Source organism: Salarias fasciatus, chromosome 13 (assembly GCF_902148845.1).
Source record: "Salarias fasciatus chromosome 13, fSalaFa1.1, whole genome shotgun sequence".
NCBI lineage: Eukaryota > Metazoa > Chordata > Actinopteri > Blenniiformes > Blenniidae > Salarias > Salarias fasciatus.
Genome location: NC_043757.1, coordinates 20,597,021 through 20,661,687, shown reverse-complemented (window position 1 = coordinate 20,661,687; position 64,667 = coordinate 20,597,021). Strand labels below are relative to the sequence as shown.

Here is a 64,667-nt window from a genome sequence, read left to right as displayed (position 1 = left end):
TTGTGAATAAATGGTTTTATTGAAATCACAAATCACGGCAATTCCTTTTTATTTCATTTCTAATCTGAGTCTCAAACTTTTCAGAATATCTTTTATAAATCGCTGCGAAAAATTAAAAAATTATATTTAAATTTAAATTTCTACTTCTTGTATATTTCTTAATTCTAGTAATATTTTTAATGAATATAGTAAAGTCATGGACATAATGTTTGGTACTCAGGAACACAGTAAAACTACTGCAGGATGAAAGCCCACATACAATATCTGTCATGCGTATAATGAGAAACAGTGAAGAACTGTCCAAATATTCGCTGCAGCACATATTAAACACGTTTCCCCAGCGATTGTGTTGCTTTTATTCACACCGTGCGATAGCTAATACTGCCTGAGCAAACACACCAATCCAGACCTTATCTGGAAATTACCTGGAGAAGCTGTGTGTGAAAATGCAAATGTTCAGAGCAGAGCAGTGTTTGGGTTTGCATTGATATGTCTTCTCATGCACAATGTGGGAACAAATCTCAGGAGAGGAAACTGTTGTTGTTTGGTAAAATTCAGCAAAAGAAACTAAATGTTTTTGCAATGTCTTCATTATGCAGCCATTGTGGACAGATAGAAATGTTTTACAAGTTAATTTTCATTAAAAAGAAGTTTTCTAATAACTTTTTGGAAATCAAAACTTCTTGACTTGTGATGCTGAAATCATAAAACAAATCAGAAGCATTGTGGTCAACGTGGTTGTAAATAATACATGAGCTGATTGCATGAATCTTGATTGTTCACACTGTGTGTTTTAGGACACAGTGCACAGTGGTTTAGGGAGGAAATCCAGGTTTGAGTTGGCATGTTCTCCCTGTGCATTAATAGGATTTTTTTTTAGGTACTACAGTTTCCTCCTGCAGACCAAAAAGTTTTTGCAAAAAAAAAAAAAAAAAAAAAAAAAAAACTGCACTTGAACATCCCATCACTTGTTTTATACACGTTACATTGTCTGCAGTGAAGTTCAGGGTCAAAACAAGAGCTTCTTGGTCCGATCAGCCAACACCAGTAAAGAAAATGTCGAACCTAAAGAATCTCCCGCTGTGCTGCAGGAACGGATATCAGTGGAGAAGACCCTCACTTGTGTCTCGAGCATTTTCTGGAGCCGATATGAAACGGCTCTGCACTCAAAGGAGCACATGAAGCAGAGTGTTTCACTGAGTGTTTCTCTCTACATGTGCCAGTTGGATGCTTGTTTTTCTGCCTGCAGACAATGAGGATGCAGGAGAGGAAAGAAAACAGGCTGGATATTGTCAGACTTTGAGCAAGAAGAAAGAGGGCATGCAGGAGGGCAATATCAGGGACTTGTGACTAAAACATTGTGTCAGTCTGCTACAAGCAGCTAAACTTCAAATGCTTTTGTTCTTGGTACTCCAGATTCTCGCTTTATACTGCAGATTGCACAGATGCTGCCCTGGTTTCTAGTCTTTTACCAATTTATCTACTTCTTCTCCTCTTGCTTGAGTAAATTTACTGCCCCTTTGTGCCTCCTGTGTCTGATAACTGGGTAAGTGGTCTTGAAATTAATTTGAGCACAGTGGCTTTCATTCTGCCCCTCCACTCCTCTGTCGTCCTGCTGGTTTCTCCTTTTGGTCACACTTTTTGGAGGGTTAAATGGTTTGAGAGACTGCTGGCAGTGGGAGTAAAGCATGCAGACAATGGCAGTCAGACACTTGCATGATAGGTGGAGAAATCAGCCCGCTGCTCGGCTGCGATCCGGCCGTTTCACAGAGCGGCTCAGATGTGAGCGGAAACACCAGCCCTGATCAAATAGCAGAGAAATCACCTCCAGCCTCATCCTCACAGCAGCCTGTAGAAAGCAGTTATATGTATGAAGCACTTTCCCCATAGAATAAATTCACATACTGTGTACTGAGTTTTTTGCATGAATGATAAATTTCAAGTCATGCATCATGCATGATGGATTATCATTTCATTTCAAACATGATCTACTGTGTATCCATAGGTGTGATCAGGTGCACACACACAGTGGAATAAGGTATTCATCATGTATTTGCATTGTGTATGGGAATCAAACGTATCCATCCATTTTCCATTCTGCTTCATCCCCCGTGTTTCCCCGGCTGGCTATACGGACGAAGGCAGGACAAACACAGTGAGACAGGCAGTCACACACACTCACACACTGCAGAGAGTTCAGGGTTGGAAACTAACCTCACATGCCTTGTGTTGTTTTTGGACAAGAAGACCAAAAAGAAAAGTCATGCAATGCACAAAGGAGAACATGCAGATTCCACAGGCTGCTGCACCACTGTGTGGCCTCAGGAGCTAAATACTTAAAGAATCAAGCCTTTGTTCTTGCAACAACTAACTCCTCCAGTAAGGCGTTGACTCTGTGTTATTTTTCTAATCGTGCGGAATGAGGCAGCAGTGATGTGTTCTGCTAGAAAACTGGCACATCCTTCTCAAAAGCTCACATTTGGTACAGAGGCTCGGTCAAGATTACAACTTTTTGCTTGGCAGTGCAGCGCCCCACTGGGCCTTGATTGTGGCTTCACTGCAGATGTAACTGAATCCATATATCATATCCATTTCAAATGGGGAGAGCACACTGCAAAAACTGCAAAAATTCAAATACTTACCAAGTTCAAAAGTCTTGTTTTCAGTCAAATTGTCTCATCTCACTTGATTTAAGATATATTTAAGATACAGAGACTTATTTCTTGGTTTAATATTCTTATATCAAGATCTTGTTTTAAGTAAAATTCACTTGCTGCATGGACAGATAATTTCACTAGTTTTAAGAGTAATTTTCTTTAATTTAGTGTTGAAATCTTGTATTTAGGTTATCCTTTTTTGCAGTGCACATAATGAGCCAGGGAAAAAAACAGAAAAAGAAAGAAAAGATATGCACTGGTCTTGATTAGAAGAGCACAAGTGAATGTTACTGGGAATAAAGAAAAAAAGAAAAACTAATTTATTCAATTTCGTGGTGTCGTAAACTTGTGGCAATGATAAAAAGTTAGTTGACTGTTGCATATGAGTGCATAATGATCAAATGAGGATGTTGTCACGCTACATTATCAGAAGATGCTGCATTTTCTAATAACGATTCTACACACATGATGAATGCTTGTGTAGCCCTTCCAATCCTACTCTTTAAGAGGATGGGCCCTAGGTTCGGTTCAGTAATACTCTTGTATATTTGTGTGATATTTTTGGATTTAGCAACTGAGTAAATGGCACCTTCAAATCACAACAAAAACCGTAGTATGGAAAAAGCAAATTCTGCATTTAATAAAAGAAAATAATTGTAAACAAAACCAGTATAATAAAACAGATATGAGCACCCTTGTATAAAGTCAACACAAATGCAACACACTTCAATAACCAAGGTTTTTCTCCAGCAAATAAAATATTATACACCAGCAGTGTCTCAGTTTCAGTCTCAAACCTTTTATCAAAATAAAGCCGGCACCCCCTTAAAATAACAAACGTTGCAGGCCTGAGTCGTGGCTTGAGAACGTTGGAACCCAAACTTAAGGGTCCGAGCCTTCCACCAATGAAATAAAATAAAGAAGAAAAGTACCTTTTTCCAGAGCAATGTTCCAGTCAGTTCACCTCAGTGCGGATGAGAATTGAAGCACACACTGGGATCCTCCTCCATGTCCTCACGGTTTGTGATGGTTCTCCAACGCTGCCAGAGGAACTCTGAGCATCCCAGGCAGCTCAGAGTGCTATCTGGTTGTCCTCTTGTTTCCAGACCGGGAACGGACTCACAGCTACGTGGCTAGCTGCGTTAGCTAACAGCTGCATGCAAACAGTCCCAAACGTGTCGGCTAGCTTTAGCCTGCACTTAGCCAGTGAGGCAGCTTCTGACTGAAAACGGACAGTAATAAACTTCAGGCCGAAATTAACTGCCGCTCCCACTTCTACCTGTCGCTTCCCAGAATGTCAGGCCGACAATCCAGCGCACAAGCACTCCAAACTCACAGAAATGAACTGTTTTCCTCTCTTTCCTCGAGCATGCGTGTCTCCTCTCCTCCCGCGTGCCGCAGTACTTCCTGTATCCCTCCGCCGTCAGGTCACATGACCAAAACATCCCGGTTTTAACAAAACCAATCTTAAATTAAAATAAAATAATGCTTTCTCTTTTTGTTTTTACATCATGACATGAAACATTCTCTTTTTCAAACACAATTTAAAATGAATTTAACAATTTTTTAAAACACAATCAAAACAAATGACTTTTTACATCTTCTTAACATTTTGTTTTTTTTAAATCAACCATGAACTATTTATATGAAATGTATTTCAACATTTCAGCAGGGTTACACCCTCCCCCTTCTAACAGTCTGGTGTCCTCAACAGACATGAATTATACAAACTGGACATCAGGAATAAAAACACCAACATCAGGAGAAAGGTAGATATAACAGCTGATCTCAGTTTAACCCTTTCCAATCTTAATGACAACACCTCTGTGTATGATAGTGATTGGCTGATCTCTGGCTTTCCCTGGCTCATCATAGGTTAGCCTGACTACGGGTTTGACTGTTCTCTTTGAGCGAGTTTCAGTGTGATCAACCAACTGCTCTTGTGCTTCATTAGCGTCTACTTCTTTTGCAGACCTATCAACACTGTCATCTTGATTCTCATTTGTGTCAGATTCTGACTCCTCAGAACTCTCTTGCTCAGCTTCGTCGTGATCTCCATCTGACTCAGTAGCAACATTGAGACTGGGTCCCTCCTCCACATCATCATCAGAACTCTCCTCTGACAGAGGGATATCCACCTCCTCCTGCATGACCTCTGAAACTGGTACAGTCGGTCTGTCCACAGGAGTCTCTCTGAGCTTATAGAAAGTCCTTGCAGGTCGGTAGTAGTCCGAGTCAGAAGAAGAATCTGAGCTCAGTGGTTCTGGATTGACTGTCTGAGTGTCAGGTAAGGTCAAGGTCTGTTTTCTAGAAGTATCAGTTCTTGTTCTGGCCCTGACATATGAATCAGGTGTCACGTCTGTCTGTGGCAGTCTCACAAGCTGTCCTATGGGCAGAATGTGGTCTCTGTGAAGCGTTTTAACACTCCCCTTCCCATTCTCAGGCCTGAGCTTGTAAACAGGAAGATTTGGCATCTTTCCCACAACAAGGTAAGGGGTAGAACTCCACCGTGGTTGAAGCTTGTGTTTTCCTTTCAGACCTAAATTTCTGAGAAGCACTCTGTCACCAATCTCTAAAGACTGGAAGCCAACTCTTTTGTCGTAAGACTTCTTATTCTTTAGGTGAGATTTGTCTGCGGTTTCAGATGCCAGCTGATAAGCTTTTTGCAGGTCCTCTTTTAACTTCACCACATAACGGGAATGACTGTCCACTTTCCTGTCAGTAGAGGTTCCAAAACATAAGTCCACTGGAAGCTTGGCTTCCCGGCCAAACATCAAGTAATAGGGTGAATACCCTGTTGAATCACATTTTGTGCTGTTGTAGGCGTGGACTAAGTAGGGTACATGTTGGCTCCACTGACGCTTCTTTTCAGGAGTCAATGTTCCCAACATGGAGAGCAAGGTCCGGTTGAACCTTTCAGGCTGCGGATCTCCCTGTGGGTGATAAGGAGAAGTACGTGACTTCCGAATCCCCATCATCTTTAACAGATCTTGAATCAGCCGACTCTCAAAATCCCGCCCCTGATCAGAATGAATCCTAGTTGGTAGTCCATAATGCACAAAGAACTTGTCAACTAAGATCTTAGCTACTGTTTGAGCTTTCTGGTTCTTTGTGGGGAAAGCTTGTGCATAACGTGTAAAGTGATCAGTCACCACTAATACACTGTTCATACCTTTTGAGTCTGCTTCTATTGAGAGAAAGTCAATGCACACAAGATCCATAGGTCCCCTGCTGGTGATCTGGTGTAAGGGAGCTGTTCTTTGATTAGGGGACTTGCGTGTTATGCATTCTCCACAGTTCTTTATGTATTGTTCGACATGTTTGGTCATTTTTGGCCAGAAGAATCTCTGTCTGAGGAGATCAGCTACCCTTTCAATACCAAGGTGTCCTGAATCATCGTGTAACGCCCTTAGAACAGTGTCCCGGTACTCAGCTGGTAAGAGGAGTTGATTTACTTTCTCCTCTGAAGGCAATGTGGACTGGCGATAGAGAAGGCCAGCTTTCAGAATCAGTTTCTCCTTCTCTCTTTTCAGCTGGGAAAACTCTGGATTATTGTCAGTATGTTCAGGCCATTTATGCTGCTGAACAGCCTGGAAGGCAGGTCCAATGACTGGATCCTCTTTTTGTGCCTGTGCTAGCTCCTCATTTGACACATGTCTCAAAGCCTCAAGTTTCATGTGCATTGGGAAGGAGTAGATGTTGGGAATACATTCTGGAGGAGCACCGAGCTGATCCACATAACGGACTGAACCATCTGCGGATGTTGGCATGCTGACTCTTTGACAGATGGACTTTACTCCATCCTGTGATATGGTCTCCCAGTCCAGGTGAGCGTCATCATCTGGAAAGTTTCTCGAAAGAAGGTCAGCATCTATGTTGTGCTTTCCTGGTCTGTACTGCACATCAAAATCGTAAGTAGATAAGGCAGCAAGCCATCTGTGTCCCACTGCATTCAGCTTAGCAGTTGAGAGCACGTAAGTCAAGGGGTTATTGTCTGTTCGCACTGTGAACCGGGCTCCGTACAGGTAATCGTGAAACCGGTCCACGACAGCCCATTTGAGTGACAAAAACTCCAACTGGTGGATTGGATACCGTTTCTCTGACTGGCTCAACTTTCTGCTTGCAAAAGCCACTGGTCTCAAACCCTCTGAATGCTGCTGATAGAGAACTGAGCCAACTCCCTTTAAACTAGCATCCACATGGAGAATGTATGGTTTTTCTGGATCTGCAAATGCTAGCACTGGAGCATGTGTGAGACAGTAGATGATCTGATGGAAAGCATCTGTGCAGGATTTATCCCATCTTTTTCCAAATGGCTCAGACTCTTTCAAATAGCTCTTGGAAGGATCTTTGTTTAGCTTGCTACTCTTTTGAGTGGGAGCATAGCCTTTGGTCAGCTCTGTTAAGGGTCTTACTATGGAAGCATAGTTCGCTATGAATCGCCTGTAATACCCGCAAAATCCCAAAAAAGATCTCAGAGTCTTCAGATCAGTGGGCTGGGGCCAGCTGGTAATGGCTTCAATCTTTGCAGGATCAGGTGAGACACCTTCTGCTGAAACAATGTGTCCAAGGTACTTTACCTTCGGCTGGCAGAATTGACATTTGTCCAGCGAAAGCTTCAGACCAGCCTCTCCCAGTCTGTCAAGCACCTTAAACAGCCTCTCCTCGTGTTCTTCCAAGGACTTCCCAAAGACGATTATGTCATCCAAATAAACAAGAACCTGCAGAAGGTTCATGTCACCGACAGTTTTTTCCATCAATCTTTGAAAAGTGGCCGGGGCTCCAGTTATTCCCTGCGGCATTCTCTCAAATTGGAAGAACCCCAGTGGGCAAATGAATGCCGTCTTCTCCTTATCTTCCTCAGCCATAGGTATCTGATAATAGCCGCTTCTTAAGTCCAACACTGAGAACCATTTGCTGCCAGATAAGGAGTCCAGTGCATCGTCGATACAAGGGGTGGTGTACTGATCTGGTATTGTACGGCTGTTCAGTAACCTGTAGTCAATACACATTCGAATGGTACCATTCTTCTTTCTGACAATGACAATTGGTGACGCATAAGGGCTACGTGACTCTTTGATGATGCCTGCACGTGTAAGCTCTTGAAGGTGTTTCCTTACGTCGTCAATGTCAGCAGGAGTCAAACGTCTGGACCGCTGTCTGAATGGTCTGGAGTCTGAGAGACGAATGGTGTGTTCTACCCCTTTAGCTTCTCCAACATCCCACTCATTCAGAGAGAAGACATGAGATCGTTGGGACAGCTTCTCACGGAGTCTTTCTTTCCACTCCTCTGTTACAGGGGAGTCTCCAAAGTTAATCAGCATTTTGTCAAAGTCGGTAGTAGCAGTCATCTTTTGGAGAGGAACTGTAGTGACACTCTCTGTGAGATACATGCGCCCAATGACGGTGCCCTCTGGTATGACGGTCTCCCTAAGTGACTGATTCTGGACCAGAACCCGGAAGTTGCTAACATTCACTGCATTACCAGACACAACCATAGGCTGCAACAGCACACTAGCTGGAAGTGGTTCTGAAGGGGACATGTCAACCATCAGGATCTCTTTCTCAACTTCTTGCATGAGTTCAACTTTGCAGCTGACCTGCAGGTCCTGCCCAGGGGGAACTGTAAGGGGACCTGGACCTTGCCATGTAACACAACCAACATCATCAAGGTCGGGGGTAGGTGAAGCCAGACTTGTGAGTTCAGGAGCATTTTCACAGTGAACTTGGATGCCAAGAGTTTTGGTGATATCAAGACCCTTTTCACTGCAGCGCTTGACCAGATTTCTGACATGACAGGTATTTGTCCCTATAATGACAGGTGTCTGCTCTTCAGACCTGGGACTGGGGCAAATGAGAGCAAGAACTGTCACCGTCTCACTGATTCCAGTAACATCTGCAGGGTATTCAAGATCTACCAAACTGTAACCACGGTAAGGATAGCTGCTGTTGGATTCACTTAAACCCCAGATGGCGAGACCAGAAACAGGATGCACTGGAAGATCAGAGAGGTGTTCTTTGTACCATGACTCAAAAATAATAGTGACTTGAGAACCACTATCCATAAGAGCATTACAGGGGTGTCCATTCACTTTTAGCTTTACCAAACTGGGGGGCCCGATCAGACCTTCAGGGATTCCTGATGCAGCCGGTGTGTTTACGACACTTCTTTTGACATCACAGCGAGTTTCAGAATGTGTGGTGTCTGCAACAGGCTGGTTTTCTTTCACAGTTTTTAGGGCCCGTATCAGTTTTCTTATCACTTTGTTTTGGTTTTCTTGGTTATGGCACTTTGCTACAAAGTGGCCATTCTCTCCACACCGGTAACAAAACTGCTCCTCAGAGGGTTTTGGAGGTCTGGTGGGGATTCTGGAACCAGCTTCAACTGCCACAACTGAAGGGTTTCTGACAGATGAATCACAGGTGGTCTCATTCTTACTCAGTTTTTGTTGCAGTCTTTTAACTTGCTTTTTTAAAGACACTAGCTCGGGGTCTTGACTTGGTTCACTTGTGTGTGCAGGAGTCACAGGTGAGGAAGTGGAGCATTCGGCTCTAGTTTCAGCAGTCTTAGGGGCCAGAGCTGCTACCATTGACTTGAGCTCTTTTACCTCAGCTTTTAAGCTTTGAATCTCTGCCTGTTTCGCATCTGCAACCTGTTTGGTCTGCACAGTATGTACTGAAGTGTTGAGTTTCATCCGTGAGGTTTCATACTCCTCTTCATTACGGATCTCACACAAAAGTTTTAGAAAAGTTGGGGGGTTATCCTTCCTTTCTCTTATTCTCAACTGGATGAGCATCAGATCAGAGGAGACCGCACCTTTCAATAGTTGGGTCAAACGGGCTTTATCTTTGTTGCTGGGTGAGATACCTCCTCTCTGAACAACTTTAGACAGAGACCGTTCTAGGCGTCTAAGAAAATCAGACAGCTTCTCCCCTGGTTGCTGGTACATCTGACGAAAAGCAAAATACAGATCATCTCCTGATTCTGCGGTTCCAAAAGCACTCTCCAATGCTTCCAGGTAGTCAGATGGACTTGAATCAGAATGCGAGTCTCTCACAGCCTTAACTATTTCTAGTGCTGGGCCTCTTAAACATTCCATCAACCTCCGCCTTTTCTCCCTCTCCAAACATTCACTCTCCTCCACCATGAGCCACGCCTGCTCCAGCCAGTGATCAAACTGTTCTTCCCCGGGTGGAACCGGCAGAAGTCCTGAGAAAATGCGCAGGCGACGGTACCCACCTTCAGCAGAAGGTTTACTGGTTTTTTCCAACAGATCTCCAACAGCCTTTAAGATGGACTCAGTAGAGTTGGTGGATGGTTGAGGGCTTGGCTGAGGAAGCAGGGCTTTGAGATCATCCATGGTCTTTCCCTCAGCTTCTAACAGTAATTTCAGTTTGCTGCCAAATTCTTCAGAAGCTGGGGTGCCATCCATGGTGATCAGAGGCCAAGCCTCTTCACTCTCAGGAGGCTTCACTTCAGGGGGAATGTTTAGACTGGTGAGGTTCTCTTTAGTTTCACAGAGAACCATCAGGCTGCTCAATGTGGAATCAAACATCCTGCCTCTGACACGTACACGCCCCAAACACTTAATAGTTTGAACAACTTCTTCAATTTGGGCGATTTCAACATCTTGTGGCACAATAACCATCAGCCCATGAGCCTCATCCAGCCCTTCACCTTTGCACCATCTCTTTAGCTCAGAGATGAGCTGTGCTCTGTCTGCCATTTCACTCTGGAGTGTAGACACCCTTTCTAATCACAAAAAAAAATCACACACATCCCAGCGGTGCCTCCATTATGTAGCCCTTCCAATCCTACTCTTTAAGAGGATGGGCCCTAGGTTCGGTTCAGTAATACTCTTGTATATTTGTGTGATATTTTTGGATTTAGCAACTGAGTAAATGGCACCTTCAAATCACAACAAAAACCGTAGTATGGAAAAAGCAAATTCTGCATTTAATAAAAGAAAATAATTGTAAACAAAACCAGTATAATAAAACAGATATGAGCACCCTTGTATAAAGTCAACACAAATGCAACACACTTCAATAACCAAGGTTTTTCTCCAGCAAATAAAATATTATACACCAGCAGTGTCTCAGTTTCAGTCTCAAACCTTTTATCAAAATAAAGCCGGCACCCCCTTAAAATAACAAACGTTGCAGGCCTGAGTCGTGGCTTGAGAACGTTGGAACCCAAACTTAAGGGTCCGAGCCTTCCACCAATGAAATAAAATAAAGAAGAAAAGTACCTTTTTCCAGAGCAATGTTCCAGTCAGTTCACCTCAGTGCGGATGAGAATTGAAGCACACACTGGGATCCTCCTCCATGTCCTCACGGTTTGTGATGGTTCTCCAACGCTGCCAGAGGAACTCTGAGCATCCCAGGCAGCTCAGAGTGCTATCTGGTTGTCCTCTTGTTTCCAGACCGGGAACGGACTCACAGCTACGTGGCTAGCTGCGTTAGCTAACAGCTGCATGCAAACAGTCCCAAACGTGTCGGCTAGCTTTAGCCTGCACTTAGCCAGTGAGGCAGCTTCTGACTGAAAACGGACAGTAATAAACTTCAGGCCGAAATTAACTGCCGCTCCCACTTCTACCTGTCGCTTCCCAGAATGTCAGGCCGACAATCCAGCGCACAAGCACTCCAAACTCACAGAAATGAACTGTTTTCCTCTCTTTCCTCGAGCATGCGTGTCTCCTCTCCTCCCGCGTGCCGCAGTACTTCCTGTATCCCTCCGCCGTCAGGTCACATGACCAAAACATCCCGGTTTTAACAAAACCAATCTTAAATTAAAATAAAATAATGCTTTCTCTTTTGTTTTTACATCATGACATGAAACATTCTCTTTTTCAAACACAATTTAAAATGAATTTAACAATTTTTTAAAACACAATCAAAACAAATGACTTTTTACATCTTCTTAACATTTTGTTTTTTTTAAATCAACCATGAACTATTTATATGAAATGTATTTCAACATTTCAGCAGGGTTACACCTGTAAATCATATCTTCAGTTCTGTTTTTGCAACCACAGGATTTGGTGGTGAGAATCTATTCAGCAAGTGAATCCACATCATTTGTTATTTTCCGTTTCTATTGTGCCACAATCAAGTTTTCTGTAAATGAGGAACTGCAAGAAACAAATGCGGAAGTGCATCAAAGAAGAAATGATACAATAAATAAACAAAGCACAATCATCTGATTTGTCTCACGTTGCAGAGTCTTGCCTGCAACATGTTTGTGTACAGAGTGTTTTTGTTGTTCCACTTTCGATTCATGCTGTTTTTTTTCTTATTTTGATTTTTTTCTTGTTGGCTGTTTTGCAGGTCATAATATGAGACGTTGTCAGAAGCATCTATACTGACTCCGTCTGTTCACTGTCAGTTTTCTCCCACCTGCAACACTCAGAAAACAGAATACATTAAAGAAGATTTTTTTTTTTTTTTTTTTTGTAGCACTCCATCCTCAGTTGATGAGCAGGAAAGATGGCTTCGACTCTTGGAGCTATTTGGGTTAAATGTACTGAAGGGTCCTGAGCTGAAGACATCAAGCTGTCATTCTTGTTGTGGACGTTACAAACGACAATAATGACGACAAATTTATCTTCGGTGTGATTTGTGCTAATTCATTTTGTGTACCAGTTGTAATATTTACGCAATATAAATGTGGCGACCTTTTCTCCTGATGTTAAACAACACATTTAGGTCAATGTGAGCTTCTTCCTTTCTTTCTTTTTGTGGCGAGGAATCAGATCAGCAGCTGTTTCAATTATTCATCACTGTTATGTCACATTTGTAACTGGCAGAATTTGATCATTTCTAAATATTTTAGCATTAGCTCCAGCTCACGTATAATCATCAGTGTCGCTCAGGTTGAGTCATATTATTATAAAGCTGATTTCTTCTGAAAAACATGTGCTGGTGCAATCCTAATGGTTTGTATTTGCGAGCTGGTGTTTTCAGTTCTGTTTCAGACATTCCTCACTGACGCAAGACGGTACAGTGCAAGAAATGTGCAGCTTCTCTTTGTTGACTTCTGATATGACAGCGTGAGTGATCTGATTGGCCCTTTTGCCGTCACAGGAGTGAGCAACAAAAAGGGATGTGACAAAGTTAGTGAAAGCAGGCTTTACAGCAAGTTCACCAATTGATTTCTGTGTGTCAGACAGACAAGGCGATCTTCCTCCTCTCGAAGCCGAACCGCTGCAGCGGCGTTCCAGGGCAGAGCACATGGAGACAAACAGCAGAGAAGCACTGCAGGCAGACTTTGATGCATTTGATATTTCGGAAGAGCTGGGATTTCTCCTTGAAGTGCCACTGGTAAGTTTTAGTCATATTTTCTTTCTTCTTTTCTTGGGCTGGAGATGCTCCTCATCTGTATGTGCCGTGATTGCCACACTCTGTATCAGTGTGAGCGAATCGAAAACGATGTTGCAGCAGCGTAGACTGGACACGCTGAGATATTCCTCCGAGGACTGTGTTCTCCTTATGTACTGCCTTCATTCAGGAGTTTGGTCGGCGGCGGCAGCACATACCGTCCCTGTGGGCTGACACAGATAATTAAGCTTGTTTTGGAGTAAGGTTATAGAGGGTTATTGATTTCGGTTAAAGCCTGTCTCTTAAAGTTTCTATTGAGCCGTGCACATGAACGGGCCTGCCTGCAGCCAGAGTTCATTTGCTGTTTGTTTCTAATACATCCTGAGGTCATGTGGTGGAAGCTATTTATTTCATTCTGTCAAAATTCTATCCATCTATCTATCTATATCTATCTATCTATCGTTTTTAAGGTAAGCTATAAGCAAGGCCTACACTATGTTTCCATTTTTTTCATCTGCCTCTTTTAAATTGCTTTCTTCTCTGATTGATAGCAGCAGTCGTTGCCTGACATGCAGGTCGGGAACCATGGCGAACACGAGCTGATGATGTTACTGATTACAGTCTACATGAAAATCCCCCCCACGCCATAGACAATCAGGAATCAATGAGCGAGTCATTTTATTGTTATTATCTCCCAGACTCACCTTCCAGATTATTACCGGGTATGGCTGGACCTGGCGAGCAACCTCACTCAGCTGATCGAGTCACGCAAACTCCGCGATCTGGTTCATAAGGTAAGAACGAGAAAAGGCGTTCTGAACGAATCCTTGCAGCTCTTGGTGTTGTCGATGCTTCTCCTAAAAACTGTAAATAATAAAAGGGAAAACCTGCTCAATATTTAGATGCCTGTGTTGAGCCCCCATCTCTTGAGTAACCACCGCGAGCTGAGGCTGGCCCACCTCGCGCTGGGATTCATCAGCATGGGATACGTCTGGCAGGAAGGCCAGCACGCCCCGGCGCAGGTAAAACGCTGCGGCGGTGAAATGAGATATACTGAATGAATGATATATTCAGTCAATACTGAGGCGGCAGCGTGGTGTATTTCTAATAACCATATATGTACAGCTGTCCCTGCAGCTCGGTGGGGATATGATTTGAAGGTGACTGCTGAAGTCAAGAGATTAAAATGCAATATTGGTTTTTAATTTCATGTCTTACCATTAAATAAAAAAAAAAGACTGATTTTATGTTATCAATATATTTTAATGCTGATGTTGTTCAATAAAAACTAACAGAACTGAACACAACTTTCCTAAAGGAGACACATTTGAATCCATTTACTGTCTTATGTATTGAAATGAGTATTTTCACATATGTGGAAAAGACTTCACCAACTTTCATGACATCTTGAGTGTATTCTATTCATGTCAGACATTTTCTTCGATATACTATCTGATACCTATTGGAGAAACTCTGCTTGGCTCTTTTTCAATGAGACATTCTCAGAGAACACTTGCTAAATGAGCTTTAATGTTGATTTTTTTCTTTTTCTTTTAAAGTGGCATCACATTGGAACAATCCACCCATTAATATTATCTTTAATCATTTGGTCCATTTAAGCATGCCCTCTCCTCTCTCTGGGATGCTCTGCAGCTGATATCAATAAAGCTGGGAGTGTTTTTCCGTGCTATTTATTATTGATGCTGCTTTATTGTAGTTGATGATGCGCTCTGTTTTGTCTGCAGGCTTTTTTTTTTTTTTTTTTTGAATCTTAAACTGTTGCCATATTCGTAATAGCATTTCCAGTAAAGTTTATTTTCACCGTAGTTCCCTTGCTGTTGCAGACATTGGGATTTCCCTGAAGAGGTTTGGAGTCATTTGTAACGAAAACTGAACACACATAACCAAAAGTGAAAATTTTGGAGACTGATTGAGGAATTGAGGTAATTCCCCACCCAATTAAATGTTTAATGTTTGACAGATTCTTCCCAAAGCCCTGGCCTGGCCCTTCTGGATGGTGTCTCGCAGGCTTGGACTTCCTCCCATTCTGACCTATGCAGATTCGGTTTTAGCAAACTGGAAGTTGCGCGACCCCACAGGGTAATGAAACTCCAGAACAGATATCTGATCACATATCTGGGCGATTTCGCCAACGTCTCATTGTGCTTTCATTTTCATTTCAGAGATATGGAAGTGCAGTGAGTAACACTCACATGATTTGAACAACCTGATGCTCATATGATGCTCATGTTTTCAACACATTCCTGCTTTTAAAAATAGAAACTTGGACTTGATATTTTCCTTTCCTGGCGGTGAGAGTTGCCGGGGATTTTTTATTGTGTCATTGCTGGTTGAGATGGCTGCCAGTTCAGGCATAACGGTCAGTATTGGCTGCCGCTGCTGCATCTTCCTCTTTTTCCATGTTAACTCTTTCTGAACCTCAGCCTGGCGGTGTGTGTCCATCTGTCTACTTCTTTCTTTCTTTTGTTTTTTCTGTGTTCCATCCACATACTGTGTGTGCCATTGCCCCCCCGTATCGTAAAGTGACAGGTTTTAAACCCTCCTCCTTCGACCAGGGGGCCCTGGAGGTGATGCGCGCCATGAAAATGCCTGACCTCGTCGGCATACAGAGAGGTCTCATCAAAGTGACTCAGTCTTTGAAGAAGATGAAGGAAACTTTCAAACTCATGCACAGTAAGTTTAAATTAAACCGAGCTCAACGTGAATTTAATCAATTTACACGCTGCGCTCATAATGAAGGAAGGGAAATTCAAGGTAATTAGAGTACCTAAATTTGTCTGTTTCCAGATCATGTGGAGCCGGCTGCGTTTCATGGAACATTGAGAATCTTTGTCTCGGGGTGAGTTTTCGGGCTGTTGCTTTGTCCTTCAGACTGGATTTGTTCTTTTTATACTTCTCTCATCTGGCAAAGATTTATCTCATTACAAGGCGTCCGCATTACCGTCTGCTTCTGTTCTTTAATACCATCTATCTCCTTCGCTGCGCCGCATATTTCATCAAATAGCGTGGTGCCATGTGGCGCCCAGAGCATTTGCATGTGCAGAAACTGGTGGCTTAAAGCTGTTGTTTGGTATGCTTTAGGTGGCGAGATAACCCAATGCTCCCGAGAGGGCTGTTGTATGAGGGTGTGAGCAATGAGCCCGTTTTGTTGTCAGGTGGAAGTGCGGCCCAGAGTTCAGCCATTCAATGCTTTGACGCTTTGCTGTGCGTCCAGCACGAGTACGAGACTGGTAAGGATGCATTCCCTTCCACATCTGACCTCCTCAGATGTTTCCCTTGCGAATGACTCACGCTGTTTGTGCAGTCACTTGATTGCTCTGACAGAGAATGCTTCCAGAAAAGAGCTGTTATTTTCATTCTTTCAAAGTCTCCTTTTTTTTTTCTTGCTCCCTTCATTGATTTATCCCATCCAGGAGCTTTCCTGACACGCATGAGAGATTACATGCCTCCTGCCCACCGCCAGCTGACAGAAGCGCTCTCCCTCTGCCCACCTCTCCGAGATTTCATCTTGTCTCGCCCCGGCGGCGACCTCTGCCAGGCCTACAACTCCTGCGTCGCCGCGCTGGTGGATTTACGTAACTACCATCTCAACGCCGTGGCCAAGTACGTGGTGGTGCCCGGCAGCCGCTCCGTGGGCTGCCCGCTCCGCGGCGTGGGCACCGCGCTCAACGCCACCGGCACGGGCGGATCGAACGTCATGGGGTTTCTCAAGAGCGCCCGCAACGCCGCACAGAAAGCCATGATTTTAGAGAGGCCGTCGGTATCAAGGGAAGCTGAAACGTAGATTTTTGGGGGGTTTTTTAGCGTTGATTATGAAGTCGCTATGCCTGTGATTGCATTCGGAAAGATTCAAAGAAGAATAAATAGAGATAAATATCTCCAAAGTGAGTCAAACATGTTGGACAGTTGCACTTGTGAAGTTTTAAGCCTGAGTGGAAATAAGCAATAAGTCATGCATGATTAAAATGCCGGCGTAATGATGAGACGCTAAATTCAAAATATGCTAATTCAGATGTTTAACCTTTAATATTGAGTCAAAATGCCAACTCTTGCCGAAGCCTCATAATTAAAACAGTTCATTTGGAAAAACGCTTGGAACGATCGAGGGATGTGACTGTAAGTGGACGATTAAGCTGTAGAGGTTAGCACGGCCGTCTCACAGCTAAAATGAAAAAAAAGAAAAAAACTGAGATGGTCAAGCTGAAGAGTCTTTGTATGTTTTTTTTTTAATTATTTGGCTTCTTTGTACAAGGTAGTTGGTGAATCTTGATTTGAGTTTATTGTTTGCAATAAATATTTCTGTTCACCTGTGAATCTTAATCATTTCCAAATGAGTGATTTCTTGGAAAGAACAACAGTCGCTGCAGAGGTCTTCTTTTTTATTAAAATAGGCTTGACAGGTGGAAAAAGATGTTTGCGTGAAACCCCATTCAAATGGTTGAAACAGAAGCCAACGGCTGAGGAGAATGAAAGAGACAGGCAGAGTGGGGATGTTCGGGGAGAGGGATGGACGTGGGATCAGGTCGCTCAGCTTGATGGACCGGAACTCCGACTCCCCTGCAGGAACTCGACTTGAAGGTTGCGTCTCTTCTCGCAATAGAGCACTAATCACATTAGAGGAGCGGAGAAGGGGCTCAACGGCTCGGCGTCTGAGCCCTCGTCACGGTCCAGCTCTGCTTCACTAAAGCACAAAAGACTTAAAATGTAGACAGTTTGACACCGGTAAATGCAGCCCTGGCTGGAACGGCGACGCCGGGCCAAAGCGTTCGCCGTTTACGAAGATGAAGAGGCCCGCCGTCTTCAGAGGTATTCTTCCCTGCACCAGCCTGCATTCCTTTCTTCGGTTTCTCTTAATATAGACACAAAGGATTTGGACTGGTCCTACAGGTTCATTTTTTTCAGTTATTTACTGCTCTATGTCCTATGGGCAGAGAGGAGATGTTCAAAGTTTTTGTTTTTGTTTTGTTTTTATTTTATCTCAGCGCAACGTAGAAAATGACTGTGGGAATAGACTGCGATCCACCTCTGCAATCGTGAAGTGATTATGCACCGACCTCGGGCAGGCCAGGGCTTATGGGTCGTATGATCACTGCAAGCTATCGCTCCTTCTACACCCACTAAAACTCTCTAAATCTTCATTCCATAAACAGATCTTTAATGAACGTCAGGTTCTGCAGAACAGCCCCGTCTCCTCGTTCTAATCTCCTCCTCATTTCCTCAAATAGATGACTTGGATACATTTCGTGGATATTATTAAACCTCCTTCAGCAGAAATCTCTTTACATCAGACAGTTTTGCAAACAGTCTTCAGGGACGCCTGGTGAACCGGTTGATGAACTGATTGCTGTTGTGGTCAGAGTGGCCTGAACCCACAGCGGTGTGCATGTGAGCAGAGCGTGGACAGCAAGCAGAGGTTCATGTTCACAATCGATTGCAGGTTTTGTGTTGATAACATGCAGAATTTTGACCTCTCTAGGCTAGAAACTTGCGCACTAAAGCATTTTTTTGTGCGTGTGTTTTTGAAATAAACATGGTATCTTTCAGCTGTTTTATCAAGGTGGATTTATCAGAGAAAGAGGCTGCAACATAAAGGTACAGCTTCAGCATTCATTTGAAGCTCCGTCACCCACAAGTTAGTTTTTACTGTTAAATTTGAGAGGCTTCGCTTTCACTTTTTGTTTCAGGATGACCCACTGCCACAACAGCTGGGAGGAAAGGTCAATGTTAAGTGAATTTTAGGCCTCATTTTCTGCGCCTGCTGATTTTGGAACCGCTATAATTTGGCTGGTGGTAAATGACACTCTGAAGGAATTATCGCTGCTTTACATAGACCTTAAAACAATACAAGACCCTGCAATTCCCACAAGCCCCAGCCTGAATTTCCTCCCGCTAATGAAGTTGTGAGTCTTTCTTCTCATGCATCTCATGAATGCCAACTGGAGCCCATGCCATGCTGCAGGCTACACGGTCCACGAGGAAGACTGAGCGGGATTTTTTTCATTCCAGGGAATTCCACCGAGCTCCCAAGAAAAGCTGCGTCTATTCTAAACTCTTCTAAACTCCATTAGCAGACATAGGAGCACACCAGATCACCTTCAATTGAAAATGTTTTAATTGCAATGTAGAAACAGTATAAAAATGCATAATATTGCACATAATCACTAAATTGCACTTTCTCAAGGTACATATCTTTGCATGGAAATCGGCGACCTGAATAATGAAGCCTAGGGTGTTTTAACAATGGAGAGGCCGGTGTGTGTCTTCCTGACATTTCTTGTACATTTTTAACAGTACCATATTCTACATGAAAGCTGTTGTCGTACAAAATTACTTTTGATAATTCAGTAAATACCTGCTTTGTAAGAGCGTGCAACTTCAGCATGTGGGCTACATTATCAGTGTGTCTTGTTTGTTTTTCGTTCTTGTTCTCGACCAGAGCTGGTGGCTACAAGTCCTACCCAGTGAAACACTGCTGCCATACTCCTTCAGCACTGTAAATAGCCCTTCTGTTCGTGCTGCAAGTTCAGTGCACAGATGTACGTGTGAGTCGGTAGGCAAGCATTTTTGTGTTCTGTAGATTGCTCTCCGGCAAGATGGATCAATATTACAAACCAAAACTTTCAATATCGGCTAGCTGGACATGATACTCGTGATCAAAAATATAGATTCACTATGAGAGTTTGATACGTTGAGTGACAGAGAGGCAAGGCAAACTCTTTACTGGACTCACAGAGAAATGTCAAAATAGCCTTTACTTTTTCTCAGAAAGTCATAAGCAAATGAATTAATAAAACCAAACACTCTTTTCAGTAATCATAGAAAATACTCTCCCATAGAAGTTGTCAAAAGATTATATAGATATATATATATATTCTTGAAAAATCTGACCTAACCCATAATACTGGTTCTCTTTTTATTTTCTAAACAATTGTTAACAACTGCTTCAAGAGGAGGAGCCCAAACACATCCGTTGTAAAATGTCATTTCACAGTACTTTGCAGGTATTTTAAAATATATTCTGAACATTAAGTTTTAATCTAAGAAAAGTGAATGACAGGATGACTGAGGCAGACGTGGCTGGCGAGTCAGCCAAGCTAAATAGTGAGTTTGAAAGAGAGAGAGAGGGATAGATAAAGGGATAGAGTTACAAAGAGAGAGAGAGAGAGAAGAGGGGTTATGAGCAACAGCAGGCAGTAAGACAAACCGAGCATGATGGGAACAGATGAGGAGGGGGAGGAGAGGACAGTACGAGGCCGTGAGGACAGCGCTGACACGCCGTCATGTACAGTACTGCGGTTCAGTCTTTTCACGCGTGTTCCTCTCAACAGTCAAGTGTTTGTGCTTTGCTGGAGGTGGGGCTGATGTCCGATCAAAGTTTATAGCTTCGCTCAAAAAAGACCCTCCGCACGGCGCCTCCTCTTGTTGCCAAGCAATATGCTCTGAGGGGGGGAAAAGACCAAGAAGTGCATTGCATTTACTGAATGACGGAATGAAAGGATTTTCGGTATAAAGTGAGTGGCGGCGCTTCCACCCAAAACATAAACAATGCCCGTCTTTCAACATTTTGAAAAATATACATGTACAAAAATGAATGTCAAAGCTCACCTACTTTTTTGCAGATGTGTGTCGTCCTCGCTGGCAAACATGCCAGAAAAAGGTTGGAATTCAAAATGTTTTGTTTGTTTTTGTCTGTTTTTGTTTGTCTCTGCCGTCCTCGAGCCGGTCTCAACGCCACCGCCTAAATCGCCCAGTTTTCCGTTATCGTCCGTCCTCCCGGGTTGATTGCCCCATCCGAATATTCCTCCAACCACTTTGAGAATAACACAGGTACTGATGCGCCCAATAAAACAGCCGTTTCCAGAGCCCTCATGTTTTATTCAGAGGAACCAGAGTTTCCAGCGAGCATGCTTTTTGGATTCAGTCTTGGACTTGCGTTTCGGGGTGGATGTGAACACTTCATTGGAGTAAGGCAGAGCAGGGCATTGCTGGCTGTCCAGGGGACAAAGTCTCTTCATCAGTGGCTGTAATTTATCCTCCTGTAGCTTAAAGTCCAGCTCGACACTGCAACACAAGCAAAACAACAAACAAATAAGTTTACCACATGAAGAAACTTCACTTTATTGTTGACAGTAAAATCAGAAACAGTAATGTGGAAGTTTGGCAGGGTTTATCATTTATGATTCAGTTTTTGACTGTTTTTTTAATATGTTGCATTCTCCTGATGTCCAGATGGATGCTGGGAGGGAAGCAAACGGTTCAAATGCACTGACAGACACCCTGGCAGCACATTGGAGTAGAGGCACATATCCATATTTTGGAGACTCCTCCAAGGAATAGAGTCTCTTTGCATCATCTCGGTATTTTTTATGCATGCAGTCAAAGGGCTTTCCCTACATAGATTATATTTGAATCAGAAATGAGCCAGAATGTGGGATGCTCCCGACATCAGACTTGCACATCCGTGAGTGTAATCCCATGCTGGTCATCGTCTGATTCCGTTCCGGCACCACAGTTGAACTCGCTGTCTGATTAAATCTCACGGGCCGGACAGAATCGTGGGGCTTAATCCCATCCAAATGAAACCATTCAGAGGCCAAGCAGACCCTGATTAACTGCCTGTATTCAAGCAAGGGGATAAATGCACTATTATGCAGCATCTCCTTTCACTTTATTACTATTGATTGGTGCTGTGTTAATGTATTTATTCGTAGAGTATGCAATAAATTTTGAAACCATCATAGTGGGGATGAAGGAGGAGGATAAATCACCTGCTGTGTGCTGCCAAACTGACACACTTGAACAAGCCTCACCTGATAATCAAATCTTCCGTCAGTGCTCAGATTAGAGTGTTCTTGATTCTCTTTTATCACATTACCGAACACTTTATATTTAAAAAACAAGTGAGTGGAGACCGGGGCCGGCTGAGCTCACGGCTGCCGTTTCAAAGTAAAGAGTATTAAAGGCAGAGGGGAGAACTGAAGCTGCCAGGAGACACGACATCTGACAAGTCAAGGTCAAGCATGTAGGCCTCTCTTCATCTGCAGGCAGACAAACGGACACGGAGGTACAAAGCTCGACCTGATGGGGCGCCCGCTTTGATGGGCAGCGTAATTAGTTCACTAACGGATATGCCCGACTCAAAGTGACATAATGAATCCTGGGAACTGTCCTCACCCCGAAGATAAGTGTCAGTTAAGAACGGAGAGCTATTAAAGCCTTCGGGGGAGAAACGGTGGGCAGGGCCAGATAGCGGTTTGGCAGGCGGGGATCTCCGATGAATCAATATTTTGGATTAAATGAAAAAAAAAAAAAAAAAAAAAGCGGCTCAAAGACATGCAGGTGACCGGGTTTAAAATCAGCATAATCAGATTCATATAAAAGTTTTTGTTATGTCACAACAGAACCTCCCCGTCCTCCGTGCTTTCTTTATTCTCCGGTGAGCATTTTTCCTCCGCTTTCATTTGAAGTGGAAATAACGTGCAGATCTTCTGCATGCTGAACCTCCGACAATGAGAAACTCCATTTTTAAAATAGACTTGAAGTCTTTATCTTGGCAGACTTGCTGCTTCTAGCAGTATTGCAAAGCCCATATCTTATTTATATTACCCATTGTTTCATTTCCATCCGCTTTTGTATCTGTTTGTATCTTATGTGAAAAAACTTTGGTCCTTTTTTTTTGTTTGTTTTTTTACGAGTGCCGTTTAAATAACGTTGACTTGACAGAAAGCAGAGCAGAGCCGAGTCGCAGCACCGCGGCGCAACGCAGAATAGCCTCAGCAATTATTAAGCAATTAATCACTTGGCAGATCACTGCAATTACTGTACGCTGTGGACAAATGCCTCGGTGGGAAGCCGGAGGCAGCGCTGCACGGTGCGGGTGGCACTGGGGAGCAGGTGCTTCAGCAAACAAAGGCCCTATATCTAAGATCATCTGTGTACACAAACAGATTGAAGCGGCTGGAGACGGGGAAGCTTTTCTGGGGCATTCGGAAAAGCAGATTAATCATCTCTTTAGCTATGCAGCGTGAGTAGCGGTTGCTGTGATCAGCGGCGAGCCGTTTGTTTGTCTGTGGTCGTGCTGTGCTGAGCACCATTCAATGATTGTTGCTCCTGGGAGGGATATTGCCGCCGCGAGGAGTCTTTTTAGCGCGGCGCTTCCTGTTCATTCTGGATGGTATACCTGCGCGCTTCTTCGCCATTCTCTTGCACCTTTGGGCGCAAAGTCATCGACGCTCTCACGATTCCCCTTTCATCGGAACGACACTGAGCAGAATTAGATTTTAAATCAGCAGAGGATGACAGTCATTTCCTCCGCTGACAGGCAACAGCTGAAGCGGAGACTTCCCACAGGTTATGTAAATGACACGCGGAAATTCGTCCCCTGTCATGTATATCCTGTAAAAGCCACCGCTATTGTCTCCTGCACTGTCTTTTGCCTCACAGATGCAGAAAAAAAACCCCCCAATCTCATTAATGAGAACAGAATAGAAAAGGCAATCTTGACAATTGTTCAACAAAACAACCACAGCACTGCCATCTCAGCATGGGACACAAGTGCTAATTAGCTCTCATCATATCGAACCGCCGTCGTCTCTTCCTGAACCTAACTGTTTTTCAAAGTCATTGTTATTTCTAAATTGGTAACACCGCGTCGTATACTTTGAATCAAACGCTGGATTTTAGTCAACACAGCACGGCAGAAACAGAGGACGTTAACGCTGTGATCCGAGGATGATTTTTTTTAATAGCGGCTTCCTGATGGAGTCCAGGTTGTCTCAGCAGCAGACCTCGTGTAGTGTGCAACTGACGCTCTAGTAAATCATGCTTGAACAACAAATATGGAGAAATACAGCAGGAAAAACATCGAAAGCACTCGTAGCTTTCTGACAACCCTGTAAGAGAATAAATTCTTCCCTCGACGTCACTTCTTGTAACTTCTTGTCTTTTGCTATTCCTTTCATACCTGCTGTGTGTGTGACGTATGAAACGCTGCTGAGAGTGGATGGAGATTAGCAAATTCATCAGACTCTTAAGATACGCCGGAATGCTTTGAAATGAAGAGCTGTACATGTGGTCCTGAAGATCCCTGCTGCAGTTGCAGAGGCCCGTTGCTGTCTGACTTTAAGGGCTAATTGGGCCCAACTTTCTGTTCTGCAGAGGTTTTAATTGCTTCATGATGCTCATTCCTCCGTATGAAGCTGTCATGGAGTCATTCATCAAGTCTCCCTGCTGTGATACGCCCAAGACGGTACAGAATAAGCTGTTACTACTTGTTACAGGATATAATCTATAACCTTTTAGTGCATTCTCACCTCTCAAGACTAAACCCATTACAATGTGTTCATTAAAAATATTTGGAAACTTCAGTCAATTACAAGACAGACAAGACTAATTAAGTTGTGTGACGTAACCATGCAAAACAGGTGCATCTTTGACTTTGGTGTTTTTGGGTTGAGCTGTATTTAATCCGTCTAAACACGCTTCTCTTTTTTCACCAAATGTGTATCTTCCCACTTTTTTTACTTCTACATACATAACTGCTTCAAATTGTTTGATAAAAAGAGGCAAATATCTGCTATTTTCCATTAGAATCGTACAATTTTGTGCAGCTGATATTCCTGAAGAACACAAAAAGAGCACGATGTGCAGAATTTAAGATATTCAGGAGTCGATTGCTTTGGGAGAGACAAATACAATTACCATAGATTATTACCCTGTTTGGAGAACACAGCTCTACTCTTCACCGACTGCTAAAGTTTTTAAACTTTTTAATGATCCTGAGCCCAGATGAAGTGATAATCTTTTTCTTTATTAGCACTCTCCAGATTGCATCTATATTGTGGTTTTATTACCACATGTTTTTTTTAAGCAACCCAAGGCTGATCGGACGTCTTCTTGAGACTATGAATTGTTCAATGTTTAAAACTAAGCAGCTTCAGTGAAGTACAAAAGTGGCACACTTTGACTTATCAATATATGTCCAGCAAAAGTGATAATTTACTTACTTAATTAATCTGCAACATAACAAAGTTAACAGCAGGTTTAGTTCAAATCCCAAGACACAGATTATCTCACACAGTCTAAGTCTCCTGAAATTCCAATAAAAAGAGACAAATTTCACTTACATCAAAGGCTGATTAATGAAAAAATGCTCAAAGTTTCTGAGAAGAATGAACATAGAGGGGACTTCGTAAAAACTGCTACATTGTCAGAGTTTATATTCACATAATTTCTGACTATTGTTTAGCAAACAGAACTTACTGTAGGAGCTTTTATGTTCCCGAAGGCTTTAATCATCTAACTACTAAAAGTGATTATTTTGCAGCATTCTGAGTAATGTTATGTGTCTTGAAGCTCGACAGTGAGGAATTGTTTACTATTAATTGTTGCCTCAGCACACTGCTGTAGTTTCCAGGTTGGATTAAAATGCAAATTGAAAATACTTTGATTTCTATGGATCATAACAGGAAGAAAAATAGGCCATTTCTCTTATGAGCTAATACGGTATTTATGGCTCGACATGATCTCTAAAAAGATTTTTAAAGTAATTGCATCATGATTCCCATAAAACAAATAACTGGCAAGTGTAAATAATTGTTAATTTTGTATTTCACGGTTGTGCCAGAGGTGAAATTACCGTGGGATCGTCATTCTTTGAGTGATAAAAATGTCCTTTAATGGTATTTATAGACGAAAACCTAAATCACTATCAAACATCACCCCTAGACTCTGAGCTACGGATGTAAAACTGATTTAATGGGAAGCGAAACTGAAATGAGGTCTTTCCTGACCGGGAGCGGCTGTAGGTTTTGTTTGTGGTTAGCCAATGATACTTTCAGTGAGTGTTGGAAATTTTGGAAACATTTGCAGAAAGTCTTCCGCTGGCCCAACGAGTTCACAAATATAAAACGCCAAACCGATTTATAGAGCGCATTTTACTGCTTGAGCGCTTTCAATACGCCTTTCACAATCCGCCGCACTCACACACTCGAGCCAGTGGTGACAGCCGTCATGTAAAGCGCCTTGCCCGAGGACACTATCGCACATGGACAGGGCAAAATAAGGAATCGAACTGGCAACCTTGGAACAGGAAGATGGCCCACTCCACCAAATGACCTCCAGTTTACCACAGAAAACTGGACCAAAAGGAAAAAAACAATGACAATGAGTACTATGAATGTTTCTTTTTCTGGTTTCCACATCACTTCTGATGCTGTTTACTTCTTTGAGATTGCCGTCTTTGAGGAAATCTGTCTCCGTTCTGTCCTCCTTGCACATTTTCTAGCTCAGTGAAGTGCTCGAGATGCCGAGGGGGGGATGGGGGGGAAGGAGGGGTGGGGGGGCGCTGCTGCGTTTCAGCTGAAAAACCAAGACGGGAGAACACAGCCATTCATTTCTTAGCATCCCCACTGGCCTTGTTTACTTGTTTAGAGGTAGAATGAACAGCTGGATGTGAGCGTCTCGTATGCTAAAGGTGAACAGCTTTGTCCCGGATTTATTTAGAAGAAGCCCATCTGTTTGAAACCATGGCGTTCCACTTGCACATATGGGTAGTTAAGATCAGAAAGGCCTGCTCAGGTCAGACGCCAGGCCAGCAGTAAACCGTCGAACTGTGGTCACGTTCCACAGAAAGCTGAGTCTGTTAACTTTGCATTGCTGTCGGTTCACTTGGTTTTACTCTCAGCGATGATTCGCAGTGACTTGGCTCACTCTGAATCCGGTTCCCAGATTTTTCATCCAGTTGCTTTGGTCAATAGATTTGACTTAAATTGCACTTTTTCCCACTGCTTTAACAGCCCCAAAGGCACTTCACATTGTTAGTCACATCCACACACACTGATAACAATGACTCACACACAAGGCAGCCAACTTGCTGCTCAGTGCCTTGCTCAAGGACACTTGCAGATATGGACGGGAAGATCAAGGATCGAACCTGCAACCAGACCCAGTCTAGCAGTCACGGTGTTTTGCACCGGTGCGAAGGAGTGCGAATCGCTGTCGCTCTGCAGAATCCTGTCTTCACTACCCCGTTGTGTTTTTTGAGAAGTATTAATAGAGGGAAGCATTTCAGTTCTATTTTTGCTGCCACCTACGATCCCATTGTGCAGCACAGGAGCCCAACATAAAATTGTGTTTAGTCTCGCTCTGTTGGAAAGCCGGCAGCTCTATTCTGGGGTCTGCACAAGTCTGCTAAGTCTTGATTAGTCTGCAGCCAAGATCAGGGAAGTCCAGTGGAAAGTGCAATCACTGGGCCATTTCCCTTCGTTTAATAAAACTCTTTTGCACTTTACTTTTTGGATCCAAGTCTTACAAGTTCCCGTCTAGGAGCACGTCCACTGTCGTCACTGAATATTTGCATAATTGCTTATTATTTAATACACTTTGGCAGAGTATGGGAAGACTTAAAAACGCTGTGTCATTTGAGAAGAGTTCACAGATATGAAGAATAGTTCGACATGAAACTCAATGGCAAAGAAAATCTCAGGTCTGAACAAAGAGGCTAATGTAGGAGATGTGACAGTCAGAGATGGAAGAAGGAATTTATTGGAAACATTATACTCTGGATCCTGAAGTGTGTGGATTTTTCTTCTCATACAAAGCTGTATCTTTAGTTTTGTGGTTTGTGAAAAATATTTAAGATACAACTTGCTGCTGACGTTGGCGTGAAGTTTTTTTTCCCCTCCCTGTGGAGATGGGCCGACTGTCACCGCATGAGCTTTTCCTGAAAGGCTTTCACCACATGGGAGTTCTGTTTGTATCAGATTTTAAATGTGCGGGAATGCAGTGCGGCTCCCGCTTTCGAGTCACACTGTGACCTTTCACAACCGTCTAAGGCGGCTTGAGACAATGGGCTCATCAAGGGAAAGCTTCAGAGAGAAACGTTACCAAAAGCAAAACTCCTCTCGTTAGTTTTCCTTAGATTTATTGCAGTGATGCCAAACAGAAGGCCTGCGAGACAAAACAAAGCCAGCATCGGGTCCAGTCACGCCTCCGAGCTGACATTGCTCAGTGTGAAAATGTGGAAGATGACATTGACTGGAATTTATTCATAAAAGAAACAGCTGTTCCTAAATTATTTACAGGGGGTTGCGGTGGCTTATTATGAGCAGAGAACATAAGACGACACCAGAACTGAGAGATCAGTGAATACTATCAAAACATCTTACTGAACAGAGAGCATGAAAACACAGAATGTGAGGGTGAAACTGTTGAATTTGAACCCTACGTGACCTCTGGACTGTAATGAGTTTGACACCTCTGATCAAGAGTGACAACGTTATGCCTAGGGGGAAAACAAACCTGTGTAGCTGAGGTTTTAGCTTCTCATCAGATTGGGTCTATTGTCTGAATGGGAGAGTCCGAAATGGAAGTTGGAAACAACTTCCCTCTACCACAACAAACTTTAATATTTAAAAGGACTCTGAGGTTAAAGCGGTGTGTTTTCAGGCTGTCATTGTTCATTTCCATCTGAAATCAACTGAGAGGCCCCACTACATGAAATGTATTTTCATGGTTTGTCAGTATTTTCCAAACAGTTTAATGTTTCTTGTATTACAGAACAAGGTAACAACAGAGGGCTTTAGCAGCACAGGCTTTTAGGTAAAAGCCACAAATGACACAAGGTTACAGCTTGAGTGGATTTCCCACTGGCTTTTGAGACCTTTTTTTTTTTTTTTTTTTGCACCACATAACATTTCAGAACGCTTACACCATAAATAAACCATCACTGCTTTGACGAAAACACAAAGCCTTTTAAAAGTGACACAAATCAGAGGAACACTTTAAAAAAAATATATGACAAACATACTCATACAGTGTGATAAATTTACCTACAGTCATGGGGTCACAGTGTTTCCTCTTTCTAACTCACTTCCTACTTCAGGCGTACTTCAGCACTGCAGCTAAATAGGACACATTTTTATTTCATTGCTGTAAAACCTTTTTTCAGACACTTGAAGGGAGGCAGTCCCAGCAGTTTCTTTTTATAATGTTCTATTTTCAATACCTGATTTTAGACTACAAAGATTTCATTAGACTTACATTAATCATCTTTACGATCTTCAGTTTCATTTTTTTTTTTTTTTTTTCACTCCAGACCACTGTAGATGCACTGCGTCTCTTTACAGAGCTGAAATATATCTGCATGCCAGATGACTCCTATTTACACCGGAACAATCCATCATCCGCAAAACAGCATTTAATGCAGCGCTAATGTCTGGCGGCGCAGACGACCCACCTGTAAATGATGCAGGCGCTGTTTCGACAAGTGTCACAGTTCGCTGTGTCTTGTCCCGTTCGGTAGGAGAGCCTGTGGAGAGAGAGATGGGAGGACAAATGTGATCTCCAGCGACAGACTCCAGCCTCATATTTCCTAGCACCTGTGGGTGATCAGCTTATCACACAGATTTGTGCGGTTTTGTTTTCACCCGGCGTTGTGTGTTGCTAACAGTTGAGAGTGCAGCAGGGGTTCTGATCCCGCAGTTCCCCCCAGATCAGGTTAATCAAGTGTGCAGACTTACTGATTTTACATAATAGGATTACCTTGCTTTAGCTGTGGCCTAGTTGGAAGCGTCTATTGTGCCTCCGTTCTATAGGAAATAGGAAATAAGTGGAAGCTAAATGCTGCATTGCTCCCCTGATGAAAAATCTATATGTTTGCATTCTGCTCTGCACAGTACATCATTTTTATTTCCCATCCAGCTCAGTTTGATACAGAAAGATTTTTCACCAACACTGTATCTGCTCTTTAATGGGTAAAGTACATGACCCTGAGGGCGTGCTGCCTGCATGGGGGCACTAACTTCAAGTCAGATGGCAGATTCAGGGGATACGTGCACGAGTTCAAGAGGACGCACTCAAGAAGCAGTGATTTTCCTTGGTTTAATAATCTCCGTTTTTCATACTGTCATCAATCCCATTTCTCTCTGTGCGCTCACATGAACATGCAGGTGTGCATATTGTTATTTATGCCGTGTCACTGTGTGTAATAGCACGCCGCGCTGCCACGGGGACGCTGGGAGGGGCTGCGTTCGAGCCGCACATGTAATTGCCTGCTGTCTGGGAAGCCTCTCGGCCTGATGGATGACATGTGGAGGGGCCGGACCTCGACTGTTCGCTGTGACATGAGAGGTGACCTCATTGGAGGAGACAGTACAGCCTCGCTGGGGATCGAAAATGCTGATGGGAGCTCAAGGTCAACAAGTTCATCCATCCTGTTCTGTTTCCAAACACAGTCTCTTTGAACAGCTGTGAGCAAGGGCAGTTATTCACTGCACAAACAAGGGTGCACTCCGGCCGCCGCGCTGCCGCTGCTGCTGCTGCTGCCTGGCTTTTCACGTACATCCTTGTAATTTAAAGAGCTCCGCTCTAATAATCAAAGCGTATTAACCTAAATTCATAATCACTGTGTGCACTCAACACAACACGTGATTTTTATTTTCGGGGTAAAGCGCTCATGACCCATTACAGACAATGGATGGTGGTGCAGAATTTCACAAATAATTATTTCACTGATGTGTTTTTTTTTTTGTTTTTTTTTTTTTGAAATTGCCCCTCTGAAAGTCATCCTATAATCTGACTGCTGGCGCAGATTCACCGCTGTGTTGTTTGCCCACGTCAGCTGTCCTGGGATATGTCCTGCCCTCATATTTACAGTTTCACCGTCCACATCCCCGGACTACGTGCCTGCTGCTCAGCCCGACCGGCGCGCTACAAAGCGTGTTCATGAACGCTACACGGAGGTCAGGCCACACAGGCGCGCGGGGCATGCTATGTTTTATGTATGTTGCAATGGATCCAATGTTTCACACATGTCCAATATGCAGGGCCAACACCAGTGAAATACAAGCATGTGAGGAATAACAATGCAGGAGTTAGTGAGCGTGAAAAGAGATATTTATATTCATTATGAACACAGACACACAAAGAAACTGGACTGAGCTAATATGTGGTGATGCATCAAGCAAAATATTTAATGTGCAGCCACTTTTAAATTAAAAAATTCAGCATTTAATTATTAAAAATAACCCAAGCAAACTGTAATGGAGTAAAACTTTATTTAATTTGCTTTATTTTGCTCTGCACACTGTTAGATTAAACTTTATCTGAAACCTCAACAAAAGAGAAACACATATTGTATTTCCTTTTTACTTGTAATGAGAGGGACTTCTTCAAATTTCAGATGTGAAATGACTGAAAAACATGTACAAATATCTTTTGGACACGAGGGACTGAAAGTCAAATCCCATTAGAATAATTTTGTACTGTTATTTCAAATACAAACCTTAAATTACTGGATAAAATGTCTCCGTATATCGTGACGTCTTCACCTGAACTCGAACAGCACTTCTCAACTTTCTGCATGATAAAAGCTCAAATGGTTTAAAAATAAGTGGACACCATTGTCGAAAATAAAGCGGTGCTGAAAATTGCTTTGTGGTTTAACTCAAAGTTTAGCTTTGAAAAGCCCATTTGACTGTCCAACCATGCAGATAAAAAAGGGGAAGTGTGTTTGGGATGTTTCCCATGGAAGGCGGGCTTTGTGTCATCTAAGTGTACCTCTCTGATAACGCGGCAACACAATGCAGACGCACGAGACAGTGAAGGCGCTACAGCAGGCACAGTTCTGTGCAGATGAAAGGCAAAGTGTTATGAGGCTGCACTAATTGGGCCTTTAAAAGGAAGTTCCACTGAGCCACACTAGGGTGCCTTGTTCTCTCCTGGATGTGGATCAGACTTAACTACAGCGTGCTTTGTTTTGTTATGGGTTTGAAAGATGAAGAACAGCGACGCTTACCATCAGGCCATTGTAAACGCTTAACTGTGAGCATGGGTTGAGGACTTTTTGAAGCTTGCTGTTATGTTCTTGTGAAACTGATAATCATAAAAGAGCGGTGGAGGCATTTCTATTTTCATTAAAGTTAAAAAGCAGAAATGAGCAATGCAATGCAGGGTCCCATGTAAAGTATCGGAAGCATCCTATTTGACCTTTCTAGCTGGGTTTAACATCCTGTGAAACACAAGAAAGGACTCAAAGCTAGATTTTCCTAAACTTACATAGCCTGTGTCATAATAATGATCAATCTGTTGTTATAAACACAACTTTCAAATTTCCACATTCACCTAAATACTCACATTGACATGACCCTAATTTTTGGAAAACAGTAGCATGCCAACATGTGGAATTCATGTGGTGAACATGGTAAACTTGTAAGTATGTCACCATGTTGGTGTGAGCTAAAAAACCCTGCGGTGTCTAAGTACAGCCTCACTCATGGATATCCTGGGTAAAGGTTCTCAGTTCTCACCACGGTCTCTTTAAAAGAGGATCACAATCGCCAACACACTATTTTTGTTATTTAGGCCAGTTGCAGTTGTTCACAATCATAATAATAATGCAGTTATCTCAAGTTAATTGGTGGAATCTGGGTCACAGTAAGAACGTGACTTAACGAAGCCGACGATTTCACAGCAGGATGTGGCGACTTGCTGGTTTTTGAAGGTTTCTAATAAAACAACGTTTTTTCAGCTCGATAGTTTCTCGACATCCCCTCTTTCAAACAGGTTTTTTTTCATTTATCAACCTCCTCTAGTAGTTTTATTCAAAGATTGTAGGGAAAATTTACTTTTTTAGTTAAATTCAAGGTAAACTGCAGGGCCTGTCTTGTTCCTCATTGCAAATTAACTTCTTTGTGAGTTCTAGGATTCCCCTGCGATGACAGTCTGTCCTCAACTTGTCTGGACTCTCTTTAGGATTGCTCCTCATATGAAATTGTTATTTTTATTTGTGTACTTTCTACAAACAGCCATGTCTTTGAGCCTTTTTATCCTCACTCCACTGTCCTGATATTGCCGTGTTTGTGGGAGTTAGCGATGACTTTGGGGAGCACAGTATTCTTAATCCTTTAATAGTGATGGACAAAGCTGTGGGAATATTGGAAAATACACAAACACAAAAGGAATACAGTCAATGTTTGCGTGTGTGCATCGTAAATCATGCTTTACTCACCCTTCTCTCTGAGCCTCGCCCTTCTCCAGCTCCTGGATCACTCCCAGAAGGACCTTGATGGTCTCCTGGCTGGAGTTGATGAGAGTCTCCATGGCCTGCAGCTGTTCTTTGATATCCTTGTCTCCAGATAAGGACATTATCTGCTGACTGCTCCCCATGCCCGAGGCTCCCGCCCCTCCTGAAGGAAAGCCCTCGTCCCCCCCGACCGTCCGCTGGAGTTTGGAGGAGGCTGAGGCGTGCCGTGTCCGACATTGCCCTTGTGACTGCACAGAACATTTGGCACTATGGGGAAGTGTCTGCGACTGCTGTTCGTTCAGCTGTATGCCCTTTTTCCGTTTACAGCTCGCCGACGGGCTTCCTAAAGACTCCACCTGCGTCAAAGAGTTCCACGCCACGGGGCCCGTGCCCTTTGGCTTGTCCTGTGTAAACTCAGAGTCAGCCAGCTGGCGCTTTGAGGAAGTGCCAGCTTCCATGTCTTCTTTGGGTAATCCTTTGTGTTTGGTCCTCGTCCCACAAACCTGGTATTCCGTTTCGCCTTTGGAAGGAGGGCTGCTCGGATGGCCCTCCTCCGAGAACTGCGAGGAGTCTGGATATGAGGGTCCGTCCAAACAGTTGGCACTGGAGAGCAAATCCTCCGTATCACTGCTGTCGTCGGTGTGGTGGAGCAGAGCTTTTGTTTGCCCCACGATCTTCCCCTTGTACTTGGAGGAGTCGGCGATAGGCTGTCCGTCCTCTCCTCCGGGCTTCATATCGCTCAGAAACCCATTGTTTTGTCCTTTATAATCTTCCACCAAAGCTGTATGTTTAAACGTGTGTCCTTTTTTCCTCTCAAAAGGGAAGGTCTTGTATCGCTTGGTGAGATCCGGCGAGGTCTGGACACCGGTACTCTTGGTCACGTTCGGAATCGAGCGCCGGGCAGGCATGGTCATGTACTTTCTGTGTGTTACTTTGCAAGAAATGGACCTGGAGTGTCTTCCCCGATGCTCATTCTGGGCTTCGCAGATATCCTTAAAACGCACTTGTAAGGCCTTGTTTCTCTTCTTCACCTGCTGCTTGCCGGATTCCGGTGCTTCAAAGCTGGGAGATGGGCCCGCCTCTGAGTCTGATTCATCTGAATTTGAGAGAACACATTTGGTGTCCTCTTTGCTCACCATATTTTCTGAAAAAGGTAAGACAGGAGAAAAGGAGACTTTTGTGTCACGCTGTTAACGAGAGGAACAAAAACACCAGCAAAGTTGTTACAGATGGTTCAATTCTTGTCTCTTGCAGGGATAACAACGTTGCATTATGACATTCACGGCCTCTAATAAAATTATTCAAAAGTTTGAAAGAGTGATTCAGAAATGAGAGTACAATATTTTTTTGAGTGCACATGATGAAATATCCCATAATAAAAGCATTAGAAACAAATACACATAAAGAAAGTCCTAATTTAAGTACAACAAATATTTGAGTAAATAAACTGCAAAGAATAAAGTCAATAACGTAAATGTTGGGATGATGTTGCACGATCATAGATCAGACCAATAAGTCTTTCTTTGTTTGTAAATCCATCATACTTTTTCAAACTTTATGTTGACTTTTTTTTTTCATAATATTGGACTTTAATACTGTCCAGAGGATTTTATCTGTGTAGGATTTGCATACCGGCCATGAAATATTAATTTGTGAAACTTAATTTGGTGAAATATTCCACTCATAGTTACATTTTATTATCGTCCTTCATGAATTGGCAACTTTAATCAAAGGGAAGGCCAAATAAATTTCAACAAGTTATAATACATCCACTCCCAGGATTTATGAGAATTATGACAAGTAATTTAAAGAAGGACAAATGATTTATCCTTGGGATCAATGAACATGCTTGAGTTTACTCAGTGATACTGTAATTTAAACAAATTCATTTGATACTTGTTTCAAATGTGCTTGAATTCAACATCAACCTCCCATTATATATGAAATCAGTGATTTCATCGTTTTTGGAAATTGACTCGTCGCTTGCAGGGTAAAAAGTCAGTTACTGTGTGTGGTCCATGCGGTCTGCTTGAATTTTCCTCTGGAACAGTTGAGGATTCTCTTGTTTCTTAACAATAATGATGAGAAGAAGCTGAGAGGAATCTGAACTTCAGGCACGTACAGAGAAAACATGCAAACTGATAACAGAAACTTGAATATAATAACTTAGCTTATTATTATTTGGTGCAAAACTTTGCACCATAACACTACACCTTCCCATCAAGTTTGATAAGATTTGAACCATAATTTGCCCTGAACTTGCACGTGCAAATGGGGCATAAGCTAATTGACAAAAATGGCATCAATTACGTGACGGTATTCAATGCTCATGAAATCAGATCATCCTGTTGTATGTGTGTCAGAAATCCAGAACTGAGTTATGGCAGAGCATAAAATGAATAATTTCTTCTTAAGATGCTTACAGCTTCGAAATGTGCAAGTTTCAAGCTTCTGTAGCAAATTAAGCAAATTATTTGAACGTTCGCATATCAATATTCATTTTACAAATAACAGGCTTAATCTCGGGAGGTGACATAATTTAAACATTCCACTCAACTGTAGCTGTGTTTGATAAGGGGAAATCTTTTATTTCACAGATATTAAAAAATCTTGTCTGTTAGTTTGAAGCTTTTCATTTCTCCAATACCCCAAAGCTTCCCAATGCACATATCAGGAGAATCTCTTTTATAACAGGCAAATAGTCCAAAATGGAATAAAATTACAATGAATAAAAGTGAAAACCGAATAAATTTACAATGCAAAATAATCTTTAGCTTTGAGATGCCATTAGTTTTTACTTGGAGCTGTGAGGGGATTTTTGTTCTTCACATTTCTCCATGTTTCCTTGTTTTGCATGTACGTCTCACACACTCGGCAAATATTAGCAGCCACTATGATGTACAGTAAGCAAGCTCCCTTTTGCCAACAGTTTGAGGATTTGCTTCAGGAGACCTTTTTGGAATAACAATCGTGTTTGCACAGCTCTCCTTGCTGCTGCCGCCATCACTCACAGACAGTTTATTGACTCTTCCTCATATCAATTGTCAGCTTGAAATGCAAACGTCAAACCGGGAGCACGGGGGTGTCATTACTGCCGAGATGCCCAAACACTGTTTTACCTCATCCAGGTAAGAATTTGGTAGTCAGACTATTACGAGTACAAAGGGAATAAGTATCATTGGCGCGCTGAGATGTTGGATTATTTGACAATATAATTAACCAATAACGTAGCGAAGGCTGCCGCCTGTTATTGCCTCCCAACAGAGGTGCGAGTGAATGATAACTCCGTATTGATGATCTTATTTTTCTTTTGGCTTTTCCATTACAAATGCATCATGACACATTTATGTTCCTGATTTATGTAGTGGTTACAAAGCAATACCCGCGTTTCAGTGTTATGGGTGTTTTGAGCACAGTTGGCTTTGGAGCTTATCCCCCCCTTGGCCGATGTAATTTTTCAGGTTTCCTATTACAGCCCTGCAAACTTCGGCCACACGCAATGATCATGTGCAATTATCTTTAGCGATTTTTAAACGTGGCATTCTTTTGATAATGTCAATTTGTCGCGCATAAAATTTACATTGTGTCGACACAGATCACATTCAAACACACATTGGGGAAACATTGCAATTCAAACTGATGGGGCTTTGGAGGCTGCTCACTTCACTGTTGTTCATATCATGATCTGAAACCATTTCGCTCTGCTTCGCCCCGATACACTCAGTTGTGCTCATCCTGTGCTCACTGTTTAACGTTCAGTCATAACATTATGACAACAGGCCTATATACTGTAGGTTTTTGCTATTGCTCTCTGTAAACAACAATCTGTGCTGCAATGCCTGATCTGGCCCCTCACCATCTCACCAGACTTCCTGCAGCAGTGTGAGCTGCAGTATCTTATCTGTTGGAGCAACTGTAGCCCCCGCCCCACCGTGTGTCATTGACCCCGTGACCCCGTCACCTTCTTACTGCATTTTTTTCTCCCTTGGGCCACGTCTGAAGGATACTGCCCACTTAAGAAATATCCCACAAGAGATGGAGTGATGTGAATGGTTTCGAATAAAACTTGGCAAATCCTTATATTACACAACAATCTGTGCAACAAGAAATAAAAAAATATAATTGACATATATATGTATATATATATATATATATATAAGGCAGCTGTGGCTCAAAACTACCGCAATACCTAATCGCTGCAGATGAGCTTCTCCACCTGTAGGCTCTCAGTCTAAACTCCCAAGGGGGATATTTATTATCCCCACCCCTCGATCTCTGCTTTGCTGAGTGCAGTGACGAGGTCAGAGCCCAAAACACCAAATATAAACTGCACACGCTTTGCCATCACACCATAAATCTGTTCCACTTTTTACAGATTACTGTTTGCGAACACTTTCAGCAGCACATGCTTGGGGCCAGATTTGCAATGGGTCTGCCGTCACTTGAGCAATTTTAAATAAGAGGAACAATTCAGAGCGGCAGTCTTCAAAAAAAAAGTGATACTGTATCCATTTCTAAAGCAACTTTAATCATATTGTTTACAATGATTGAACCTTCACAGTTTTAATGATGGAAGAAGAAATCATTCCACTGAAGCATTCAAACTGCACTTCTTATTACAGGATCATGTACAAGTTTTCAATTAGATTAGAACATTAAATAAATCTACTCTCATGTAAAGGGTGAACTAACTATCGGCATAAATCTGCCTCGTACTCAGTCATAATTTTCAGATATCATTTACATGAAGCATTTCAATCCTTAATAGATTATTCCGGTGGCGTAGCTTGATTTGCAATGATTCTGTAATAAATCCCAAACTGCTTTGATGACACAAAGGAGCTAAATATGACTCTTGAGTTACGATAATAACTGCCGCTTGTTTACCCTCACTCCCCATGTAGATTTTTAAATTAACATCCATGAGATGAAATGAGAAAAAAATTACATTTTCTGTCTCATCTGCGATGAAACACATTTCATAGCCCGGGCATGAAATATATCAAGCAGCACAAGGAAATGAAATGATGTCTGATATGGTTGAGAGGAAACATCAGAAAGAGTTGGTTAATCATTTTCATATGACATGACACTACACAATAAATAAACTTCAATGGATCATTTATTACCACACAAAAGCAAGCTATTCATAGTGTTGGAGCCCCTCTGAAAGTAATCATGTTTTATCATTCTGAGACATTGTAAATCCATCAATGTGATTGCTCTGGTGGGGAAATTTATTCTGCCGAGACATTTCCTTACTGTCAGTTTTGCTATCCCGATGAAATTTGTTAAAAGGGAAAAGCATCGGCAGATTACATTAATGTGATTTCTTATTTGAAGTTGATAAACACGGAGGATGCATGTCGAAATCCACTGCGATTAAAAGCTAAATATGTGGAAAACATGTTCTGGAAAGTATCAGACAAGTCATCTGAAGCGAAATCTCTTTAAAATAATGTCCAGGCTGTTTTCAATGTGTAAGAAGATGTGTGTATGTACACACACTGTACGCTCACTTGATGCCTGCAAGTGCATCTGTGCTCTCCCTCTGGTGCAGTTAGTCTGAGTATGGGAGCGAAAGAAAGACTGACAGAAAGTATGGGAGTATTAGTCAGTGAAGGCTTTCTTGTCACTTCTTCAAAGCGAGGCCTCTGCCAGAATATTAAGGAGCAAACACACACACACACACACACACGCATACACACACACGCTGATGATAAAAGCACAAGGCTGTATTTCCTGGGACTCCTTCCACATATTTCACTTTGCACAATGTCCACTGTAACTTAACCCTCAGCTGGAAACGTTGATAAAACGGGTTATAGTCGGGGGGAAAACTATGCCTCATTCAGTTTCCTGTCAATTTTGGAAAACAATGAATGCTTAACTGTTCCTCGTGTCACTCCGGCCGTCGCAACACTTCCGGTGGAAGACGAGGAAAACCAAACAAGAGCTGGATCTGATCACACACCAACAGTATGGATGCTGCGTCATGAATTTGCACACATTTGTTTTGGAATATTAGTGGGATGGATTTCACTTGGGGGTGGTATTTGTTCTGAAACATAGCTTAGTATGCACTTTGATTTTAGTGCAAGTTGTTTGTCAGAGGCAGTTCCACGGATAAAAAAGAATTTGTTCAAGGCTGATTCACATGGGATCATACTACTACACACTCCGAAATACCAATCTCGTTCCACTGAAAAGGTAATCACATCTGCAGGAAGTCTCTGCTAAGCGTATACAATTTCGTATGCAGTCACGCAAGGCATGTAAAGCAGCTAAACGGTAATTCACACAAAAGGGAATCAAGAGGAGCTTTTCAATGATTTATTATTGTTGAAAGTCAGATACTGGGAGAGAGTGAGAGCGAGACGAACGGCCGACTGAGAGGGAGACTGTTGTGACACATGGATAGATTCAGATAGTTGAAAGAGAATCTCCTCCTCGTCTTCTCTTTCCTCCTCTATCTTCATGCCCTCCTCCTCAAAGCAAGCTATCTCTGCTAATGACCTGAGGTCCTTCCCTGATTTGGCCTCAGCTATCCAAAGGATTATGAATAATGCATTGACTCTAAAATTGCAAAAGTAATCCTCTGAAATCTCCTTATGTACTCGGGCAGACCACGTTGTCTGTTCCAATTGCCCTTCAGTTCTTCACACTAAAATGCTGCATGTATGAAGCGGAAAAAGAAAAAAAAAAAGCACCTTCAGCTACAGTATAATGATTGATTATTGTGACTACAGCGCTGAGGAAATGTGGCAGTTTATAAAGGACGTTAATGGGGGTTCGGATCCATTTTCCATGCAATCTCAGGTCTGCAACACTGCTGACTCATGATTTATGCCCCTTCGCAGAGCAGAGGAAAAGAGACGGCTCTGCTAGCTCGCCTTACATCTTGTCAGTCCGCATCAACGCAATAATTACTGGAGTGCATCTGCTGGATATTTACATATAACAACTCCGTCTAGCCGCTCTCATTAATGCTTAAGTAACTATCGTGGCCCTCCCGCCATTCAAGCGCCAGCGCATGCCGAATGCATCATCGACGTGAGATGCTCTCCGCCGCTGCAGCTCATCACTTTAGCAATAGTGCACAGCAAGGTAAATGCAGCTTTTTCATTGGAACACAGGTTGACACTGTGCTCCGTGTCCTCTTTACATTCTACGGACGGCAACGGCGCAATGTTTCCAATTTGCATTGGGAATTTTACTCACTATTAGCATAAATTACTGAGCTTGACATTGCACCAACTGTGCTTTCACAAGCATAATGTAAAGGACAAGATCGCTCTGCTCGGTGTATGCCTCTGTCCGGCGGGTCTCTGTGCTCCTGTGACTCGCTACATCACCGGGCAAACGTGAAATGCACATTTTGCCCTTACATGCTGCATCTTGCAGCATTTTTTTTTTCTTCTCTCTCTTCCTCTCTTCATCCCCAATGTCAGCCACTTTGTCCCATGATTTTTCTCGCGTGGAGGTTTTTTTGAAAGCAGGTGCCAGTTAGTTTTGAGAGTCATGGAAAGACACATATGCAAAGGATCATATTCCAGCCTTCATCCAGAGCTCTCTGTATGCATGCCAAGCTGCAGGCTACACCTGCGAAAGTTCACTTTATGACTTTATTGGCTTCAAACATTTATCACTGAGCAGCACTTTCTGTTATAGCGGAGTAGCGGGAGGTTTTAAAAAGCTCCAATCTCCGTATCACATGGATGAGAGCACTGGCTGTGAAATGGATCCTTGGGAAGTGTAAGTTTGAAGAGGATGATATGAAAAAAATATATTCTTAAGGTTTTATTCTTTCGTGATCACATACCCTGCTGCCTGTGTAAGCTTATTTTTTAAAGAGAATAAAGGATAAGACAATTGCTGCATTTAGTCCTCTCGGCATTACATGAACTGTCCATCACTTTGATCGGTTCATCAATTGATCAGGAGGTCGGGCAAGAGGCACACATGAGTGTTTGTTTTGAGGCGATGATTAACTCAGGTGTCATTTATGAGACAGTTTTACAACTGCAAATTATGCTCACATGGAGCTGCTGCAGCCGTGTGCCACCTTCACACTGTACGCTGGGCTTCCTGTAAATTTAGGTAGTCAAGGCATGACGTGTAGGAACTGAAGGGACAAGGTGATGGGGGGGCGAGAGAGCGAGAGAGAGACAGAGAGAGACAGAGAGAGAGAGAGAGAGAGAGAAAGAGAGAGAGAGAGAGAGAGAGACCAAAACGAAGTGCAGCTCTGTATGTGATGCAGTGCCCTCAGAGTCATGCACATCACACATGTCATCAGTCATGATAAGTATGAATCCACATCTCCTCTGTTTCGGTCTTAATGGACACTTCACATGTTGCATTTTAATTTATTCTGCACTTCATGGCACCTAATGCAAAAGGTATTTTGTCATAAATAACCGTCACCCTGACAGTCCAAGACACTACATTATACAATAGTCTATAAGTGAGTGCTCATTAGTATTCCTCACTATCGAGCTCAGACAATTCACAAGTACAGCGATCTCGATAATCAGCCTCTGCTCCCCTGGATAAATACTGCATGTCTGTCACAGGGTGCAAAGACACACGTCGTGATGAGTGTATTAATCAAAGTCAAGTTACATCCTTATTAATCTTGATTTTTTTTTAATTGTGAGGGAAAGCCTTTGGTCTGTTCTCCTTATTAATCATTAAATCCTCCACTGCTTGGGTGCAGTGATGCCCCCTCCCTAATTTATCCAAGTCCGATGTATGCAAGGGATCATGGACATGACTTTAACGGCATTTTATTACAATTTAGATATTCCTTGGATGTCCAAGTTAAGATTTTCAATGGGAAACCAAATGACACCCCCTCAGCCCCCCCCCCCCCCCCCCCCCCCCCCCCCCCCCCAATTTGCAATACCTGTGAATATGTGTGCAACTCCAGCAATAGAGAAGTAACTCTTACCTTGAGAAACTGATCAGAGGTGCAAAGGACAAGAAAGCACAGATCCCTGGTAGATCCAGCATCCATCCATGTATTCAGCGGGCGCCAGGGTGCCGTCCAGCCACTGGAGCAGCTCTCACAGGCTGCAGGAGTGCTGAGAGAGAGGCAGCCGGCGCAGTGACTGCTGGAGGAGTTGTGGCACATCCGGAAAAAAGATTCAGGTTATCAGGATGGAAGAAGGGAAAAAGCAGACAGACATTGCCTCAAAAACCTCATTGGGTCCACACTGACGTTCCCCCCCCCCGCGTCTGCCTTTTTAATCCGATCTCTCCCCCTCTTCTCCCTCACACACCTCATTCAAGCATCACTGACACTCATTCGCTCTTGTCCCTGCACTCACCGGGAACAGGCACTCACACACGCAGTGGAGATCTCCATCTCGCGGTGCTGCTGCTGCTGCTGCAATCCCTGTGCATTCGTGATTGAGTGTATGTGTGTATGTGTGTGTAAAGGAAGGCAGGGAGAGGGTGGGCTGGTGGGTGGATGGGTGGGTGGATATGGCAAAGGGAAGGAGGAGGAGGAGGGGGAGGAGGGAGAGGAGAAGGAGGAGGAGTGAGGGGTAGTACGCAAGCTGCTGGGGAAAGTCCAGAGTTGGTGAGCTGCATCATCGGCGAAGACCCCCTCAACTTGTCCTCCACGGGCTGGCTCCCCTGACACCGAGCTGTTATATAATCTGAAGGGTTTTTAGGAGACGGAAGCAAAGGGGGAGGGGGCTGTGAAATAATAATGCATTGTGCTTTTAATTGGATGTCTCCTGCCCCCCGCCTTACTTTCATACATCTGACACATTGTTTATGAGCAGTGATGAAAGCGGATGGATCCAGCGAAGGAAAAAAAAAAAATAAAAAGAGAGAGAGAGAGAGAGAGAAGTGGCTCCAAAACGAGGAGGGGGGGCGGAGGAGGCAAAAAGCCAGCAGAGCAACCGTGTTAATGAGAATCTGAGACAGCAGAGAAAATGAAATGACGAGAGGGAGCAATAGAGACCGTCAAACTGTGAGAGAGAGAGAAGGAGAGAGAGAGAGAGAGAGAGAGAGAGAGAGAGAGGGGGGGGGGCAGAGTGAGGAATGTATTGCACCGGATAAACTGAAATATTGATTTTGCTGTGGTTCTTTACATATGTAAGTAGGTCACAGGTTAAAAGGAATGGTCAGACTAATGCAAACACTGGCTCATTTATTAAACAGCTTACTCCTCACGTGAAAATGTGATGAAATATTAGATCAGGGCTGCATCAAATAATCAAAGTGACGACATCAGGAGGAATAAATGATACAAACAAGCAGCGTTATTAAGTTTTATGCTTTCACTTACTTTTTTTAAATGCTTGCTTACTCACTGTAATTTTAGCTTTACATTCTATAATATAACTTCCAGCATCATGTGATAATGTCCTGTGATTCACAATAGAATATATCAGTAGTATTTGAGACTCAAGGAAGTTTTATGACCTATTGATGGTCATATTGTTTCCCTGGGTAGATTTCTTTCTTGTGTTTTGGACAGTCTGCTGTTGAAGCAGTATTAACTGCTATAAGGGGGAAATTAATTTAAACTCCCTTCCAAAAAAAGTTAATTAAATAAAAAACAAACTATTCAGGAGCCAATTTAAGACGGTTCTTTACCAGCAATACATAAGGAAACAGGCATTAGGGGCTTGAATGCCACCTGATAACTGACATGAGACAAGCTGCCATCAGAGAAGTTTTCCTTTGAAAAACCAGAAGAATTCAATACTATTAATGGTCCATTGATGCTCATTTGGGATTAAAGTTATTTCTTTAACTTCTATACTTGTCTATATTTCGAAACTGATTATTTCCTTCCTTTAAGGATGATTTGTGGGAGTCCTTTATACTCCTGCTGAAGCAAACAATGTGACTGCCTTTGCTTCCTCAAGTTGGTTGAGGTTTTGTTTTTGTCTCCAAGTTGCAGCTTTCAGAAACATTTTAACTCTCAAGTAATATAACAAACTGAGAACAGACTGTGGGAGCTCCGAGAGCAATTTAAAAATGGTAAATTTGCATAAGAATTCTGCATAAGGGGTTGCACGATGTGTATATTTGAGGTAAGATATTTAGACTTCAAAAAAAAAAAAAACATCAAAAGTTTGATTGTGGTTCATGAAACAATTTGTGCCGCTGTCCACCATCACAAGCGCCTCCCAGGGGCATGGAGTAAACCTCAAAGCAGTGACAAAATGACTGCCCGGTCCAATTAGTTCTGTTTCTTTGCACACGTCACGTGGACAGCTGTGGACGTCGGCGCCACTCGCTCGGAGACGCATCGGCAGTGTAGGAGGAAAACAACCCGGTGGAGGAGCTGCAGTACTGCTGGCGATGCTTAGCTGGGAAATCAATGGGATCAAAGGTGTGGGAATCCCGGTCCTGGAGGACCGCGGTCTCGCAGGTGATCATCGCTTTCCTGCTTTCGGGACAACTGTTAGCAACGAGCAGCTCATTATCAGCCTCTCTGGAGGGCGTTCAGGAGAGATCAGGCACACCTGTTTGACCAACAGTCTTTCTTCTTTTCTCAGAAACGCTGCAGTCCTCCAATCGGCAGAGTCAGAGCAGGCTGGAGATACAGAGCGCACACTTCAAGGCGTAATCCTCACCTTCAAATTCCTGAGATCTCAGTATGATAAAGCCTCAGTGGGCTATTGTTCAGCAGAACAGCTGAATTGGGGGCTCTCCATTTTACTATTAACAGCACTTCAAGACTTGCTGCCGTCATCGTGTGGCAGATACCAAGAGGCATCTCTCAAGGTCTTTCAGACTTCCCATTTGTGTGGATCGGAAAAGCAGGAGATCCAGCTTCGTCTTCTTCTGTATGGTTCTCATGGTCAGAAAACAAAGATGAACATTACTGTAAAAAATACATTTTTTGGAAAGAATAAAAAGAAACAACTTTAATTTGCCATTCAACATTATGCATTTTCTCAGATAAAGTACTAAAATGTCATGTTTTTTTTTCTGTAAAAGCAGGAATACGCCAGTAGACACATGCTATAAAATATATTTTAATGTCAAGAACATGTTATTGCTGTTTAACTCTCGGCTCCTTTGAAAATATTAGACTTAAAGGTTGAAGGTGGCCCTGCATGCCGGTGCTGTGAATTTCTCTCTTGCCTGTAGGTGAAATGATCCTGGCTGTGGAGAGTGTGCACGTCCTCCGTGTGCTACTCCTGCTTCCTCACAGAGACATGCATGTCAGGTTTAATTGGTAGCTCTAAATTGCCTGTAAGTGTGTAATTGTCTTTTGGCATTTTCCCGGTGACAGACAGGTGAACACCCGAGGGTGTAACCCATCCGGTTTGTCCCACTGCCGGGTATTAACAGTGAATGAAAGTAGGGTGAAGTCAGGATAGATATAATATGGGATAACTCAGAGGCACGGCCAGAGTTTTTATTAATCCCGGCTTATGTAAGCAACCTGAAGCTGAAGAGAAGAAAAGCTTTTTCAAAGTAGTTATTTACTTCCAAAAGGCTGAGGGGCAACAGTAGCCGGTGCAGTGATCTGCTGACTGCTGTCTTATTGATTTAATTGTCTGTTTTCCTCCCAGCCCTGCCTGTTCACGGACCGATGACGAGCGTCTGACTGCACTGGCTGCATGCGTGCCAATCCAACCTGCCATAAACCACAACTCCCCCTCAAGTCTCAACACCAGCTTAATCTCAGTGTGCTTAATGAGTAGAACAACAAAGAGCTGACAAGTGCCCCCCTCCCCTTCACCACCACTGTACTCAATCCCTTCTCTACTGCTCAGTTTATTGACCTGCCAAAGGCGGGGAGGGGAGTGTCCAGATTTATGCGAAAAAGTCCTCACTGCCCCGCTGATGACTGTCAGCTTAACAATTCATTACGGCCGGGGTCCCCGAGGACAGCTCGGGCCTAAAGACGCACAACTTAAAATGGTCACGCTCCGCCGAAACGCAGGCTCGGGGAAGTGAAATGTGCGAACTGGAAAACAGCAGATGTTGCATAAAAGATTGAAGGAGAATATTGAGGTTCAGACATAAACGCAGTTGTTGTTTTTCGAGTTGATTTCCCGCTCTCTGTTGAGTTCTCCAAAGTCTCAGAGGTGAGCGTACACGGTCAAATGCTTCTTTCAGATCCACACGAGATCCCCAGGTGAAGGAGAAATGTTTGCATTAGCATATGAAACAGCTAAAGCAGTAAACATACATTTTTATCTTTTATCTAAATTATTCATGAGGACTTTGCTACTGTATGCAGCAACCACATGGGATCACAACAAGCAGGATCACTGGATATAGCCACCATTATGAATAAACAGGGACTTTCTCACATCCTCGTTGCACCTTTTGGAAATTAAAAAAAAAAAAGTAGTTTTTGTTGAACGAAATTTGCAGCCTGCAGGAAGCTGATTAACACTGAACACGCAGTTTTGCTTTTGAGACTTGGAGTGCAATGTTTATGAATATCTGATCTCATTTTTAGTCAAGCTGTTGGTCCCCCACTTTGATGTCGACTGAAATATCTCAACATCTGGGAGAATCGCAATTGAACATCGCACAGACATTACTTACAAAGATTCCTGCAAGTTATGTCTGACACCACAGGCAGCCTGAACTTTTAAAAATTATCTTAATCATGATATTTATTGGAGCTTAAGACTTTTCCTCTTGCATTACTTGCAAGTGGAAGTTTTCGCACAAATACAGTGTCTCTGCACGGTTGATCTGGAAAGATTCTGATGGGTTGATCATTGGAAGATGTATTGCAAACTTTTAGTGATAAAGATGTGACATTTTCGTCGTCTGGAAGGAGAACTGAACAGTATGTCTCAGTCGAAATAAAGTCCAGTAATGGCAGTGATTAGCCTTTGTACTATTTTACCACCTTAAAGCCAAATCTACTGCAGGTTTGTTCACTTAAAGAAACTTGACTTTGCAGGATGGACAGAGATAGAATTATTGAATTGCCATAAACATAGAACATGCAGCATGTGTTCTTCATCTGAAAGGATTCGCATTGATCATGATTGCGTCTGTTTTTAACACATTTGAAAAAAGCGATGCAAAGTGGCTCATTCTTCAGCAGGAATTCTGCTGTTTTCGGGTTGAACCGTTTTCTCAGCTTACGCCTTTAATTTGCAGACTTTATTTATGTTAACATACACAACATCTGTAACCCATTTTTTCAACAGCTGCGACTCTGTGACAGAAAGATCCTCTCACATATTTGTCTTTTTTTCTTGCCATACTCAGATGTATTTGCTGTAACAATTTGATAACTTCCCTCACCAACATGTCCAACTCCATGGTGTCAAGCATGTGAACAAGGACATTATGCAATTGCCACTAAATCATTCTATTGTGAACATTTGAATCCAGTCATTGCTTGCACGAATTTGCACATTGTCCCCATGCATGGATTGGATTGTTCATTCACAGTCCAAAACCAAGTCAGAGGTTGATTAATGACTCTAAATATCCTCGATAGCAGTGATTAAATAATAGCCTGCCTCTGATGGACCTGCAGCCTGCTCGCCCTGTCTCCACCCACAGTCAGCCCCTCACAACCTGAACTGGCTGTGATGGAATAAGATTGACGCCTGAAAGGAGAGACTTTGGCAAAAGGGGGAAGCACACTAATTAGAAATACAATCTGACTATCATTAGATATGGCATTCCAAACACCTTCCTGGTAATGTATCTGTAAAAAGAATACAGGCAAAGTCATGACAGATGACATGTACTTCCTAAAAATGTACTTAGCAAGAAAGCCATCCTCAGCAATTGGATTCATAGCAAACAGTTGATGGCTAATGTAGTAATTATTGACTTCAATGGCAATGCTATAAGGTTTAAAAAAAACTGGACAACTATATCACATGTAACAGCAGTTAGATAAAGCGTTACATTACTTGGATAACACTTGAAAATATCCGTTTGTATAAGAATGAACTTATACAACTGACTAAATGACCAAGATTTCTGCAAATGCCCCTATTGTGTTGAAGCACTTCTAATTTTTTTTTTATATATATATACTTTCATGCTGTTTTGTTTTTGAAGAAAATCAATAAAAATGTAATTAAAGAATAGGTAGTAATAATAAGTAGACAGACTTTAGCAAATGGGATAAGCACAGTAAATCAAATTGAAATTTTCTTATGGTGACATTCTCATACTTTTTTATCGTTGAACTTCTGTTCGCTCCTGAGAAACAAAACCTGTGGCTCTTCAGTCCCTCTGGAGTGGCGCCATGAAGCTTTCACAGCATGAAACAGGGACAAACATTTAACTTATTTTCATTATAGCTTCACTGCACTGTACTATTCAAAATGATCCATTACTGATCGGTTCAAAAGGGATTCAAAAAATAAGACAAGTAAAATTGGGAAAAATTGCTAAAACCACAAGAAATGCAGGAAAAAATGACGGGGCAGCTTAAAAAACCTGAAATGTTAATAATTTCTAACACAAGAAAATTAAATATTTTTGGGGAAAAAAACCTTGCAAAACTGCTTAAAATGAGGAAAAATCATTAAAACTGCTAAAATGTCAAAACTGTCAGCAAAAAAAGTCTGAAAAGAGGAGCAAAACTTTAAAAATGAGGTACAAAAATATGTTAAATCTATTGAAATGTTCAATATTCTGAGCTTCAGTTAAATCCTCAAATGCATCACAATATAGTTTTGTATGAGCATCAAAACTTCAAGAGCTGCATTAACCTCAGTTCAAAGGTTAAATGTGCTTTGCGGCTTCAAACCAACTTGAATTAGTGGAAAGTCACAAAGGTTGCAGAGCAGTAAATGAACATGGACCTGTACTGTCTTATCGTCAGTCATCCTCAAGGAATCTCAAGTCTTTCCTCTTCCTCCAAACGCTTATTACTAACAGCTCAGAGCAACTGTTAAACTTACAGTGCATGCAATCACGCTCATGTGTGCGCACATTCGACATCCACACTGTCTGCCCTGCTGAACACAGATGGCGGCGGCGGCGGCGGTCACTCTCCTGTCATAATGTTAAACGAAGTTGCCCCTGTTTGAAAGACTGCAGGTCTGCATCCATACACCCGCTCGATTTTTAGAAATCCTTCAGCCAAGCGGTCTCTCCACTCGAATCCCAACAGCATAAACATTCAGCACTCAGCACCATTAATCACTATTAATGTCACTGGAAAATGCGCTTAGCTGTCTGTAAAAACTCCCACAGAGAGGCCAACGCCGGCGCCGCACAGCTAATTTCCTCTGCAGAGGACGGGTGTGCAACCGCTAAACAAATAATCAATGTAATATATGAATGTACATCATTTCTATGTTGGAAGCAGATTAATATTAAATAACTATTAACGATGTGCTAAAGTGTGGTTTCAGTCACAGATGCAAATAAATTCACTAAATGTATTAATTTTCCCTAATCCATTACGTTACAATTAAAACTTCTTCACAGCGTGACTCTGGCGCTCTTCGGCTCTCTGTTCTCTCATTGTTCCCCTTCCAGCTGTGACAGGTCTCTCTTTTATGGCCCTCTTTTGTTTGAAGAGTTTTCAGTGTAATTGGTTGTCTGTAAACCTATTTGCATATGCACGGTGTGCCCGGCTCCCCCTGAGACCGCATTCAAACATGGCTAATCTGACATTGGGGACGTAGAACAGCGAGCTTCTGCTGGATCAACAACTGGCAGAGAGGGAGAGACTGGGGTTTTTTTTTTTTCTCAGTATTTTATTAATCCTCTTTCAACAAAGGTAATTAAGTTTTTGTGTGTGTGTATTTTTTGTAAAAGTTACCCCAAAAGAGACAAAATAAGTAGATCTTAAAGAAATTACAGGATAAAATTTAACAGTAAGCTATTTTCTGGGAGTGTTGGAGTTTACCTATTTACAATCGGATTAGTTGTACAAAGTGTAAATAAAATCATACAGCAGTGCAAAGTTCTGTAATCAAAGTCAGCAGGGTTTATCCTCTCAGATGCACTTCCCAATTAAGTTAAAATAAGTGACAAACAAAGAACCATCAAAGGTTAAAATCTACTCTTTCAGTTTCAATTAAATGCCATTTCATCACATTCAATTTTATAGCAATCGTATTTCATTTGACTCATACAGTGTCCGATCGTATCCAGAGCGTCACACAGTGGGGACTTCACCAGCGGGAGGGCCAAAGTGGCGGTCAGGAGCGGTGCAAGGATCGAACCCTCCACCCTCGGCCACAGCACCCGACCGCTACGTCCAGCGTGTTAGCCCACCCACAGCTGTGATTGCTCATACAGAGAGAGTTGCAGAAATAACCTGATAGGCGCCATTGCTTTGTCCAACAAGTTGTTAAGTGGCGTATGTTTGAAGCTTGATGTCGCAAGTTCAGAATATTATTTGAGGCAATTTTATTTTTCAAAACAACCCGATGTGCTGTTTACATGTATTACAACTGGATCCAAACCAAGATTATACCATCCTCTCTGATCCAACACATTTTTTTAACAGATGGGAAAAACGTGGTCGCATGAAAGTGTATATTTGGTGCAAATTTAATCAGGCTGGCATTTGATCAGATTGATTTTGGCCCACGTAACCACACACATAAACAAATAGTAACTGAAGCTATTACTTTTTCACTGCTGCTGAGATGCTCTTGCAATTGGAGCCGATATCCAGCTAAACAAAGCCACTAATAAATAAATGAATGAATGAATCACACAGAAGCAGTTCACATCTCATCTTCCCTCCTTCCACTGATGGCTTTCTATCACACTGCACAGCAGCCACTTCATTTTTAGGGCACAACGGACTCTTGAAATTTTCAAATGATTTCAAAGTCCAAGTATTAAGTGCTGACAGTCTGCTGTCCACACAGCCCGGAGAGGAGCAGTTGCGGTCTCTTGGGTGCCTCCTCTTCCATCATTAAATACATAATGGCCCAGATTTTGTTTGCTCCCAGTCTGTGTCAACACCAACTGCAGGCTCTCCGGCCGGCAGCGCTTCAAAGTGAGAAATGCACTCGGAGCTCCTGGATGTCTCTTCACGTGCGCCACTCCAAGATGGAAGATGTTTGTTTCCATGGCAGCACATATTGTTGAAGTCCATTAGACATGTTAAGATCTGCATTAGTTTCGCAACGGATTCATCAGATTATAAAAAACACTGTGTGCCTTGCTTAGAATAGCTCAGAACATAACATATGAAGAAAAAAAGGGGAGAAAAGATATACTGTCTATGCTTTTCTGTATAGAAGATGAACCTCGAACAATATTTAATAGGGTAGATGGAAAAAAATATTAATCACACATGTAGTTAGGGTTTTGATTTATCTGGGCTAATGTAAGATCTCCAGAAAAGCGCGCGTATAGCCGGCCATCATTGTGACTCACCAAATATGGCTTTGAAGTTCCCTCATGCGTGAAGATGCCATCTCTGCTCATCCAAATTAAATCACTGTTACTCATCAGCTTTTCCATTTGAGCTCATGTGCTATCTCAGTGGTATCGAGCCCCACTGGCCATTTAGTGAGCCAGACATGCAGACTGTGCTCCGTGTTGCTTGCAATATCAAGGGATTAACCCTTGACACAGCATCTCTAAGCCTGTATTGCTGATACTTTATTACCAAGGAATGTAATATTTCATGATTTTTTTTTTTTTTTTCCAAGGCTCTGTTTTTAACCTCACAGGCCAAACCAACATGAATGGGTATTTAAATTCGATTTAGCATGTCAGTCAAGAGCCTGCTGGCTTGTAGGCATTTTCCATTCGGTGCATATTTTGTCAAACATATACAAAATAATGACAATTCCAATGAAAACCTTTTCCTGAAAACAATGATGTTTTCATTCGCTCGTGTGTGTTTTTCCTTGAAATGCGACATAATTCAGCTATGATCTCCCCGCATGATGCACTGAGCTGTACGTGTTGAGATGCGATGGCATTCATATGCATATGTGTATGAGTGTCTATCTCTTACACACCCACGGGCTCAAGGAGATTTAACCGTTCACCAGCAGCAGAGGGTTTTTTTTTTGGTAAGCATTTTCTTCTTTTTTTTTTTGCTTAGAGCCGCTATAAATTGCCATTGTTGTTATGCTGTTTGCCACCGACATGAAGCAACATTAATTGATCAGAGTAAATTGCTCTATTAGGAAAGTTTTCTCCACTGATGCAGCTTATGCTCAAGAAAACTTCGATTGTAAAAAAAAGAAACAAATCTACACCTTCAAGATGCCGTTATTTGGTTTTAGACATCACAGAGAACTACTGAATGATTAGCACAGACAGTTTTTAATTTACATCAGCTCGAAGGTGCTTTTTTTTTCTTTTAGACATCTTAATGAAATCAGAGACCAACATGATGATAATGAGATCAAGAGAAGTTAATTTATTTAAACTACTTTTGGCTATCAAGTAAGTGATTATATTTTCTTAATAATATCCACAGCGCAAGGACATACTCCTCACATTTCATTAGGAGAAACATATCCTCCATCATCTCTCAGAATGTCCACAAAGCTTAGACCCATGTTTTTTTTTACATTTCTCCATCACACAATAACTAGAGGGAGGAGCTGAGAGGTCTGAGAGCTGATGCTTAAGTTTTTTTTTTCAGGTTTTCCATTTGGGAAATCTCACTCAGTGGACGTTTAGGGAATTTAAGAGTTGTGTTGTGCTTGGTTTGGTATTGGTATTCACTACTCAGGATGCATCAGAAGTCAATTGTAAAAATCTATAGGCTCGAGTTTTGTTTTGCATAAAGTCATTGTTTGTACGCTCAACGTTGGCTCGGTGCTGTTTTTCATGCAGTCTTTGATGTGCTACAGATTGCACCATCTGTTCTTACTCATAGTTCTTTATGGTTTAAAGGTGTTTGTGTTGCAGTTGTTGGAAACTTTGAAAATCTAGCATGATGGATAATAACCTAAATGTCCATGTGAGTAAACTTTTTGAGAAGTATTCTGATTCATGCTACATTAACTACTCAGAATCAATACAGTTTAAGCAAAATACAGCCCACCATACGGCGTCTTCTTTGAACTTGACATTTATTTGATGTGTGATAACCTTAAGTCAACTTGGCATTGACAGTTGGTGAGTGTGATGCACACTTATGCAATAGTTCTATTTGTCATGCAGAATCCAATGAATGGGCATATTTTAACTGCTCAGGAGTCTCACAGGCACCATAACTCGTTCCTTCCTGAATCGCTTTGAAACTAAACCAAATCTTTCTGCTAAAATGCTCCCACACATTCGTATGCACGCACATATCACATCCACAGCCACAGAACATAGTAATATATGCTGTGCTGTCAGTGATTCCCACGCATACACAGACCTGCGAACACAAATTACCTGGAACAGAGGACTTTGCTGTTAGGACTGCAGCAGCAGAATAAAAATTCTAATCACGGCGATTCATGAATATATCAGCTGCTCCAGGGTGGAAACCACTTCCCCCTCCACCTTTCTAACTCACTTGCCGTTTCTTCTTTCTGTTCCCTTCAAACCTTCATCTCTTTGCATTCTTAACTTTCCATGGATTCAAGTCACAGTCGTGCTATCCTTCCTTTGGAAGATCCACTCAGACCAATGCATTAGCAGGAATGGTTTGTCCGCCCAGAAACACTGCCCACGACGATCCCATCGAACTTACAGCATAATGCATCGAGGGCTTAATAATGGCAGCTCTGAATCACTCCCCAAATAATCTGTCTCAATTCATACACCCTTGAGATGAAGCTGCGGCTCGGAGTTACTGGCAAGACGCTGTCAGATCTGTCAGGAGCGATCGTGGAAGTGCTTACTCATCACTGAGTTTACACACTGTGCTCTAGAGCGTCCAGCGGCGATCTCTCCTCAGACTGGACATAGCTATACCGCTTATTGAATGTTTCGCTGCTGTGTCCAGTCCCCATTTGGATTTTTTCTTTTCCTCCAGAAGAGCCACAGTGGAAGGCGGTTTCATACCGCTGGCTGGATACAGCATAATGCTGTGTACGGTATGTTTGTCACGTCAGTCAGGGGCTCAGAGGAAAGGCTGCCTGCTCTAATCGCGCATCTAGAAATAACAGAGAAAAAAAATCCAGTTTTTTTTCCCTTTGTACTATAGTAAGGAAGTTGACACACACACACACACACACACACACACACACACACACACTTGCACAGACACATGCACAGACTTTCCTTGCAGCTGCTATGACTCAGCAAAATCTTCCAACAATTTATATTTCAGGGGGGAACGGACTGATTTTTGATGGAAGGCATAAGCCTGATGAATAGAGATCTGAAAATCAAAAGGGAATATTCCTGGCAAAAGATATTCAAGGTACTGGCTGCAGGCTGAGCTAAAGATCTAACTCTAATTGGATAGAGGTAATTGTAGCTGTGTGACACAGGTCACAAGAAAATTGGGTATTCTGGCTGTGGAAGCTGGAGGTTTCCAATTATGCCTCCATAAAAGCAATGTGTTCCCCCGCCTTTGCCTCATTCCTTTGTCCCTCCTTGTATACCATGCAGCACTTGCAATCAGGTAAAACATACATTAGTTGCTGCGCTTTGTACAGGAAACAGTGGATCAGCAAAAAACAAACACACACACGCAAAAAAAAAAAACAAGCGTTCACAAGTTTACCATTTTTACAAATAATAACAATTCTCTTCCCAATAAGTTAAGAGTCTTGTTAAAAAGCACTTCAGGTGAACTTCATAACTTAACAGGCATAACAGAAACATAGCAGGACCATCAGGAAGACCTCTGAAACAGAGACTTGTCTGTTGATAAGAGCTGCGCTTCAGCAATGACTTTTTTTTTTTTTAATGAAAATCCCACCAGCTGGCAGATTGAGGATTATAAAACAACAGCATCACAGGTGTGAAACTCATTCACGTATTACTGCTCAGATGCAAGGTGACGGTGAGGAGTGTGTTGATGAAAGACAGCTTGTATGGCTCCATACAAAACATTGATTCGATGGGCAGAGTGCAATGAGAGCAGTTTACATTCTTCAGAAAGACTTTTGGCTGTTACAAAGGTAAGCTTTTTTTTTCTTTAAACGTTGTTGAAAACTGTAGTATTTGCCAGCAGTGCCAAGGGCATTCTTTTTAAATACTGATATTCATGCATTTCATAGCTCATGTCATCTACTTTCTCCTATTTTTTCTTTGCATTATATTTTTTTTGTGAAAAACAATGAGGATACACAAAATTTGAATAGAATTCAACAAAAAATTTTAAAAAATTACATATATGCATTTATTTCGAGTTTCCATAAAGAGATTTTCATGCTGTTTAAAGAAAGTTCAGAGTTTGTGTGAACGAAATTGCTCAGCTCAGCTGGTGGCTTCTGTCGGTGTCAGCAAATGTATTAACTGTCGTCTTCAACAATACTTACATGCAGGTGGAGATCAGGGTGATAGCAGTCACGTTGTCAGAGGAGGCAAAAGAACTTTAAATGCAAGGAATGCACTCTTTTTTACAAACATTCCAGGCAGATATTTGTGCTATTGTCGTGACTCTGCTGTATGCAAGCGGAGAGAAATCTATGTGGAGGAAAAAAAAAAAAGAAGATGGCTTCTTTATCATGGCAGTTATGATGGTGAGATTCTTGGTATTAAATTGGTAGATACACCGTTGGACTTGGTTTGCTTGTGTAACAGACCTTATGTGATTTTGGATTCCACTTGCTACTTGCAGCCTGTGTATTATAAGATGGCTCTCTGGCGCCCCCTCTGGAACAGCAAGTATGTGCTACTGTCCAGCAAGCATGGTTACACTGGTATTGCACATAGGAAGGTGAGACAGAGCGTCTTTGGACTTCTTTGATGCAGCAGCTCTGGCAAACTCATTTCAATGGCTCTGAGAAAGGAACAATTACAAATAGTAACTAGAATGATCAGTTGTCAGTTTGCTTTCTGTAGTGTTAAATATGAGCACCAGCTACTGGTTACTCATGACACTGCTAAGTGCTTGACACTTTTCCAAATGAAAAGAGAATTTCAAAAACCAAGACAAAAAAACTGGCAGCCTTACCTTGTCATGAATCTCAATGATTTCACATATGCTGTCATAAAATTCATTCTGCTCAAACCGATAGTTATCATGTGTGATTATATCAGCGTATATACGTCAGACTGCAATTCATCAATGTGGTTCAAGATAGTCATTTTTGGATCAACCGTCTTGGAAAGCTAACATTTGCTTGGGTTGAGCAACAAACCTTTACTGTTGTTTCAAGATGTGTTTTTACAAACCGAAGAATTGTCCTAATTCGTCTCCACTAAAGAATTCAAGAACAGAAAAACATTCTTGGGGCAAAAAGCTCAATGGTGGTTAGCACGCTTACCTGCCAGTAAGAACACCCTTTGTTTGAGCAGTTTACATGTTCTACCTGTTCATACTGAGGTTTTCCCCCAAGAAATCAGGGAACGTTAAAAAGTAAACCTTCTATTTTGGGGAAAAATAGAAAATGCTTTTCTGTTTCTGGCATAGATCCCTTGACCTTGAGTTGGATAAAGTGATGTATAAGATTATTTCGAAGTTCTGAGATTTACAGATCTTCAAGGATGTTAAAAAATCCCTGTCATTACAAATAAACTCTAACTTGGTAGAGTTCGTTGTTTCTCAATGGCACGGTTTGTGGTTTGATCCCAAGTCTCTGTCCATGGGCAAAGCATCCTAGAGCAGGTTGTTATGTAGGGACCTTTCACGGTAATACACTTTATTGGTGTGTGAATGATTGTGGAGACAAGTTGTAAAATGCATCATTTTAACCTTTTTTACCTTTTACAACTGCCACAGCTTATTTTCTATTCATACCTCGGAAAAGGTGTCTTGTTGTACATCAGAGTGACTAAAATGTCATGTCATTGGAGATATTCGGAGAGTCCACGCACAGCATGCCGTATCTACAATGTGGGATGGAGGCGACGGATTTGCAGAACACTGTCGAGGGCGGCAGCGATAAAAATCTAAGCGGGAACAAGGGGTAATGCGATGCTTTTGCAGGAGCAGGTGGTAATCGTCCAAAAATCCTCCCGGAACAGGTGGGAGTGGGATTAAACAAAAACAGCCCAGCTTAGACCTCTTTTCCTTTAGCTACTGTCTCACATAAACGAGTGTGTGCACCAGCTCCTGATCAGTATGCGGTCTTTACACAAACTTTGAAGAGACAGGTTGTCTGACTGATCAGCATGCCACTGCTCCTTCCAACCATTCAGCCAGTAAACACACATATACACGCATCCTCCTCTGCTGCTCTGATCATTTGTCAACCAGTGTTGTGCTTTTTGGAGAGATCTCTTCATTTATTCAGCAGATGTGGGGATGGGAACTGCTGGAAGTCCCTCGCTGCTGCATTCGCACGTGACCCATCAGGCCAGCCTAGAAGTGCTGCAGCTGCTCTAATTGCCTCTTGCTGAGCTGTCCTGTTTGTAGACTTTCATCTACCTGCACTCACTCATATGGAAGTAAAAGCCGTGAGAATGTGTTGCTCGGAGAGGATGATAATGGCAGTGTATACAGGCTTATCTCGGCGTAACTCAGCAGCTCTTGCATTAACACCCGTCACCTCGCTTCATTTTTCACTTTGGAATCTGCATCACAGGCCCCGTTGGTTCATATTTCCATCGCTAAATGTGAGGGGAAACTATTCCTGTTGTGTCGTGTTGTGTGTCTTCAGGCCGCGTGTTGTGCGCTGTGCAAACGGCAGCTACACACATTCGGATGCCGAAGAACATCTTGCAGAAGCGCGCACAGCCTTGGGTAATTGCAGCGCGTTGTCGTATGCCAACAAGACGCCGTTGAGATAGCGCACAATAAAAATAGAGTTTATGTCTGTTTCAAGCATGTGTGAGTCTTCCGTGCAACGTTCACATGCAGATGGTAGCTTAGTTTTTTAATAGCCTCCCTCGCTGGAAACAAAGAGTATCTCTTGTCAGCTTCACTCTGACTCCCTCGCCTCGTGGCTGCACTGATGTAAATGAAAGGCAGTGTTTTCATTTTGCGTGTGTTGAGTAATAGCCCACTGAGCGTGCCCTCCTAATTGTTCCTGTCAAGCTTGTAAATCATGGAAGTCTCCCCTCTTCACCATCACATGCAGCCTCCTCTACCATAATCCTATTAGCCAGAACACTATCAAACAGAAGGGCGTCATTTTGCTTACAGGGGATAGAGCTGTTTATTTTTTTATTTGGGATGTCTAAATGCCTCTCAGTGTTGGTATGCAAATACCATTTTTTTTACCAGTTTATGGAGTTAGGCTGCTCGTGAGCATGCATCTTTAATGTTTAATATGTTGAGTTCGGCAAAACTGCTAGTTAAATGTGCATCCATCCTTTAACTTGTTTCTGAACTGAAATCCTCGGTTTTGAAATATAAAGTAGAGTAATTTAGGCTCTCTCGAGGCAGATATACAAACTGTACTGTGATTTTATGTCACTTGCCTGCAGTGGATGATTCAGCCCGTTTTCAATAAATTACAGAAACTGCACTTGGATCCAATAATCATTAAGGACCAAATCCCCCTTTTACAGTCAAGGGCAGTTCTGCTCAGTTGAGAGAGGGACTGAAGTCTGGCAGGATGTCATCATTCTCTTTCCGAATCACCGCTCTCTCTCACGCTACAGATGAAAAGCCATTTTGACCATCCTCATCCTTTATGTGATAGCCTATCCGTAGATTTGGAGATTCCGAAAAACAAAACGGGGAAAAATCGAAGAGCACACAAAAAGCTGTGCCTGTCTGATTCCGAACAGCAGTTGCGATTGCACAAACTGACCCAAACACTCGAGCTTTTGCACCAATGTCCGAGGCTAATGATGCCATGACCCACCTCTGGCTCCAGATGTTTGCCATTCCCTCGGCCTACATCAAGTTGACGTGATCCAATCCCGTCCTGATCAGTCGCCAGGAAATTAAGTTAGGACCATACGCTGCTCCAGACATTTTGTACCAGGTCACCGTTGTTTCCTGTTAAGAGCTCCAAACACTTAAGCTATTAAAGTTTTTTCGGGAGGATGGATTAAACCATCTGCCAGTGTTTCTCATTACATCTACTTTTTCCTAAAATATATTTTTTTTTCTTCTTCCTCTTTTTAGATGTATATGACTTGATGCACCTACTTTTTATCATTATGCACCAAATGGGAGGCAGACCTGAAAATACTCCCAGGCCATTTCCTGGAGACAGGCATGTGCTTGAACAGGAGAGGGGAGTCAAATGGCTCCATTTCGACTCCATTCAGACCAATTGTGGAGAAAGATATTGACTGTTTTTACTGTGGAGTTTTAGGCTGCTTAAACTTCAAAGGTACAGAAAAGGACAGATTAAGTAGCCTGTCTTGTAATAATTGAAATACAGTTTTGCTCTAAATGAGTTTGAAAATAAAAGAATAGGAACAATATTTTGAGTAGCGGAATTAAAACTGCAGCTGGGATCTCCTCAGAGCAATAGAGGAAATATCTTTTTGTAACCTACCCTGAGGTATTCATATAATTTTTTGACATGGATTAACACTAATAGCATTTCTCACACTCACAAAGGCAATGAGTAACAACACAGAATAAAGACACACTTCTTAAAAATTGAAAATCAAAGCAGGAAATAAGCTCCTGGCATTGCAATTGAAATAACACTAAGAGATATACCCCAAATAAAATGATGCAGGTCGTGCCATAATAATTGCATTGCAGGGATCAGTAGTGTTAATATGTTAAGATTTAACCCAATATTATAATCTTCCTCATTCATGAGCTGTTTCTCTGTGAACCATGATGGCTCACAGTCTCATATTTTCTAATACCCACTGCATTATACTCTTCTGCATCGGTTTAGATTTCAAAGATAACTTTAAAACTACTTTATGTGACATTTTTCAATGCAGTTGTCACAGCCAGCTGAACATGAGAACGGCTGTACCGTCGTGCGGACTCTATCCGGCAGTCTGTTGCACATTTCCGTGAGCAATTTATTTTCACAGGCATTACTCAAACATCCCTTGTCTATTATATAGCTGAAGGATCCAACTTCTACAGGACATCCCATTTGCTATTCCATTATCATACGCATTAAGATAGTGCCACATTAATCTTTTATATGTATATGGGGAATTGTAACACAATGTCATGTAATTATGTTTTTTAAAGTTTCTTTCAAATGAGCAATGAGCTAAGATATTGGAGGCATGCGGGCCTGGCTTTATGAGTTGGATGAAATTGTGATTATTCTTTGATAACAGCGGTGCTGTTGACTTTGCTCCCAGGAGGCTCGCTTGCCTCATGTTCTGCGTAATGCCATTACACCAGGCAATGGATCTGCTGACGGACTGATTGTATGTGGCGTGGTGCTTCTTCAATGTAAGGCGCCAGATGGTGTGCGGCGCTATGAATGCAGCCACTCAAACGTCATCCCTGGCATCCAAACGCTAATGCAGAATTTATGATTGCCATATTGTTTTTGAGCGCACCCACGGGTACGTGCAAGGACAATGATTCTATAGGGACTTCAGCAAAAATCCCCCATATGTAGACAATGATTAACATGTACGTGCAAAAACAGGGATCCTAAAATATTAATTGATCCCATTGGTCCCATGTCAAGTGATTTTCCTAAAAAGTGATAAAAGCACTTATTTATAAGTGGAAAAAGTGCTTATCTAGACGAAATGACAACCCCCCTTTATGAGCGTGCATTAATGCAATATTAGTCGAACTATGCTCAATTCATGCTGCAATAAAAATAAATCCCTCTATGAGGATTTTTGTCCAGCTTAATTGGCCTTTTCTCAATGTCTCTGGCTTGAAGTCCACTATAACGGAGATTAATTAAAGTGTATGCAAAAAAAGCCTTCTTGGTGTGATTCTCAATTACTCCATAATGAAGTGAGTTGTATGGATAGCACAGGGTTAATTGTGTTTTTGACTATCAATTTGTCCGGCGCATTGTTGAAGCCTCTAATGAAATTCGAGTCCATTATTGCCCACCGTACCCTCCTTTCAGTCTGTATTATTCTGCAATTTCAGTGTAAAATATGCACAAAAGTTAATGGTATTGTGAATGCTCGCATGTGTGGGCACAGACGACTCGTACACTCCGGAGATGTGACGTGTGTTCCGACTTCAAATCACAGCGCTGATCTTATTTTGCAATTTCACAATGGAGAAAGGAAATAATCCAAATTACTGCAGCAGAATAATTCATTTTGGCTTCTGTTCTCTCCACAGTTTTCAATAGTGTTCATCTTTTAACTGTAAATGTAGAGACTTTACCTGTCCAGCAGGATCAAGCAGCATAGATCTTTTCCACTTTTGATCTTTATTTATTTATTTTTTACCTTGTTCATCATCATCTACCACCTTTTGGTGCATAAACATGTCGAAGGTTAAGAGAACCAGATGTCCACACAACTTTTCCCATCACCTGCAGAAGTCAGACATGTTTTTGGTGATAAATTGCTTCTGCCCTTGAATGTCATTGCAATTACAAACTCGTGTTTCTTATTCTTCCTTCGTCGTCTCCTGGGCCGTTCGGTCCCCTCATCCACTGCATATTGCTGTCACTCAGGCCAAGCTGATTGGGCCGTGTGGGAGGGTGGTGGCGTTCACATGCATCAATGCGTTTAATTGGAAAAGTGGGTTCGTGTGAGAGTGGTAGAAACCGGCATCGGCGTCGCTGTTATGGGCACGCACATCATGTGCCGTACACCCAACAAGTATTGATCAAATTAACAACAAAGCGCATCTACAATGACCTCTGGGGAGGTTTTCTTCAGGCTTGCAGGAGAAGGACAGAAACACAGATGTAGGTCAGAAACAGAAGTAAAGTATAGACAGTTTTGGCTTTCTGCATCTTGCTGACTTTAACTCCTCTACACTTCTAGGACCCTAAACATCAAATTAATGCTGAATTAATTTGTTCTTTGGACCACCAAGCAGCAGTTCAGTAGCCTGAGTGAGACACATCTGACTTTGTCTCCCGTTCGAGCGCCTTGACACAAGCAGTGTGCTTGACGTCCATGACCTGGATACGTCTGAGCGGTGGCTCCCGAGGCGCTGACTCCAGCTGCAGCCCGGTCCTTGTGAATCTCCCACAGACTCCTGGATCGGTTTTGTTTTACAGTCCTCTCAAGGCTGCGGCTGCCCCTCACGCTTCTGCCCAATTTTCTACCACATTTCCTTTCCATTTTGTTTAATGTGATTGGCTGCAGCAGTCTGTTGAACAGCCAGCTGCTTCAGCAGTGTGGCTCTGTGTCGTACCCCGCTTTGCGCAGGGTGTCAGAGATCATCTTCTGGACAAGTGTGGAGTCAGCAGTCTTACCGATGATTGTGTTGGGTGGGGAAACCAACCGAGAGATTATTTAATGGCTCAGGAAACATTTGTAGGGGTTTTGAGTTAATTACCTGATTAGAGTATGACACCATTAGTCTTCATTATTGAACTTTTAAACATATTCAAAAAGGGTTTCCATCAGCTGTCAGTTATAATCATCAAATCTGATTAGTCTGTCTTGACTAACATGGTTGTAGTTTCACCTCTTGAATGGCTTTGCTAAAATAAGTCAACTTTTTGCTGACGCGCCCTTGTTTACTCACACGGGGAGAAGGAATAAAGACATGCTGGAACAGAGATGGGGCTGATCAACATGATGGAGGAGCAGAAAACCACACTGTATGAAAGCAAAGGCTCGAGAGTGAGACACAGCTGTGACATTACGCTATCAGACAACAACTGGAGTGAAAACTACGAAAACAATTTAGAAGAAGTTCACAGGTACAGAGCACAGCAACACTTCCAATGCAGATAAAAGGACATATTAGAGACCTGACGAACCGAGACGCCAAGAAGACACAGGGAAAAAAGAACTGCACAAAAGTTGCAGGAAATTACAAAGTTCGGGGTATTAGTCAGAGTGTGTTCTCTTCACACTTATATCATTTATATTTTATATTCGGTTTTCAAAGTTTAAACAGAACAGCATCGGAAATGGTGAATGAATATTCAGAATCTCAAGACTGAGCAGATGGTGGCTTTAAATCCTGTGGTTTCTTCTGCTGATTATGTTATTGAAAAATCTAAACTCAGCATTGTGCAAACAAAACAAAAAATCATCTCTCTGTTTGCATCAGTTGAGGTTTTGATGGGAGCTGCTTCATCCTGTGAAGCTCTACATGAATTGGACAAGAAACATTTTACTCTCTCATGAATACATTATCAAACACTGTTATTTGATATTAGTCTTTTTTTCATTTGTTTAAAGTATTTCCATAAATATTAAATTGATCACAGTTTTTATCTTCAGGTGTTTCAACAGGCTTTCTAAATGTTTGCTCATTGTCACAACGCTGTGATTCCCTTAGACACTTGACTGCAACAGAGCCATTGATAATCATATTAGTAACACCTGTGTGTGTGTGTGTGTGTGTGTGTGTGTGTGTGTGTGTGTGTGTGTGTCCTACTGCGTCGGTTCAGAACGTCTCCTGTGAAAAGGCCCCGACCCAACATCCCCATGTCCATATTCTCACCTCTCTAATTAAGCAGAATAAGTGGAAACACCTGTGTGGATCTGCAGGGACGGCTACGCCTGACGGAAGAAACTGAGACAAAATTGACGCTGGTAAAGCTGTTATTTGTAAACTGTAATACAATCAGATCTCACACAGATGGCAGGGCATGTGGTCTCACACCTTCTGCTGATAAACAGTAAAGACGTCACAAATAATGGTGTGTTCAGGAGAGAATGGAGAGGCGGCACGTTCCGGCTTCCAGGTGGGAAAACATACATGAACATCTTGAATTTTTAGATGGTATTCAGTCTGGTCTTCCTCATAGCCCTGGAACCACAAAGAACTACATAAAAATGACTGAGAGCTACCATGGCCTCCACGTGTTCTGAGATGTAGCAGTGTTAGCCACGGATTAGTGCAAGAGTTTAGCAATCTCTGCTCAACAAATGTTCATTAAAGGAATTTCATACAAGTTTTTTTTAAACAATACAGTGCATATATATCACATAAAGAAGAGCACAGTTGTACTATTTGGTCCTGTGCATCGTGCAACAGGCATAATGTTCTTTATTGGTTGATCGTAATGAAAATAAAGAGATAAACAAGTAAACAGTTGCTTCATTCTCTGTGAGCTTAATCATCCCTGAAATATTAAGTATTCATTAAACTATTTGAAAAGGTATGTATGGGTGTTTATTTGTTCTAAATATTACATTAGCCCATATATCTATAGCGTCAAATAGTACTTTGATGTGTAAACAGAAATGGAGAGTAGCTTGTTGCTGTTGCTTGTGTTTTCCTGATACCGTGACTCCCAGCTGACTGATGGTTATTCTGACTTGTCCACTTTCTGTGGAGTAATGCCCAGTTGTTCACTTCTTCTCAGTTCCCTCTGAGCTGCTTTCTAAGTGTATTTTCATGTAACGTGACTGAAAATTTTCAATGAAACAGAAGGTGATCAGAACTGTTCTCTGTCGGTTATTTCCATCTGAATGCACATGCACGTTAAAAGCATGAGCAATCAAGTCATTAGCAGCTTGACAGGTGTGAACCAATATATTTCTATAAACAAGAGTGGATTTAGTCATTAATTTATATGACGGATGTAAATCTTTTCCATACAAGTGTTGACAAATCTGAGTGTTATCCTCCAGCTTGAACGGCAGAAATCAGAACACACAGCTCTTTTCTATGACTCTAA

General features: G+C 42.3%; 2 protein-coding genes across 2 annotated transcripts; one reads left to right on the top strand and one right to left on the bottom strand.

Annotated features, from left to right (window-relative positions):
• The first annotated feature begins 12,826 nt into the window (after positions 1 to 12,826).
• On the top strand, positions 12,827 to 17,228 carry LOC115399456 (indoleamine 2,3-dioxygenase 2-like). The gene is made up of 10 exons (XM_030106843.1): positions 12,827 to 12,980; positions 13,676 to 13,771; positions 13,880 to 13,999; positions 14,959 to 15,077; positions 15,161 to 15,175; positions 15,258 to 15,357; positions 15,554 to 15,671; positions 15,786 to 15,837; positions 16,080 to 16,228; positions 16,412 to 17,228. Exons 1-10 carry the CDS (start codon positions 12,891 to 12,893, stop codon positions 16,780 to 16,782), a joined length of 1,230 nt encoding a protein of 409 aa, XP_029962703.1. The 5' UTR covers positions 12,827 to 12,890; the 3' UTR covers positions 16,783 to 17,228.
• A 3,509-nt stretch (positions 17,229 to 20,737) lies between these two features.
• On the bottom strand, positions 20,738 to 42,488 carry insyn2ab (inhibitory synaptic factor 2Ab). The gene is made up of 5 exons (XM_030106529.1): positions 42,351 to 42,488; positions 41,972 to 42,134; positions 33,007 to 34,165; positions 29,236 to 29,307; positions 20,738 to 21,059 (listed from the first exon to the last, which is right to left on the bottom strand). Exons 3-5 carry the CDS (start codon positions 34,158 to 34,160, stop codon positions 20,876 to 20,878), a joined length of 1,410 nt encoding a protein of 469 aa, XP_029962389.1. The 5' UTR covers positions 34,161 to 34,165; positions 41,972 to 42,134; positions 42,351 to 42,488; the 3' UTR covers positions 20,738 to 20,875.
• Between the last annotated feature and the right edge of the window lie 22,179 nt (positions 42,489 to 64,667).

What these genes read in the sequence shown, in the direction of transcription:
- insyn2ab (XM_030106529.1), bottom strand. Translation starts at nt 34,160, where the DNA reads ATGGTGAGCAAAGAGGACACCAAATGTGTTCTCTCAAATTCAGATGAA. An exon ending in GGCGAGGCTCAGAGAGAAGG is followed by an intron (nt 29,308 to 33,006) that starts GTGAGTAAAGCA and finishes CTCTCTCCACAG; the next exon opens with GCTCTCCTACCGAACGGGAC. An exon ending in AGCGCCTGCATCATTTACAG is followed by an intron (nt 21,060 to 29,235) that starts GTGGGTCGTCTG and finishes CTTGTGTTGCAG; the next exon opens with TGTCGAGCTGGACTTTAAGC.
- LOC115399456 (XM_030106843.1), top strand. Translation starts at nt 12,891, where the DNA reads ATGGAGACAAACAGCAGAGAAGCACTGCAGGCAGACTTTGATGCATTT. An exon ending in GCCAGCACGCCCCGGCGCAG is followed by an intron (nt 14,000 to 14,958) that starts GTAAAACGCTGC and finishes AATGTTTGACAG; the next exon opens with ATTCTTCCCAAAGCCCTGGC. An exon ending in TTGAGAATCTTTGTCTCGGG is followed by an intron (nt 15,838 to 16,079) that starts GTGAGTTTTCGG and finishes GGTATGCTTTAG; the next exon opens with GTGGCGAGATAACCCAATGC.